The following is a 72089-nucleotide window of genomic DNA, read 5'->3' on the forward strand; positions in this document are numbered from 1 at the left end:
AAGCCGAGCCCCACTCAAGGTTCAAACTGCGCAGCGTGCTTCTTAAACGGCCCTGGAGGCTTTCATAAGCTGAGACGAAAGCTTCTATCTGCAAAGTTCCAGCACTCAACACTAAGGAGATAGCAATCTTTATCAACTCTTTGTTCCGACCTGGGCAAAACAGTTCCGGGTAACCACCCAAGGTGCTACGGACCTCCTTTTAAAGTTTTCACACATGAGAAATTTAGAACAAGGAACTACCCCTGAACGCCACTGTAGGAGGTTGATCTGGTACTGTTTGTATTCAAATGCTGGACTGGGGGATGAAACCAAGATCTTGTTGCTCCAAGAGTAGCGAATCTTCACTTATACCAGCTTTTGTTGTGTAAACGTTGACCCCCCCCCCATCCCTGATTGGTTAATAAAGATGCCTGTAGCTGGGCAAAAGAGAGGTGGGCGGGGCCTCAGGTCCTGGGGTTGGGGTCTGAGGCAGGAACCATAGAAGAGAAAGGAGGAGGAAGAAGTTGCCACGGCTTAGGTAGATCATGAGAACGTGGCCGTGAGGGCCAGCCTGTTGGAGAAGGAGCAGCCCAGGGGGAACGCGGCAAGTGTTATCTGGGGGTTATTGACAGAGAAGTAGACAAAATAGTGCAGAAGGTTGATAACGGCCGAACTCTAATGTTTTAAGGTTTATTATAAATCTGAAATTTTCCATTACCTGTCAAGAGGATATCCTCCTTCCACCTTAGGTTTTATGGGAAGAGCTCTTTCCTCACCTCCTAAGCTGCATCTCTGGGGATATAGAATCGGGACAGGAAATCTGGGCGTACTAGACTCCTCCCACTGTGTTGCTCCTCTTGGGAGTTGCAGCCTGAAGGGAAAGATGGTATCTTTTGCTCTCCCAGGCCTGGGTCAGACCTAGTGCTGTCTTCCACTGAATGAGGAAAGCTCTTGAATCTGAAGGCCATTATTATCCCAGCCTATCTGGCTACCACACTTAAATTGTAAATGGTCCCGTCACAGTAAAGGTCCCCAGAGTCCATTTAGTGAAAGGAGAAAACCAACTCCCCCAAAATTGTTCTATGCCCTCACACAGGCGCGCACACATAATAAAAACAACAGTAGCCGCTGCCTCCCATCTGGCCTCTTATCTGTCTGACTCCTTGGTTCCATGCTGAAGTAAGGAAAGAAGCACAGCTCCCGCAACCCGGAATCGGCCCTCAGGTGAACTAAAAGTCACTTCGTTTGCTTGCCTCTTAAATACTCCATGGAGTAAAGACTGGTTAGAGAAGATACCAGGTAGGCACAAAAAAAAAAAATGGAAGCAGAAACTGGAAATGTCACACTGAGTCAGCTAAAGATCATCCCAAATTAAAACAGAGACACGTGACAGACTGAAGCATAAGAAGAAGACAGAGAGCAATTTCTAAATGCCCGACCTCACCTCGCTCACGCCTACCTCCTAGGAGAGAGAAAGCCTGGTACGGACATGTAGAACCTCGTAAGTCCAGCTGGCCCATCGGCACTTCCAGTGAGACTGAGTAGAACTCAGAGAGCTTCCATTCGATGCATTAAATGCAATCCTGAAGTAATTCACGGAATTTCCCGGACGGCTACCTAAGAAAGCAGGCTGAACACTCAGAAAGAGCACCAGGTAATGCCCCCCCACCATGGGACTGTTTGCCCATCCTCTCTCAGGATGTTTCAAACATGGTGTGAGCCAAGGGGGCTTCCGCTTGCCCATCAAAATCTGTTCTTCCTCCTCCTCCTTCAGCCTTCCATATGAGTGAATGGAACCAGCATCAATGCCTTCAAGTACATATCATGACCCCAAACTCCACATCTAATCTGCCAGTAAGTTAGGCTGTCTCTACCTCTAAAATTGATCCCAAAACTCACTTTCCAAAAAAAGGTGTTATTTCTCGTGGCACTGTTAAAAATCTTATTATATGGCCTCCTTCCTTCTGTTTTTGTTTGTTTGTTTGTTTGATTGTTTTTCTGTAGCTTTTGACATTTGCTTGGTTTTGTTTTCAAAACAGGGTTGTGTGTAGACCAGGCTGGCCTCAAGCTCCTGGCCCTCCTGCTGTTTACTTCCCAAGGGGGACGACGACAGGTGTGTACCACTATACGCAGCTCATTCAAGTCTGTAATCTAAGGGGCAGCCAGCATAAGGTTCTAAAATGAAATAAGTCGTTTTAGTCCCCCGCGCAAAATTCCCTAATGAGGACGAGGGAGTTGGTTGACTGGCAAATGTGCTGGTTACACAACCTGAGCCTGTCTGCCCAGAATCAATGTAAAGACAGGACACGGCATGTGTCTGTACCCTCCGTGCTCCTACAGTGGGAGCGGCAGGCAACGGCAGGAGAATCGGTCGGAAGCTCACAGGCCATCTAGTCTGGAGCCACCATAGCAAGCAACAACAAACATCTGTCTCTATGATAAGATGTAAGGGCCAACAGCTGGAGTTGTCCTGTGACCTGCACACGTACATCGTGGCAAGTGCGCACCCTTGCACACAGGTAGGTCCACATCACACATGCACAAATGACTAAATAAAAACCCTCTAATGACATCTAAACACGCGTAGGATAAAGACCAAAGTCCCTGCCTCTGGAGGAGAGATTATGCAACCCCGGCCTTGTCACAGGAGTTCTTCTTTGCCTCTTCCACGGCATGTGGACCACACCCAGTCAAACTTGCTTCCACTTCAGAACCTTTGAACTTGCTGCTTCTATATTTAGAACATACTTTTATCTTACCTCTAGGAACTCAGAGGAAGGAAATGGACTTGGTAGCCCCTTCAGCTCCATCTGATACAAGTCTCTTTTCTTCTGCCGTGATTAATTGCTCTAATAGGGAGAGTGACCTCAAGTTTATCAAACACTCCATATGTTTGGGGGGAACAAGTCAGAGATCCAAATTCTTACGTAAATTTTCCATTTCTAAAAAGGTTGGCAATGGTTTCAAACTAGAGCCACGTCTGCATAGGTTTAAAACAAGCAACATCAACAAGAAAGGGCATTCTTCAGAAAAGCTGGTTCAGAACCAATCCAGTAGACCGGTGGAGACCAGGGATCAAGGTTACTTCCAGTCTTGTTGTGGAGAGCTCTTGGTACCACCTTTAAGGATATTGGCAAGAATTTGGCATTGGGCTAGGACAAGAAAGTAGCCTGAAGATTCTGATTTTTCTTGATAAGTCCCTGAATACCACAGGACCTATGTTTATACCTAGTTTGTTCCTTGACTACTTGGTTTATTCCTTAGAACTGATTGTATTCCTTGCATGTAACTAGAGTGCTATAAAAGCAGCTTGGGAAAAGATAAACCGGCTTCAGCACTTGCCGGAGTCCTACTGTAGTGGTGTCTAATTGTCTTTTCTTTCTTTAATCCTCATTCCCTCCCTCGAGACACTGTTGACTGAGTCGGCATGGTCACGAGGCGTCACGCATCGTGGCTTGAGTATGAGGGGCTCCCTGAAGCACACCGCAGGAAAAGGAAGCACGCTCCAAGGAAAATAGAGAAAATTTGGGCCAACGATGTGTAACAGGAGGATGCTTTTGTACGTACGCTTAGAGATATGCTAAAATCTAGAGGAGTAAAGATAAGTCAAAAACAGCTTACCCAGTTTCTGCTTTTTTATAGAAGAAATTTGTCCCTGGTTCCCCAAGGAAGGTACGATAAATTTATAGACACGGGAGAAAGTGGGAGAGAGGATAAAAGGGTACTGTACAACACAGGATCCTGAAAAAAGTCCCGTGCCTTTAGCCTTTGGACTTTAATTAGAGGTAATTTAGATGCTAGACTAGAGAGGGAAAAGCGGGTTTCAGAAAAGCCGTCCTCCCCACTGTTCAGGGAAGCTTTGACAAAAGAGAAGGAATGTGAAAATAAGCCCTTTGGAGCTCTCCTGGGGTCAAGAGGAGGTCAGGAGAGGTCCTGCTTCCTCTGTGGCTCCCACTGGGGGATGCCTGGTTCTGGTCCCTTCCCTCTCTGTCTAATGTCTGTCCTTGACGCACCAGTCTGTTCATGCCTGTCAGTTTATGTCTGTCGTTTTCTTTTCGTTGCTTGATTGTTGCTCTGTGTTTCATATTCAAAAGGAAAAAAAATGCTTAAAACATTTTCTGCTGGAACCATTTGATTACAGGAGGCGGCAAGGTGCTCCTCCCTTGAAATCACAGCTAGAAAAAAAATTAAGAAAATTTCGTCTGTCTAGTCTAAATATGGAAATATGTGTAGCCACGTCATGTTTGATTCTGACTGGTCCTAAATGTATAAATATGTTCTGCCTGTCTTGGTTATAGACTATTGCTTATAAGTTATAAGTTATTGGGCATGTTTAAAAAGTTGCAACATCGGTAACAGAAAGTTGGCTTAAAACTGGTAACTCAGGGTTGGAAGTCATTCTGGGCAACAACACAGGGCATGAGCCAACCCAGGGAAACAGGTCTCTAAATACCTCTAAAATAGGATAATATTTTATGTAATGCCTGTCCTATAAACCAGACTTATATAAAACAGGATTTAAAACAACGTTTCTTTAATGAGGTATTAAGAGATGCACCATCACGCATCCAGATACAAGAACGGGCAGCCAAACTTTGTCACATGAAAATAATGCACTTGGTATTGATTTGAGAGAGAATTATTTATCCCTGTCAAAAATTGGTTTTGCCTTCCAAAAATTATGGTTATGCTCTGGAATTGCAAAGGAAACTTTTAAAGATTAGAGTTAAATATATATAAACCTAACGGAACATTGGCAGTTTACAATTCCATCACAAGCTCAAGGTTTTAATTTCCCTTTGGTTGTCCTCTGAATGTCGACTTAAAGGTGCTTCTCGCCATGCTAAAAACATCTCTGTCCAATCTGTCTGTCTAGCCCTCTGGACTGAGGAAAAAAATGGTCTGTGCCTTTTAACCCAAACCGATAGCTTTTACTAAGTCTACTCCTGTTGTCTAAGAGACCCCTGTTAACCATGTTTCTAATTTTCATGACCTCAAGGGTGGGGACTTATGGAATGAGCCCATGGAGCACTAAAAAGAAAAAAATCAGCTACATAAAAGGGGGTGTGCGTGGCAGAGGGAGTTGTATATTCCTTCGACACAAACTTTTTTTTTTCTTTTTTCAGAGCTGGGGACCAAACCCAGGGCCTTGCGCTTGCTAAGCAATCGCTCTACCACTGAGCTAAACCCCCAACCTCAACACAAACTTTTATTTTGAACTTTTTTGACCTTAGATGCCAAGAACTCTCTGCTGTAATGTCTATGGCACCCTATGACTTGGCATATGTACGCCTAGGTGAAATGGAACCATCTGCTTACTGGCACAAGGCATGGTCCTGGTCCAGTATTAACATGGGGAAGGGGGCATGTTTGTGGGGGGTTTGGCAGGATACTGAAGGAGTATGGTGGCCACTAGGGTGATTGGCGAGATATGCTGATGCTGGGACAAAGAGTGATGCTGACTGTGAGCTTGCTGAGTGCTCTGACAGTGGTGGCAGAGAAGCTGTGCTGGGCATATGTTCCTGACTCACCACTGACACGTCTAGCAGTGTGCTCCAGGCTGGAGATTCTTGTGACCAGTAATGATACTCAACTTCTTGGAGATGGGACTCCTGTTTGCTTTGTGAAGAGTAATACGAATGATGGGTGTATTTCTGTGTTTACTCAAAGCATAGAGATAGAAATGCCTGAATATTATGAGGGGTTTGCCCCTGGTCCTCGTGAGATATGACTCTGTGGGTCTGAAATCACAGAGAGTGTGGAACAGGCATTTAACAAAAGTGTTAGGAGGAAAGAACGTTATAATCAACCCCCAATGTGGTTTAATGTTTCCAATAATATGCGAATTATTGATTGGGCTGGGAATCAATCAAATATTGGCCAAAAGAAGATGTCTGTAGGTCTTTGGCAGTCAGATTCAGATCACTTTCAGTGGCATATTTGGAAGTTAGCTGCAGCTATCTATGAAGTTACATTAGCAATAGACAAAATTAGGATAGGATCTGTATTTCAGATAAATGTTAGTGTATGTGTTAAGGCTTCTAACCTTTTACTATTGGTCATGTTGAAATTACCTTTGTTTCTTCTATGGTATTTAATGTAAGTTGTATTGATTGTACACTTTCTAATTATGTTAGCGAATTGAATTCTGGCATGTCTGTTATGGTGGTTTATCAACTAGCTTTTGTTTTATTGCCTGTGAATATAGCCGGACCTTGGTATTCTGGAAAAAAGCAAATATTGGAAGGAGTGAGTCAGACTTCAAGAGGAAGCAAGAGGGTAGTGGGTTTGATGATTGCTGTTATAGCAGCATTGATTACATTAATAGCAAGCACCACTGCTTCTGGAATTTCTTTGATGCAAGAAGTCAAGACAGCCACTGTGTTAATCACTTAGGAAAAAAGAGTTACTCGTGCTTTTAGTATTTAAGAGGATTTAGGTAGGCATTTGGAACGATCAATCAATGCTCTTTATGATACTAATGTTCAATTTATTTATGATATTCAATTTATTGGAGAGGAGATTCAGAGTTTGAGAGTAAGGAGCCATCTTGAGTGTCTTGCTAAATACCAGTGGACTTGTGTCACTTCTAAAATTTACCATGACAGTCACTATAAGTGGGAGAAATTCAAAGACACTTGCAAGGTATTTGGCACAATTCGAACACCTCTCTGGATATTTTAACTTTGCATACCGAGATTATGAATTTAAAGAATGCTGTCCTGTTGAGTTTTGATGCTGCAGATACTGCTGATAAAATTATTCACGGCTTAAGGTCAGTATTTCCATCTTGGTCAAGTTTCAAGAGCGCCTTATATAGTTTGACCACGTTGGCCCTTCTTGTCCTGGGAATACTTTTACTCCTGCTCATTTTGATAAAACTTGCCTTTAACAACATTGACATGTTAGCGGCCAAAATACAGGGCTTGGAACTTTAAATGGATCTCCAGAGAGTTTAACAGGCTGGTGGTTCATGATGGGTAAGATTCTGCACAGAGCCTGACCAACCTAAGAAATGCATTGCCTTGAATAATACATTTTCAATGAAGGGTAAGGAAGGCATTCTTGTCAGAACAACCTAAGAGACATCGTCTTGTTCATGAAATAAAAAGGGGGGAAATGTGAGCTTATGGTGCCACTTCAAAAACATTGGCAAGAATTTGACATTGGGCTAGGACAAGAAAGTAAGCTCAAGTTCTTGGTCATCTTGATAAGTCCCTGAATACCACGGGACCTATGTTTATACCTAGTTTGTTCCTTGACTACTTTGTTTATGCCTTAGAACAGACCATATTCCTTGCATGTACCTGGAGTGATATAAAAGCAGCTTGGGAAAAAAAATAAACTGGCTTCAGCACTCGCTGGAGTCATACTGTAGTGTTGTCTAATTGTCTTTTCTTTCTTTAATCCTCACTCCCTCCCTCGAGACCCTGTTGACTGACTGAGTGAGCTTGGTCAGTTTGTGCTATCATTCTTGGGGTGTGGCACTTACCTTCATGCCTCAGTATGTCCTCTAGTCTCTAGCTCCTAAATTCCAGGCTGCAGGATGCATTTCTGGCTATTAAAGTAGGGACTAAAGGGTACGTTTTATGAAGCTTCCCCACTGAGCATCTGCTCACATCTTGTTGCCAGGGTAGCTGGGAAATGTAGTCTTTTAGTACAGAAACTAAGGGGAGTAGGCCTACTGGGTTCAGAAATTAATAGTCTATGTCAAGGTAACAATGTCAGTCAGGGTTCTTTCTCCACAGACCTAGAACAAATCTGAACTTTAAAAAAAAAAAAAAGCTGGAAACTAAAACAAGACTTTTCTGTTATGATCCTGAAGCAAAATTCCTTCTTTGAAAAAACCTCAGATTTTGCGCTTAAGACAGTCAACCAATCTGATGAAACCATCTATTTGAACTCCTCCCCTGAAGATGGTCTTTAAAAGTCAACTGACTACAGATGTTAATTACATTTATAATATATTTTAAGAGCAAACTAGTTTTGTGCTTAAACAACAACAGCAACATAATCAGGTTGACACATAAAATTCATCATCACAGTAGTTCAAAATTTTAATTTCTTAATCTTTAAAGAGATTTGTTTAAGCATTTTATGCACACATCTGTGCACCTAAGTGTGTGTGCACCATGTGCATGCAGCTGCATATGGAGGCCAGAAGAGGGCGTCAGATCCCCTGGAGCTAGAGGAATAGGTAGTTGTGAGCGGCTGAATATGGGTGCTAGGAGCCAAATTCAGGTCCTCTGCAACAGCAGTAAGTGCTCGTAACCATGGAAACGTTTCTACAGCATCAATTTAATTCTATAAAACACTGCGGCAAGAGAGTGCTGTGTCTGGGCTGCATCTGCCTTGCACCCTGCCTCTTTGTAATCTATCTATATGGTTGAGCAAGCTGATTAACTCCTGATAGGCTTACAGGGTAAATATCCTGTAACTCTACACCCGGCATAGAACCAGCATCTCAAGCACCGTAACAGGAGCTCTGCAGCAAAGGCACAATGCACCGCCCCATTTCTGTGCCAGATTTCAAGTAGACGGCCCTGATTCTCTTTGGGTTTTGTTAGGTTTTATTTTGTCTAACCACTCTGCTGGTAGATTAGAGACCATCTTTAAAAAAAATAAAAAAAAAAACCTAAAAAAACAAAAAAGCAACTTTTCTCTGTGACCCTTCTCTAAATTCTTCTCTTTGTAAAAGCCAAACTTCTGGAGCTATCTAATAATTTAGAGAATTGGTAGAAGGAAGGAGGAGATAATTAACTGGGGCCCACAAAAAGCCACGGCCTTTTCAGCCTGTAATTATCAGTCATGCATGCACACTGTCCCACTCCACCGAGGAATGTGACTTCTATGCAGTTCTCAGTTGTCTTTCAAAGTTGGCCTGGAAACACCCTGATAAATGGAGGCAGGGCCAGAGCTCTCTTGTCACAGATCTGCAAGCAGTCATTGTCACCTTTTCTCTTCCTGGGTCTGTTGTAATTGTCTTCCCTAATTGTAAAGCTTCATGCCTGACAAGCTTTGTCGTAACACTGCTCATGCCTGTATGGTTTTTGAGTCATTTCGAGCAGTTTATGGACTAGATAAAGGACAAAACAGGCTCACGTTCATTAGCTTTGGTAAATAAAAAGTTCTTCAATTTATTGGTTTTGTACAACAGCCATCATACAAAAATAAAAACAAGTACAAATAAACACATCTGCACTAGCTCCAGGAAACAAATGTGATTTGTCTGCTCAAAGTTATCTCATTTTCAAATGCAAGCCATCTTTATTGTGATTTTTTTGTCTCTACTGTAAAGTCCATTAAGAGTCATTGATTATTTAAATTTGTGTGTGTATGTGTGTGTGTGTGTGTGTGTGTGTGTAACCTTTCGTGTATGTCTGCGTATCACGTGGGTGCTGATGCTATGGAGCCAGAAGAGGTTGTCAGATCCCCTGGAGCTGGAGTTATGGGCAGTGGTGAGCACTGGGAATAGAATCCAGGTCCTCTGGTAGAGCGGCAAGCACTTCTAACTGATCGATTATCTTTCTAGTACCTGAGAGTCATCATCTCTAAGGAAACACCCAAACAGAAATTTGTCCCACATAATTGCAGTCACCTGTCTGCTCTTTGGGGGAAAAAATAACAAAATAGCACTGCCTCCTTGAAAATTATAGACTATTGATCCAACGGGCCTGCTGTAACTGAATTTGTGAATGGCATTTTATCCATATAAACTTACGGTTTGTTTGTTTGGTTTTTTGTTTTGTTTTGTTTTGTTTTTATGGCAAAGCCATAGCCTTAACAAGAATGCCACTCTGAAGGCTTAGATTTTTTTTTCCCCAATCTTCTTTATTTAGGGTTCTTAAACTCTTCCATTTCTCTTCTAGCCCACCAACGAAAGGTAGAGGAGAAAGAAGGTAAATAAGAAAAGGGGGTTGCAGCTCTGTTTAGAAGTAGTTCCTTGGGGTGACTACACTCTTTGTTGTCAGGATATCAGCAGTTCAGTTTAATAGCAAACACCAAACATGAGTCAGTCGTGGCCGATCTAACAGGAACAGCAACGTAATCACCGAGCGTCAGCAGAAACGGCCAGAATCAGCTAGAACACCACAAGAAGTTCTTTGGTGCATTTCTATCTATGAAGTGAAGACAAGAGAAGACCAATGAAGACCAAGGAAGAAGCAAAGCGTTGCACGACGTACAATGCAAGAGCATCCACTCGCTGTTGGTGGGGTTCCATTCATACTCCTTCTAGACATCCTCTCAAGTGTCTGTTTCCAGCAAAGTATCACATGATTCCTCACAAGACAGCGTCCAAAAAAGCATGTGACACAACTGACTTGTTAAGAAACCAGAAATTTTCACTTGACTGCTCATTGAAGATAGTACCCTTATTTCTTTTCTCCTAGTGGAAACTCTGGCACGAGGTAACACTTATTTTATGACTAATTCCCTACTACAACCCCTCCCCCCATCGTTTTCCCGTTAAGACAGACGAACTGCCCACTACATGATTTCATATGCAACATGTTTAGAGCATGCATTCTCTTGCATGCCTTACTCTTTTCCTACACCTCCTCAACACTTATAGTAAGCATTAACTTCCTTCATGATTTAAGAAAACACAGTGACAACCTTGCCTGAGGTTAGGGCTAGCTGTAAAATTTGCTAAGCTTAGCTCAAAAATGTGAGCTCCCTGCTCAAAAGGCTGGAAAGAAGTGCAGTAAAAGATGCTACTGTAAGACAGGAGATATTGATTTATGAGAAAACACATACACTTAATAGCTGCCCAAATACTATTTTATCTAAAACATGGTATATCAATAATCTTAATCAGGTGTTACATTTCTTTTTGGCTCATGTTTTACTTAGGATTTTATCTCTATGAAGAATTACCATGACCAAGGCAACTCTGAAGGAAAAGATTTAACTGGGCTGGCTTATAATTCAGAGGTGTAGTCCACTATCATCAAGGCAGGAAGTATGGCAGCATGCAGGCAGACATGGTGCTGGACAGGTAGCTGAGAGTTCTGCATCTGGATCTGCAGGCAACAGAAAGAGAGAGAGAGCCTCTGGGCCCTGGCTTGAGCATTTGAAATCTCAGAGCCCACCCCCAGTGACACACTTCATCCAATAAGGTCACACCAACTCCAGTAAGGCCAGTCCCAATCCTTCCAATAATGCCGCCCCATAGGAACCTATAGGGCCATTTTCATTCAAACCACCACAGCTCACTCTCCTGAAATTTCATTAAACTATGCTTTCTGTTTTCAATAGACATGAAATTGATATCATGCAATTTCTTTCTTCAGTAGACGTGACTGAAAGCCATGCTGGTCACTCTTGGCAAATGTGAGATCAATTTTGTCAGTGTTTCATTTTAAAGAGGCTCTTCCTGTTGGCCCTGGTGATAGAGTATTTATAGACTGCGATAGATACCACTGAGGTCAGTCCCCTGCCCCGGGACACACCCTCTCTTCACTCTCTCCTCCTTGCTTCCTGACTCCCAACCTCCAGTTTCTTTCTTTTCCTTTCAATACTGAGAATAGAACCCAGAACCCCATGCATGCCTGGTAAGCACTCTACCCCTAACTACATTCCTGCGCCCCTACTACTAATTTCTGATAAATTCGTTCAAACTGAAATTTTAGTATTTCTATAGTTGCTGATTCTAGTGGGAAAGAATTTCTTGGTGGATTTAACTCTTTATTCAAACTTGTTTTGTCTCAGTGTGGATTTAATTTTTGTAAGTACATACAATGCCATTTTTATGCTCCTGCTAAAATGAAGAAATGTTTCTTTAAAATTATGGCGATCACAAAGGAAACTGAAGGCACCCTCATGATGTAATCCGAAAGGCCTGTCTATGTATTCTGCCATTGCACCTGCAATTGCAAAGAAAACATTTAAATTGTCTTTTTTGTGAACAGTTGGTTCTTCATATAAAAGTAATGAATGCACTTCAAAGAGAAAGGCCAGCAGGTCTGAACGCTTGCTGCTCTTGCAGAGGACATGAGCTCGGTTCCCAGCCCCCCACATCAGGTGGCTCACAGATGCATGTAACTCCAGCAAATCCTTGACATTAACTCAGAGAGAGACAGTTGATAAATCTGCACCCTCCTTTCTGCCTCAGTTCCCCTCGTCGGAGGCAGGAGCCCTCCCCCTTTTCGTGTTACACGTTAGAGGTGGCAGGCGTTTGGTTTCACACATACATTGCTGCTCTTTTGTTTCAGGACATATGTAGATTTGAGAACTAGAATTCCTTTAGTCAGACACTGAAGTGACCGAGACAGGCACAAAACCTATTGGAACTGCTTATCTGATCGTTAACATTGTTAGTGCCTCCTGCTCACACTCCATAAAAGTGCCCTTGGGTAAGCTTCCTGAATGTGGTAAGAGTGGGCCTGCAGGGGTTTTCCTTCTCTTCAGAGACTATTGATGACTTTCCAGTTCCTCCTTTTGCCCCTTAAGAGAAGTTCTTTCCAAGACCCAAGATAAAAGAATAGCTTTTTTTTCTTCCAAGAGTTCCTAAAGGTGGTTTTGTAATAATATGTTGGACTACCCTATGAAATATTGCTGATTAGAAAATCGAATTAGAACATACACTCTAAGGAGGGAAAGGGTCAAAGGCAGAGAGTAAGGGCTCTACCACAAATATTAGTTTTCCTGTGTCGGAGAGCTCTCACTCTGCCAAGTGGCAGAGAGAATCTTTCTTGTTTTACTTGTTTGAATTTTATGGTTAAGAGAACACATTTTGCAGAGTCACACAATAGAGGCCTGGCTACCCTAAGGCAAGTGAAATGACTGTTTCCTCTGTAGACAGGCATGTTCTTCAAATACTTTAAAAATGTCCCCACCTGCTGTGCATTGGTGAGTGCCTGTGTGTGTGTGTGTGTGTGTGTGTGTGTGTGTGTGTGTGTGTGTGAGAGAGAGAGAGAGAGAGAGAGAGAGAGAGAGACCCTTATTGCTTGTCATGTGGTATGCTAGGCTAGTTGGCCAGTGGGTTTCTGGGGATTCTGGTTCTTCTACCTCCCATCTTGTCATAGGAGTGCTGGGCTTATAGACACCCTACCTCACTTGCTTTCTGTGTGTTCTGGGTTTCCAGGTTCAAATCCTCACACTGACATGCTGTGCCCACTAAGCCTTCAAATGCCTTTCTGAGTATCAGAGTATATTCTACGAGGGCCAAAAATTATGTATGGCAAGTTGAATGTTACTTACTCCTTCTGACACACCCTCAGACCCTTTTGCTTCAAAGCAATCAGATCCTGTGACAGACCTTGCAAGGAGAGTCAAATGAAGTGTGTGTGTGTGTGTGTGTGTGTGTGTGTGTGTGTGTGTGTATTGAAATCTCATGTTCTTCTTGGAAAAAATAAAAAACAGAAATGAGACCTAACCCCTTGCCAATCTGAAGTTGCCCTCAGAGGGAAAGGCACTGAACCACATTAAACCGTATCGTGGCTAGAGGAAACTTGTTTGGTGTGCTTTGTAATGCTAGCACACAAAGAACATGCCTGGAGGATAAAAGCGCGGAGCTGTGCAGTGCTCTGGGAGAGAACAAGGCCATCAGAGACACAGCTAACGAACATTACAAATGAGGCACTCAGGGTGACTTTGGTAAGCTACAGTAGGCTGATAATTAATTTTTTTTTTAAAGTCTTAGGTTCTGAGGTTTCCTCTGTCTGCCTGCTTTTTAGCGTGATCACTGGCGCTCCTGGCAGAAGGTGTCTGGTGGGGAGGAATCATTCCCCTCTCTCTGCCTCTTTAACTCAATTGTTTCATGTTCTGGTTATATGAGTGTCCTAAAACCTCTCTAAACTTTCTTGTATGTCTTTTTTTTTTTTTTTTTTTGGTTCTTTTTTTCGGAGCTGGGGACCGAACCCAGGGCCTTGTGCTTCCTAGGCAAGCGCTCTACCACTGAGCCAAATCCCCAACCCCTCTTGTATGTCTTTTTAAAATGACGTTTATGTGTTGATTCATGTGTGTACTCATGTGCTCATACAGCGTGTGGAGGTCAGAGAGACAACTTACGGGAGTTGATTCTGTCTTTCCACCATGTGGGCCCTCAGGTCATCAGGATCACGAAAGGAAACCGTACAGACAATTTCAGATGAAAAGGGAGAAAGATGAGTTGGAGGTGCAATCTGGTCACAGGTACGTGGGAAGGAGAGCTGAAGCAGCGGTTAATCCTGATGAGTTAAAACCCAACTTTAAAATCCCTCACGGTGGGCCAGAGTCGGTCAGACCTTAAGTGTCAAGGGGATGAAAGACTCCAGGGAGAAGTCTAAAGGCTTTGGCTTCGTAAGTTACCAGAAACACGAGGATGCCAATAAGGCTGTGGAAGAAATGAATGGAAAAGAAATGAGCGGGAAAGCTGTATTTGTAGCCTGCACAGCAAAAAGTTGAATGGTAGGCTGAGTTAAAATGGACATTTGAGCAGCTGAAGCAGGAGAGAGACTGAAGATTCTCAATAAAGGAAATAAAAATCTCTATAAAACAAAACAATCAAACAAACAAAAAAACCCCAACTTTGTCCTTGTAGCCCAGTCACAAGCCGCATTCCTACCCTCTTACTAGGTTACACAATTTCTCCAGTGTGGGCTGTTTTTAAACCCCAAACATCTTATACAATCTACAGAGGTCAGCAGTCCACTGGGAGCAGGTCTCGAGGTCAGGAGACAAGAATTCTCAAAATGCTGACCTTTTTTGGTTTACTTTATGTGGGAACGAATACGAAAGTTACAGGCTTCAAGTTAAAGACCAACCACTGTTCTCTTCAACAGACATGTTTTAATGTTCACATTTTGGAGAGGTTTCGCTCAGTCTTCCATGAATGTTGCAGTCCTCTTATGAGAAGCTGCTTTTAAAAACGTGGGTGCTATTATAGGTCTATTGGTTCCTATTGACAAAGTACTTCAACTGTTCAGTTTTGATTCCTTTCTCAAAAACGATTTCAAGAGTCTTGGTAGTCTGCACACCCACACAACGACTGGTTTTTACATACCAATATAAACCACGTTTAATCTTTTTAAAAAATTAAATTTGCAGGGTTGGGGATTTAGCTCAGTGGTAGAGCACTTGCCGAGCAAGCGCAAGGCCCTGGGTTCGGTCCCCAGCTCCGAAAAAAAGAAAAAAAAATTAAATTTGCATTTACGTATTTGGGGGAGGGGACGCGTCACAGCTCATTTGTAGTGGCAGAGGACAACTTGTGGAAGTGAGCTTTCTCCTTCCGCCATGTTGGTCGTGGGACCAGACTCGGGGCTCTGCTGCTTCTCCCTGCCCCAGCCCTGGGATTACAGATGCACTCGTCCATACCCGGCTCCTTACATGGGCACTGTATCTCCAGTGCAGGTCTTCATAATTCAGTTCTCACTTGAATAGCCAGATGTTGCTTCGCCTGAAACGGATACATGGCTTTCTAGGAGAGACTTGCTATTAGATAAAAAGAAAATTAATAAAGTTTATGTTAGAGGCATTATTTAGATCACTGTCATCTCCACTGTGTCTTGTCCATTTCTTAGAAAAACTTAGGTTAAACTAATTATAGAAAGAAGTCCAGCAGGCTGTATCCTGTTGGGGGCCAGGATGACCTCTGTGGCACTTGTTACCACTGAGGACATGCGGGTGTGCATGGTCTGTGCTGCGGCCTGAAGCCATGTAGATGTCTGTATGCTGTGCTGCTGCTGCCGGGAGCCATATTGATGTGAGTGCGTATCGTGCCTCCTGAGGTGATGTCCGGCTCCAAGCTGCTGCTAAAGAGAGGGTCTGGGTCCATGATCCTGCTGTGGTTGGGGTCTGTGTTGATGACTGTGGGCCTTCTTGCCAAGAGTCTTATTGATGTGAATGACTTGTGTTCCACCTGAAGCCATGTTGATATCTATGGTCCCTGCAACCTCCAAAAGGCCTTGTCTGTTCTGTCACCAGAAACCACGTGGAGGCCCCATGATCCATGCGTCTACAGCTGTACAGAGCAAAGAGGCCATTTTTGCTGTGGTATTGGTGACTGCGGACACACATTGAGAGGGAGAGACATGGAGGGCTTTGTGACAACCCCTATGAACCCAAACCTCCCCACTACAAAGTAGCGGCCTAGACAGGACGTCACCAAAGAGAACTCTTACAAAGTGTGATGGGGATTCTAAAGTGCAGCTCCCCACAATGATGGCTCCTGGTGGAGGTGTAGGAGGGGGAGGATACAGTTCTATTTAAGGGGCAGGCCTCTGGGAGTTTGACCATGCTCCAGTGAGTATATAGATGACACAAATTAGACTTTCATTTCTTATTTTTATTTCTCCTTTTGTGAGGGGAGAGGAGGTTACAAGAAGGGGGTGGATGGGGTGCATGATGTGAAACTCCCAAAGAATCAATAAAAGCATTATGCGTGTTGGGGGAGTCATGCTAATTAATGAATTTACCCAGTCACTGTATTTAAGAGTGACATTTTCCTACACACAAACCAAACTGGATCTCTCTCCCCCCAACACCCCTTCTAAAAAAATTTGTATTCTTCTCCCACATATTACATCCTTTCACTCCCTCGCCCCACAATCTACCCATCCCCACCAAACACCCGAGCAGAACAACTTCAAGAAGAAAGAATATATATCTGTACACATCTCTAAGTTTTCAGTCCATGGCTAGCTGGCTTTAAGGCTTCCAGGCCCACTGTAAGTATTATGTAGCCGTTTCCTCTTGAATCAGAGCAGCTCAGGAGATTGGTCCTATTAACGCTCTCCCTCATGGAGGAAGCAGGAAGCTCACACAACTCTTTAAGACCTGCAAGACTTCTCTCTCCCCCCTGAAGTTACAGAGGTGGTTAAAATAGATCCTGGGTCAGCATACGAGGCCCCTTGGTACTGCAGCTGCCTGTAAGTGTGAACCGCCAGTGACTTTTCATGACTCCTCTCTGCACTACAGTGGCAGAGTCGTGGCTTCAGTAGTGTGGCTTCTCAGGAGCATCTGTGCTGCAGGTGAGACTCTTCCGCGGTGTAGCCACCTGTAAGCCACCCAAGGGACTTCCTGGTGATATGGCTGCCTTTGACTCTGTCACCTGTGCCTTGATAGTAACCACAAGAGACTTACCTGGACTTGGACAAAGTAATATTTTTGGTCTGTTGTGTCCTCTCCCACTGGGTGAATACAACACATTTCTTTACGTCATTCTGTGAAGTCTGGTGCCTGAAGGTGGACTGACAGAATCAAGGTCAGTGGCAGTGGACATCTCTAGGCGTTGGGAGGGATTGTAGGGACGCTGTGGTCTTCCTGGGGGTAGGAAGGCCTGCCATCTTACGGTGGCAGCAGTTGTGTGCGTGCTAAGACATGCTACTGAGGGTGGGAAGGATACTTCAGTTAGTAAAGTGCCTGCCTTGTGAGCATGAGGACCTGAATTCAGAACCCATGTTAAAAACAAAAGCTGGGTATGGTGCTGTATGCCCATAATTCCAGAGTTGTAGAGGGAAAAAATAAAGAAGGAAAAGAAAAGAAAAAAAAAGTAGATAACCAGGGCTCTCTGAGAAGCTAGCACAGACAGGATCCCTGACCAGCCTGGAACTTGCCTATCTCAAAAAACAAGGTGGATGGTGCCTGAAGAATGGTACCCTAGATTGTCCTCTGCTATATGCATGTACATACACGTGCTCATATGTTGTGTGTGTGTATATGTGTATGTGTGCATATATATACACACACACACACACAGTAAAAATTTTTAAAAAGACATATTTTGATTTTGAGCTGTCTGCTCAGTGAGGCAAGAGATCTTGTGGGGTGAGAGCTACTCCTCCAACGGTGTGAACAAGGTTGCCTGTAGTAGTGACGTGCAGGGCAATTGGAGACCCCGAGCTGAACTGCAGATTTGTTGGGTCCTGCGAGTGTTCAGAGCATTTGGGTATGGACGTTGGAGCAGCCCTCCAAAGCACAGGGCCTGTGGGGGTCAAGAGCTGCATGTGCAGATGATGGAGTGGAAGAGGTGAGGATTGCACCAGCCCCGGGTGAGGCAACTTTATATAGCCCCTCCCTGCACAGTACATTGAGTGCATTTCTTTCCTGTGAGGAGGTGATTTGGGGTGCATTATGTTTTCAATGTGAAGTGTTCCCAGAGGCTCATGTATTAGTTAGTTAGCTAGTTAGTTAGTTAGCTAGTTAGTGTCTTAGTCAGGGTTTCTATTCCTGCACAAAACATCACGACCAAGAAGCAAGTTGGGGAGGAAAGGGTTTATTTAGCTTACACTTCCACATTGCTGTTCAAGAACCTGGAGGCAGGAGCTGATGCAGAGGCCATGAAAGGGTGTTACTTACTGACTTGCTTCCTCTGGCTTGCTCAGCTGGCTTTCTTACTGAACTCAAGATTACCAGCCTAGGTATGGCACCACCCACAGTGGGCCCTCCCCCGTGATCACTAGTTGAGAAAATGCCTTACACCTGGATCTCATGGAGGCATTTCCTCAAGGGAGGCTCCTTTCTCTGTGACAACTCCAGCCTGTGTCAAGTTGACACACAAAACCAGCCAGTACAGGTGCCTTATGGTTTTAATGTGAAGTGCTCCTGGAGGCTCATATGTTAATTAGTTAGTTAGTCACTCATTATTTTTTGAGATGGGATTATCTCTGTGTAGCCCTGGCTGTCCTGAAACTTACAATGTAGACGAAGCTATCCTTTGACTCAGAGGTCTACCTGCTTCTGCAGGGATTAAGTACTTAACTATGTGGTCCCCAGCTGTTGATGGTGTCCTGACAGTCTGTAGAACCTTTAAGTGATGGAGCCCCAAAGGTGGAAGTCAGGGAATGGGGTAGCCTTTGAGGCTGACAGTCAGGCTTGCTTCCTGTCTTCCCTGTTTCCTGATCTTCTGTGTGGTAAACGGGTATCTGCTGCTGCGTGTTTCCACCATCACAGAGCCGCCTGCCACTATGTCTTCCTCACCATGAAGACTATCTCTCTTCAAATTGTGAGCCCAAGAAACCTCTCACGGAGATGAGAAAATAGAGGACGGCTCCTGATGCTTCACACTTCTCATAACACCCATCAGGGAGTTTTGCCTTGGGGTGTCAACTATGGGAAAATGAGCCTGTGAGTTTGCAAGATTATTTGTCTAACCTAAGGCGCTAATGGCCAGTGGTAGCCCGTGAGGTCAGACAGCTTGTGGAAGCTGACTCGGTTGTGAAGGGCTAAATGGGGTGATGACTCTGGTCTGTGCTTCTGTGCCCAAACATTGCTCTTTTGAAAGAACAACGACTGCTCACAAGGGGGTCTTTTCATGTTGTGTTGGACCTCGCTAACATTGTGCAAGCATCCTCTTAGCTGCTGAATCCGGAGACCAATCTGCACTTCCTTAGGACAGACAGCCATGGACCTCCAAAGAGCCTGCTCAGCCCATGAGAAAGGATTTCATTATACGATGCTAGCCTCTAAGGGTCTTACAGATCTGGAGGGGCAGTTGGAAGAACAGTGGCTAAAGGGTTTAAAAACAGAAGCACTCTGCCTGCCTCTCAGGGACACCTGGACGCTGCAGGGCTGTGGAATGAATGTCTCAGTTGTCAGGTGCGGGTTACTTAACTACAGTTATCAGCAAGGGCGGCTCCTGGGGCCACCCACTCCTTCACAAAACACAGGCTATTGCCACTGCTACTGTTTGCATGCCAGGGCTAGATGGAACGTTTCTATTGCTGGAAACCTTGCACGCTCTGGTTGAAGGTTCTGGATAAATCCGTCTGACACTGAAGTGGAAACGTTCATTGATGGCTGGCATTCACAGTGCTGTAAGATACTGTGGTAATTGCTGAGGGGAACAATGGTCCTACTCAGCTGTAGACTGGCTCCTGTATTAATGCCACCAGTGTGCCAGGCAAGATGTGCCCCTAGGAGCAATAGAGGCACAACTGTCTGGGCACAAACAACTCCTTTCCAGCTGGATTTAAGATCCACACCATAGAGAGAGAATCCAGGATTGACAGTTCAAGCCGAAATAAAAACGTGTGGCTGAGGAGAGTCATAGGCTCAATGGGGACGTTACTACTATTTTGTTAATGGAATGTGTGGTGCCTGTGTACTTTCTAAACACTTATGTTTCTGGCCATAGATCATCACTGCCGTTGGCGTTGGTCAGGGTAGCAGTTATTACAAAAGGTCAGAACTACTCACATTGCCTAGAATGAATGACTGTTAACGATGGTAGAGTAGTTCAATGCTCAGCCCTCAATGGAAGAAAATAATTTACATGTTATCACCTCTCCAGGGCCCTCGGAACATTGTGCCTTGAAGGGAGTGGAAAGAATACAGGAGCAAGACGTAACGGCATTGTGAAGCTTTACCCAGGGGTTTGGATGTCCTCCCTGCCATCTTGATTCAAAGCAACTGTAGTCACCCGTATGAGATCCTTATACGATTAGGCCTAGAAACATTCCCTCATGAAGGCCATCCAGGAGGTTTCCCAGACTCGCAGGTTCACAAGGCCATCCCTTCTCCAAGTTTATATAAAGGTTAAATAGTGGGTTGCTATAGAGATGGCTCAGTGGTTAAGAGCACTGACTGCTCTTTCAGAGGTCCTGAGTTCAATTCCCAGCAACCACATGGTGGCTCACAACCATCTGTAATGAGATTTGATGCTCTCTTCTGGTGTGTCTGAAGACAGTGACAGTGTACTCATACATAAAATAAATAAATCTTAAAAAACAAACAAGAAACAAAAACAAATAAAGGTCAAATAGTCACTTGTGGTAGGCACTTTTTTATTTTTTTATTTTTTAAGACAGGGTTTCTCTGTGTAGCTCTGGTTGTCTTGGTACTTGCTTTGTAGACCAGGCTGGCTTCAAACTCACAGAGATCCGCTCGCCTCTGCCTCCTGTGTGCTGGGATTAAAGGCGCATGTAACCACTCCTGGCCATAGGCAAACTCTTTTAGTAGTTACTCCTAAATTGTCCAGGGAACTTTTCTATGGTGTAAATGTCATGGGTAGGACTTGGAAGTGATACAGCTTCAAGCTGCCCCAGGACTGGTGGTGGAGACGTCACACAGGTTCCTATAAATATTTTCCCCAAATCAATGGCTTACAGAGTGAAATTTAGACATAAGGTTTTGTAGTCTGTTGGTGTCTTTTCTATCTGGGGTGAATAAATGTATCTTTACATCTTCCTAGGAGAAGTCCCATCAGAGCAAGCCATAAACATCATGGTGGGAGGCCTGCCAGAGGTAATGTACTCACTTTAAAGAAGGCAGGAAGCAGACAGAGTTGAGAAACTGCCAAGGGACAGATAAACACTTCAAAGACTCCTCCCATTAAAAACCCATTCAAACAGCTAGTGACTTAATCAACAGACTAACTTATGAGCCAATCATCTCTTAAATTAAAAAAAACCTGTATGCATGTGTATGTTTGTATATCTTGCACATGCCTGATGTCTACAGAGTTCGGAGGATGGTGTTATATGACCTGGAACTGGAGTTACAGACAATTGCGAGCCATCATACGGATGCTAGGAATTGAATCTGGATCTGCTAGAAGAGCCACAAGTGCTCTTAACTGCTGAGCCATGCCTCCAGCCATCACTTAAAAGACCCAATAGCTACAACCAAACTTCTAACACGCAAACCTCTGGGGGATACTTGTCTATCCTACCCATAGCAGAGTGCAGTAATAATCACACATTGTACTAGAAATAAGTAACAAAACACAACACTGTGCAGACCAGTAACTCATGCTCACTCTAAAGAAGATGTGTGTGGGACGAGTTACAGCCCAAAGCAAAGGCTACTTTTAGCACACTGCTGTAGAGGATGCAGTTCTGACGGTGTTGCCGTTACATCATAGGAGGTGAAGAGTTTGCACATTAAGCTGTTTCTGAGTCACCCATGTGAAGAATTTATAAATCTATATGATACGTGCCCTTTGGGGATATTTTCAAACACACACACACACACACACACACACACACACACACACACACACACACAGGGTGCTGATTTTGGCCCCTTTAGATGTAGCATGGTTCTCAGGTATGCCGTACTGTTCAGGCCCACTGTACTGTTCAGGCCCATCCAATATCCTTGCTACTTTATTCATAGTCTCTCTCTTCTCTCTCCCTCTTTCCTCTCTCTGTCTCTCTCTGTCTCTGTCTCTCTGTCTCTCTGTCTCTCTCTCTCTCTCTCTCTCTCTCTCACACACACACACACACACACACACACACACACACACACACACAAATGCCCACTGTTGTTCTGAGAAGTCTCACATATCCCAAGTTGGCCTTGAATTTTTAATGTAACCAAGAATGACCTTGAACTTCTGATCCTCCTGCCTCTGCATTCCAAGTTCTGGGATTACGGCATTCATGACTATATCTGGTTTTATACCCATGTTGGGAATCGAACTCAGGGACTCATGTAGCCTAGGCAGGTGCTTTAGGACCTGAGCTACATCCCAGCTCTGTTCTGAGCCCTTCTCTATCCCCTCTTCATCTCCACCTACAATGCTGTGCTTGGGCAATGAAAAAGAGGAAGAAAGAGAGAGAGAAAGAGAGAGAGAGAGAGAGAGAGAGAGAGAGAGAGAGAGAGAGAGAGGTTACTGTGCAAGGGACAGCCAGGGGCAGTAGGGTAGGATCTGCAGCTCTCAAAGACTGGCAGGGCCCCACAGATGGACCCCAAAGTCCAAATCCTCGGTTGAAATTAGGTGTAAGGCTTCATCCTAAAGCAGCACACACGTTTCGGTTAGACTATCTATTTAAAATCATGTGTGCCGTTTGTATGGGAGTTAGACCAAATGCCATACAACTTACACCCAGCTCCCATGTTGGAAGTGGTTTGTTCCTGAGGTCTAGTCCCAAATATAGCAAGTTCTAAATGATAAATGATAAACCTCATTTATATGAACAGACAGAACAGTCTTGGTTAAATGATGATTTAATTGGTGGTAGAGAAGAGACAACAGACAGATTCACGGAGGAGCTTAGGGGTGGATTATAAGCAAGTGAGCTGGATGGTAGTTTCCTCCAAGATTTAAACCTTCCACTTTCAGGGAGGCTCATCAAGCACAAGATGCTACAGGGGAGGCAAAGCACCCAGATGTTTCGAGGGGAGTTGGCAGATTCCATCCTGAAGGGAAGCTCAATTTACAGGAAAGACACAATTCCATGGCTTCAGGAACTTCCCAGAACTGAGCAGATTCACTAGGCTCCGCCTCCTCTGAAATACATAACATGTAATACCGCTGAGAGACACTCAGGCGAACTAAGCTGACTGGAAGAAGCAGAGACCATCTGAGCTACTGGAGAGGACACTGTATAACCTGCTGAGCTGCCTGCAGGCTGTGCAGTGAGCTCCAGGTCCCCTGCTTTGTGAGCTGTCACCCATCCTGGGGTGCACCTTGGTCATGCAGCTGTCTGAGTCGCTTCTGCTCCTGTTAGATTGTGGTGGTACCCTTATCCAGTCTATCATACATTCCTTACCCAAGGCTAGTCTGGTGTCACATGGCTTTAACCCCAGCATTTGGGATGTCTTACTCAGTAGGGTATATGACATCTGTATTAACTGCGTATGATGAAGGGTGGAGACACAGCAGAGTGTGTAGGATACAAGAAGCGCTGGGCTCAGGCCACAGCACTGGGCTGCACACACCTGCAATTCCAGCACTTGGGAGATTGAACCAGGAGGGTCAAAAGTGGAAGATCACCCTCTGGTACATAATGACTTCAAGGCAGCCTGGGCTACATGAGACCCTGACTTAAGAAAAAAAGATAAAAGAAACAAATCAAAAACCCCCATGTACCTCAGCTAGTAAGCAGTATGCTCAAGCTTTTTTTCTCTTACGGCTGGCAGCTGAATTCAGAGCCTTATCTACTCCAGGCAAGCCTTGACTATCAAATTGCACCCCAGCCCAGAAACTATTCCACTGCAGGAATGTGGAGGTTTTCCTGTTGCTGGGACAACGGTATGTTCTGTTCTTTCTTGCTTCAGGCGTTCACCCCATGCCTCTGCTTCCCAAGGACCCGACTGGATTTACTATAAGCTTTACTATAAGCTCTCTAAGGTGTAGATTTACTCCTAGATATCCTTTGGATTTTCTCTGTAGTTGAAACGGACCCAGGAGTATGTGAACACAGTAAGGCTGGAGAGAGACCCCTTCCCTTCCATGTTACCCAGTCCAGGGCGTGTATGTATACATTTGTATAAAAAATACTTTATTTCTCCATGTTTTCAGTACAAATGTCCAAAGAGAATTCCATCAAAGAGGTTTTCAAACTTGTTACTAGGTTGGCTGCAGGGCAAATGAGGCAGTGGGGATATAACTGGAGAGACTGGTGAGAGGTCGCAGAATGTTAACAAACTCCAACAAACTCCTTTCTCCTGGAACCAGTGTTCTCACCCTGTACATTCGTGTTATTTTCGGAGGTTCCTGTTTTTATTTGGCATGTAACACATTAAAAACCTATGACACCACAGAACTCAGTGCCGTTCACTGTTTCCAAAGCTATCCCAGACACAGGTAACCTTTTCTTTCTTGTATGGTGGGGGAGAGAGGTAAAGGGGGAGAGGGGAAGGGGGAGGGAGAGGAAGAGAGAGCAAGCCAGGCATGCATGTGTACATGCATAGCTGTTCATACTCCTGGTTAGTGTGGCAGAAGCAGTTTGGAGACACCCGTTTACATCACCCTGACATTGGTTAGTTGGTTCTGTAAAGCTCTGCTCTACGGAAAGCAGACCCTGCAAGCCCAGGTCTGCCGGGAATGTCTTCTCCAGGAACAACACCTTGCTCGGTGAACACTGTTGTTAGGCACTGACATAGACCAGCGACAGTCGGTCAAACACTCCTGCAGAAAGTGTACTTCAGCCTGTCTCAGCGTCTCGAGGAAGGGAACCTGTCACCTGGGCTGCGCTCTTCACCATAAAGCCTGTTCAAAACAAGAACGGGAGGAAAGCTTTTCTATGCTTTGGGTAGGACACAAATGTGCTTTTGTAGAACCTGTGGTTGAAGAACGCAGACAAGGCTTGGCTGAAGAAGACATAGGTCACCACCAGCCACCAGGTTACGTTGTGGAGCCCGAAGGTGACAGCCATGGAGATGTAGATCATCAGCTCTGCTAGGTAGTTAGCAGAAGACACATACTCGAACCAGTCTCCAAAGGGGATTCTGTGCTGGCAGTGGATGACCACACCTGAAACGGAAGGGCAATGGCCTGTTACCACTTCACTTCCGGAACCTCGGACAGAAACTCTACCGAGTATCAAATCCTGTCACGTCCCCACTGTCTGTCAATGTTAGCCAGGCATGAGTGACGCATGACTTTAATTCCAGGGCTTGGGAGGCTGAGGCAGGAGGAGCTCTGTGAGTTTGAGGTCAGCCTGGTCTTTCTAGTGAGTTCTGGGATGGCCAGGGCTACATTAAGGTGACCCCATCTCAAAGCAACAGCAATAAGAAACCAAAACCAACCAACCAACCAAGCAGGAAAAACCAAAACCAAAAAACAAATCAAAAAACACAAAAACCCTCGGCTCGGGTTTTCCTATCAATTCCCACAAGCACACAAGGGCTCAGATGCCAGAGTCAGGAGGCATGAGTTCAAATCCTGACTCTCCCAGTTGATCACTGTGTGACTTCACGTAAACTGCTGGATCTCACTGTGCCTCCATTTCTACAGAACACGACTAATGCAAAATGTGCCCTGATGCGTCAGGCCAGGCTAACTCAGAGGCCAAGTGTCTTTCCTTCAGCCGGGGTCATGTGACTCCATACTCATATGAGTTTTCCACATCCCACCAAATGCATGTGGGCGGTGCTGTCCCCAGAGGTGGGAACAGGACAGAATCACAAACTGTCAGCGCTAGATCTGGCAGGGAGACCAGCCACCTCATTTTACCAAGAGGATCATGATTCAGAAAGGTGTTCAGAAGTGAGTATTTGATTTCGCTGAGGGAGGGAAGGAAGGAAGGAGGGAGGGAAGGAAGGGGAGGGAGGGAGAGAGGGAAGGAAGGAAGGAAGGAAGGAAGGAAGGAAGGAAGGAAGGAAGGGAGGAAGGAAGGATGGGACAGAGATAGCCAGCCTCGAGGGCGAGAGGCCATTTGAGAGGCTCCAGAAGACACCTCACCTTTCTTATTTCTCCTGAGATTGCTGAGAATGACGTGGCACTTATACTGATGGGCAGAGGACCAGAAGAACATCATCATTCCCAAGATGTGGAACCACCGAGCTTGTAGCAGTAGATTCTTCCCCAGAGCGTACACTGTGGGAATCGGAATTGTCACATTAGCCAGTACTACAGGGTTGCCGGGTTCCAAGAATTAAGTCACCGTGTCATCCTTCCATAATGGCCTCTGGACAGAAGAGCTGCTTCTCAGTCTCTGCAGCTATGGTGGTCACAGGCAGAGACTGCAATGACATCCTCTTGAACATTCTTCAAGTGTTTCTGGAGCTAACTTGGTCCCCCCTGAGTGACTTACTGTGTGGTGTGCTTTATGAGTCTATGACTGAGCCTTCTTGTCAGCGTTTCCCATGCAGAAAACATTCTCTATAAAGAAATGTCTCTCTGAGCTGCCGCCCAGAGCCTGGCCAGGGAGATCCTCAATACAGAAAGCTGAGCTAACCCAGGCACGGTGGTTACATGCCTGTCATCCTAGTATTTGGGAAGCTGAGGCAAGACGATCATGAGTTCAAGGCCAGCCAAGTACATGGGAGTTCAAGGCCAATTTGGACTACAGACATGGGAGGGAGCGGGAAGAGGAGGAGGGGTGAGGGAGAGGAAAGCACGTGTGCCCTGCTCAGTTCTGGCTAGCAGAGAGATTTCCTGAGGTAAAGGGTGAGTGGTCTCTCATAAAGAAAAGAGAAATTTAAACCCTGAGAAGAGCAACAAAACAATGCCCTTTCTGGATCAGAGAACCTAGCCTGATGCTGTTCCCAAAGCAGAAGTGTCTGTAGCACAGCCTTCCTTTTGACATGGCACCAAGAAGGGAAGGCAGGCTGCTGAAGAACTCGCAGGGCAAGCACTGGCTCTGGGAAAGTAAATGAAGTCCTTACCGTCATTAGCAGGATTGACTTCCCTGTCTTAACTGAAGAAGCAAATGCTATCCACTGAACACTGGCCAAAGCCTGGGGCCCTGAAGCTAAGGCAAAGCCCTTAAAAACTGTTTAAGGTCACAGCACTGAGGATCACAGTACTCTACACAGAGACCCTCAAGTGGGAGTCAGGGGTCACCTGGAGTCAGCTGGAGCCAGAGTTAATGGCTGACAAGGATCCACCAAATTCACCTGTGGCAATTTCGGTTCTAAACCCGGTTCTTCTGGGTTACAGACACTCCTTACCCTTGCATAAGGACCCTGCTAGATCTGTCTGTGCCCTTGATCACTGACACAGGTTCTGAGCTCAGAAAAACTCAGTCGAGTGGACTCAGGCCCAGCGGACACTCGGAACTACGGGATTTCTACCAGGTCCTACAGACAGCAAATGCAGCTTTTCCTATGGCGGAGGTGACCCCTGACTTGTCTTTTTGAGATAGGGTCTTGCTGTATAGACCTTGCTGGCCCGGAATTCAGTACACGGACAAACCTGGCTTTGAACGTGAAGTGATTCCCTCTCTACCCTACGTACTGGGATTATCAGTGTGAGTCACCTGTGTGCCTGGCTGACACACAATCGGGGCAGGTGCTCTCCCACTTAAACCCCTCTTCAGGAAGCTGCTTCTTGTCAGTGTTTGGTCTCCACAGTAAGGGGAAGTAACAGCATACTGGGGAATACAGTCATACTGCCCCAGTAACTCCAGGTGACCCCATGAGGGGTAAGCAGCTAAAGTGAAGGCTGTTTCGCAAAAGAGTGCTTAGGGAGATATTTTTTGTGGGTGTCTTTTAATGAGGTGGAAGGCAGAAGCTGGGCTCCAGGCACAGAACAAAGTTCAGAAAAGTGATGTAAGGCACTGATAGAAAGAAAGCAAATGAGCAATCAAGGAGTCTGGAAAGTTCTCTGGCCAAACAGCCACAGATGACGGCTGTGCATCCGAACGCCATGGGGGAGATCTGCGCTCGAAGACTGACTTGATTAATGATCAATATGGATTTTTTTTTTTGGTTCTTTTTTTTCGGAGCTGGGGACCGAACCCAGGGCCTTGCGCTTCCTAGGCAAGCGCTCTACCACTGAGCTAAATCCCCAACCCCCAATATGGATTTTTAAGTGAGAAGTGTCCTCTGCAGGTTCAAGGATTTGAACGCTTGCTCTCAAGTTGGTAACCCTGTTTGTGCAGCCTTGGAGGGAGCACAGCACTCGAGGTGAGCCTGGGACTGTACAGCCTCTCGAGACTTCCTGTCCTCTCTTTCCGCTTCATAAATGTGGTTGAGATGTGACCTCTCAGCTCCCTGCTCCTGGCGGATCGCTGCCACGCCCACCTGCCTGTGATTCTCAGCTCTCTGTGACTGTGAACCAGAATAAGATCCTCCTTCCTGGGCTGGGGATTTAGCTCAGTGGTAGAGCGCTTACCTAGGAAGCGCAAGGCCCTGGGTTCGGTCCCCAGCTCCGAAAAAAAGAACCAAAAAAAAAAAAAAAAAAAAAGATCCTCCTTCCTTCTGGAAGTTGTCTTGGTCACAGTGCTTTATCACAGCAACCAGAAAAGTAACCAGTACAATAGAATCTGAAGGAATTAGAAGAGAAGCTGAGTGAATAGCTGGAACCAGTAAATAATTCGAAAATCGAGGAGCTATCTGGGCCATATGCCTACCTTCTTTCAAATAATCCTTCCAGCCTCAGGAAGTGTATTATAGCCACAGAGCAGACTTTAAGGAGCACTGTGAGACTGAAATCAAACAAGAAAAGGCTCAGTCACTGGTAGTTGTTTCCAACTACTAGATCTCTGTCTCAACTTATGACATATGGCATGGGAAGAGGGTCCCAGAAGATCCGGGCTGAAAGCCCGCGCTCCAAGATCAAGTTAACCTCCAAACATTCACCCCAATCACCCAAGAGGATAAGAGGTCTGTATTATCTGCACACATGTTTATGAAGCTGACATTCACACACAGAATGCAGCTCCCTGGCTTCCATGTAAAACACCAACTGACTTCACTTCCTTCTCATACACAGACGTTGGCTTCCCTCCTCCTGGCTGGAGAGCACTGGGAAACCTTAAGGCAAGTTTTCCTCTTCCCTCGGGCTGCCCCATGTGAAGAAGGGCTTTGTTGTGAGGGCAGCCATCCCAAGAATTGATGTCAAGAACAATTTGCATTCCTTCTCCACATCAGAGCTAATTACCTCAAGTCCCTTTGTCTCATTTTCTATGATTTAATACCTAATAGTGACTTCTCCCCCTCCCCTTCTCTATACCCCTAGACAACGGGGCTCTGCGGGGGCCACTTCCTTTGGTGGCCCTTTCTTTGGAGTCTGCCACCTGCTGTTCAGAGCTCAGCCCTACTCCCTCCCTCCTTCCCTCTAGATCAACTCCACACAACTTAACTTCCTTATCCTTAAACAGCCCCAGGAATGATCTGTACTTTCCTATTGCCCCTGAAGGCTGATGTGAGCATCCCTAGGTTTTATTGGTCACAGTTAAAGTATCTACCCATTGACACGATGACTTTGGAAGCTATTGCAAGGGCCACTTACCGTTCTTGTCATTCATGGGCACTTGGCTCAGTACGGTCAGGCCAACAAGGACATAGTAGACCAGCCCGAAACAGTACTGCACGACGTGAATGGCCGTGTTAGAGAAGACGCTGACGTAGAAGCACTCGAAGAGTCTCCGAAGACTATGGACCCAGAGGAACACCAACACTAAGAAGGTAGACAGAGCCAGCTCGCCTGCTGCAAAGCAGGAGAGAATGGGACACGGTCAGCGTCAGTGTCTCCTCAGGATTAAGTCAAGGGTTGAGTTTACCCACTGCGCAACCTAAGACCAGAGTCAAAGGGTTATAAAGACCATTTGGACTAACACCTTCCTCTTTCAAAGTGTAAGGACACAGGCCGACTGGGTTACATAGTAAATTAGTGGCAGGGTGCTGGGAAGGGAGATGGCACTCATCTCTAACTCCCTCATTTAAAAGCCTTCCAGAGCACAAGGGCATCACCATGAAGGGTGGAGGCACTTAGGACTCAGGGTCCGTGAGTCTCTAGTTCCTGTACTGACTCCTGAATGCAGATGGTCAGGGAGAGACCCATGTTGATGTTGGATAAGTCCTATCTGGTAGGACCCCCGGTCCACACCCACCCATCAAGGCACAGACAGAGGCAGGCATTAAACAGGTGAATATTCTTTTCCAGACTTAATTAATAAAGGACAGAAGTTGGAGTTGAATAGGGAGGCACTTGCCTTGTATCCGAGAAGCCTTGGACTCCATCCCCAGGGCTGCCAAAGGAAAAACAAAGGAGAAATGACATGCTTGGAGAGAAGAGTGGCTCCATGACCCACCTTCCTGCAGGTCTGTTATTAAGGGTTCCAAGGACACAGGAACAAAAGCTCACTTTTAAAATAGTATAAACTCTGGTCCCTCTTTTTAAAAAGAGTAACGCAGACATGCACGCGCGCGCGCACACACACACACACGCACGCACACACAGAAAGGACACAGACAGACACACAGACACACACATACACACACACGCGCGCGCACACACACATACACACAGCAAGGACACAGACACACACACATTCACAGACACACACAGACAAACACACACAGACACACTCACAGACACATACACACTCACAGACACATACATACTCACACACACACTCACAGACACACACACACAGACAAACACAGCAAGGACACAGACACATACTTACAGACACACGCACACACACTCACAGACACACACAGAGACACATACACACTCCCAGACACACACACACTCACACAGACACACACACACAAACACACACTCACAGACACCCACACAAACACACACTCACAGACACACACAGCAAGGACACAGACACACACTCACAGACACACACACACAGACACACACACATACACACACACACAGCAAGGACACAGACACACACAGATACACACACACAGCAAGGACACAGACACACACAGACACACACAGACACACACAGACACACACACACACACACACACACACACACACAGCAAGGACACAGCCTGTTGAGATTTTATTACCAGGAATGACTGGCATCCAGCTTAAGAATCTGACCAGCACCCCATAGTTTTTCTCTCTAGTATGACCCTGTCCTGAGGTTAAGGACTCCATTCTAACCTCTATCAATATAGATTCGCTTTGCTCTTTGTATTTTAAGTAAATTAAAACCCAGTTTTCAATTCTTTATGAACATGTTAAAACAAATAATAAAAACTCCTCAAATCTAATCTTCTAAATACATAGACATGGTAAGCAACAAAGGGACACATGCATATAAACACAGTAAGCAACAAAGGGACACATGCATAAACATGGTAAGCAGCAAAGGGATACATGCATAAACATGGTAAGCAGCAAAGGGACACATGCATAAACACGGTAAATACCAAGGGCATGCATGCATTAGGACCCCAGACCCTTCTATAGAGACTATCACTGCTAGTCAGTTTCATTGTTTAGCCAAAGACTCATGATATAACATTTACCCTTAATTTTAATTGATTTATTTACTCTCTTGAGAGCATGTGGTATTTGTGTATGTGTGTGTGCGTGTACGCACGCACCAACTCGTAGGAGTCGTTATTTCCTCCTTCCACAATGTGGGTCCTGCAGATGCACCTTGGATCACCATGCCCAGTGGGAATGCCTTTACCTACTGATCTACCTCACCAGTCCCCAAACCTCTCTAAAAGTTTACCGAAAAGTAATTTTCAAAGTCAAAGTTCTGGGAGCCGTAAGGCATGATTCTGGCTGCAGCTGTATAAATGATAAATGTGTCCTTGCAAACTTGAGGTGTTCCCAAAGCTTCTCCAGTCTGTGTGAGGCCGTCTCCATAAGATTATCACACACTGATAACATCAGAAGGGGAACAGCCAGTCCTGCATTCAGCACAGGCTTCCGAGACAGCAGACCAGAGCCTGACCCTGGGCTTGGCCACAGCTCACTGAGGACTGGGGACCGACTACCATGCAAATTCTGTCTACCCTCCGCTTACCAGACCTGCAGAGGGACCCCATGGGTGAGAGTATGGGCAGGAACCAGGAACAGGAGAGGGAGCCAAATTACCTTGGAACTGCGTGACCCCAAGAGTTCTGAGCAAAGCCCAAAGCCAGCTTGGAAACGGCGCTCCCAGGAACAGAGACTGAGACAGGAACCAGAGCAGGGAGCCATTCCATAACACTGAGACGACGTAGAAGTGAGAAAAGTACCTGCAACAGGACGAAGAGTTAGGCAATGGCCAGTAAGCTCTACAAGCCCCAGGCCCCGCCCCCTCCACCCTCATCCCAGTTTTAAACAGAACCTGAATCCTAAGTGGGGGTAGGGGTGGGGGCGCATTTCAAAATGTGCTTCCGAATCATGAGACCCAATACATTGGAGTAGAAAAGGGATCAGTTAGCAACCTCTCATCTCTGGGTTACAAGAATGGTCCCCGGATTCTCACATAGGAACTAGATCCTCCTAACACCAGTGAGATCTGTGAAAGTTAGATCCCAAACTGGATCGCAGTAGTTGAACCTGGTTCTCTGAAACAGCAGCGAGCACTCTTAACTGCTAAACCCTCTCTGCAGTCTCATACGCCTCATCTAAAAATTTATTATCATTTCTATGCGTGTGCATGTACACGCGCTGTCGCAGAAGACCCAAGTTCGATTTCCAACGCCCATGTCAGAGAGCTCGTAACTTCAGCTAAGCTAGCAGTCAGTAATTCCCGTCCCCCTCACTGGGATTGCAAGTGCATGTGCCACGTCTGGCTTCTATGTGTGCGCTCGGGATCGAACTCAGCTCCTCATGCTTCTGGGGCAGGCGCTTTACTACCTGATCCATTTTCTTTCTCCTCAAACCTTCCAAATTAATTTTTTTATAATATGAAGAAGACTGCAACAATAACGCCAAGTGGTGACTCCTTATGAGTCTATTTCTCCGACTACTAAGACCATGGACCACCTATTTCTCAATGAATTATTTACAAAGCAAATCAACATAAAGGCACAAAACCGATTAAAGGAAACCAGCGATGCCAACTGAATGTAAAAGATGAAGTCAATATGATAAGACAAAATCACTTAAGATGCAATGAGGACCCCCGGGGTACTTGGTGGTGGCACACTCCAGCAATCCTGACTGTGCCAGTGCTGCAATGTGGATGTGGACTGCCTGCAAGTGGACACACCCACTGTGATGGTTTGAATAGATGTGGCCCCCATAGACTCATGTGTTTGAATGCTTGGCCCATAGGAGGTGGCACTACTAGGAGTTGTGGCCTCGTGGGAGTGGGTGTGGCCTTGCTGGAGGAAGTGTGTCAGGTCTCCTGTGCTCAAGCTACACCCACTGTGACACAGTCTCTCCTTGCTGCTTGGGGATCAATATGTAGAACTTTTGCTCCAGCACCATGTCTGTCTGCCTGCTGCTATGTTTCCTGCTATGACGATAATGGACTAAGCCTTTGAAACTGTAAGCCAGCCCCAGTTAAATATTGTACTTTATAAGAGTTTAGTGCACACGACGTCTCCTTACAGCAATAAAACCCTAACTAAGACTTCCCTTACTTAATAAAGCATACATCCTAAGTCTAAACACTCCACATGAAATTAAAATCTTGCAGGAAAATGGATGGACTTTAAGCGAGGAAGCTCGCTTCCAAGCAGAGGGAAAGGCTACCAAGGCCCGGAGAGGGTTTGTGCTGGGTGTACTCCATCTATGGCTCCCTTGTGGCTCTGTAAACATAACCTGGAAGAGAGGGCAGAGGACACCGAACCCTGTAAGGATGCTGCCTTTTGTACTGAACCCTGTAAGGATGCTGCCTTTTGTACTGGGGAATCCATCTAGGCTTACCAAAATAAAGCATTTTTTTAAAAAAGAAAATCATCATTCGATCCTTTCCGAAATTTCAAAATATCCATGTGGATATTTTGAGAGGGGCCGGGGAGATGGCTGAGCAGGAGTTAAGAGCACTGGCTGCTCTTCTAAAAGACCAAGGTTCTCTTTCCTTCTTTCTTTCTTTCTTTCTTTCTTTCTTTCTTTCTTTCTTTCTTTCTTTGTTTCTTTCTTTCTTTCTTTCTTTCGTTTTGGTTTCTATTTGTGGTCCTAGCTGTCCTTGAACTTCTTTATCTCCACTCCCCCACCCCTGCCACAGCCTCCACCACTACGCCAGTTGCCTCCCTCAAACTGTCCTGGCCAGATGCCAAAAATGTGCACAGGGAAAGCCAATAAACCTGTGATCTGGGAAAAAAAAAAAAAAAAGACCAAGGTTCAATTCCTAGCACCACATGGTGGCTCACAACCATCAAACCCATCCCGTTCCAAAGGATAAGTCTCCCTAGTCCAGCCTCCAGGGGCCCCTGGCATGCACATGGTGCCCAGACATATATGCAGGCGAAATATTCCTAAACAAAAAGGCAACGAGACACACTTAAATGTCCGTCAGCGGGTGGCATAGAGACTGTTTACTTGTGACATAAAGGCTGGGGCCTGGGAGCTAGCGGGAGAGGCAGGATCATGAAATTGCATCTTCACAACTATTCTATGGTTTGCTTTCTTTGCACCTGGGAAACCACGGGTTTCTTATCCAAGGGCACAGCGGTGGTGGCAGTTGGCTCCGGATGCAGCTAGAAAGACTGGTGTTTAGGTCACATGGTTGCTTCTCTGCCTGCAGACGAGGCTTGCCTTAAATTCTTTTCCTAGCCCTGCCATCACACACAGCCAATTTATGGGGGACCTACAGGCAGGCGGATCAGTTGTTTCGAATGAATTTCCGAGCTATGCCTCACAAATGGCTCAGCTACTTCTGCAGTGGTTTGTGTCGATACACATCATTGTTTTTTAGCCTCACATTTTGTTCTGCTGACCGAATGTCTTCATACAGGAAACACTTTTGAGTCTTTATGGGAGGTCCTGTCTCTTGCTTGTCTTTAAAGACTCAAAAATGCAGATCCTCAAATCCCCACTCCCTTCTGGGCTAAGACACTCCTTTTTTTCTCCTTCTGTAACCTGCTTCCTGGAAGTGCCGTTTTCCAAGTCCTGGGAGTAGGGACACAGCAATCTTTATGGCTGTACATGGTTTGGTGTGGGTACTCCTTTGACCAGCAACCACTTGGGTAATTATTATGGGCTGCGGCTGAATGCAGGGAGGAAGAAGGACTGTTGACAAAGGCCCTAGCCCTTTCTCGAAATGTTACCACGAGCGCAAGACATGTGGAAGATACTAAGAAGATCAAGTTTATGGACATCTAGGTAATCCACTTATTAAAGTCAAGCTTATGCCATAAGGAACCCATGCATATCTTGAGTAGTGAATGATGAGATCTCATGGTGAATGATCACTGGTTGTTCTGTGGTTATAGAAACAACACCGTTTCAAGGAGTCTTCAACGGTATTGAATATAGTATATTCTACCAAGGCTGTTGTCCTGTGTCCTGTCAATGACACTCATAAATAAGGAAATGCTAACTCCTTAAATGCAAGAGGTTGATGACTCTAAATATGTAACCCATGTATCCAATCCACAGATCCCCTGATGCTTCTGATGTTCCTGGTAAGACCCGGCAGCCTCTGACCCGCAGAGGCCGGTTCAGTGATAATATTTTCCATAGACCATGGAGCTATTTTGAAATGTTAGAAACAAGCGTTTCTATCTGCTGTTGATGCCAAAAACAATGAGATGCTTGGTCCTGGGTATTTACTTATACACTTTTCCTGGGGATTGAATCAAAACAAGAAAGCAGGTGTTGCAGATGTCCAGTGTTGTGTGTGGTGCACACCTTTGATCCCAGCACGAGGGAGGTAGAGGCAGGTGGACCTCTGTGAGTTCCAGGATAGCCATGGCCATACCCTGTTCCAACAAAAACAAAAACAACACACAAACAAACATAAACAACCCCAAAACTCAACAAACATTGGGTCCCAGGTTGGAGAACAGAAAACAACATTCCAGGAACTGACTTAGGTTTTACTCTTGCTTCCTTGGGAGAAAATAATTACAAACACAATGACCTAAATACTACCATGTGTGCAGACATGGGGCTCAGCGCTGCCTGTTTGTAAGTGTGGACATCACCAAGCTTAATATTCATTTTCACTCCTGACGAGTCATTACACTTCGCACAAGGAGAAACTACTCAAAAATATTTAATTCCTAAGCACATTAGCTAAGGTTATCAAATACTATAAAATCTGGATTAACCAAGATATTACAAAGTGCCTCCCTCTGGGGTAAATCCCCTGCCATTTGATTTTTCAGACATGATTCAGGTCTGCGTGGTGCAAGAGCTTGCCAAGGTGTCAACAGTCCCGCATCTTACGAAGGTCTAGCCTCCACCCTCACTGGTACAACCAGTCTGAATATGTGCACACGGGGATGAGAATGAAGATGGTGACAGGTCCCTCACTGGTCTGTCACGGGGACCAAAGGAAGAAAGGCTTTCGGTTCTTTTTTTTTTTTTTTCCGGAGCTGGGGACCGAACCCAGGGCCTTGCGCTTCCTAGGCAAGCGCTCTACCACTGAGCTAAATCCCCAACCCAAGAAAGGCTTTCAAGTCATTAGCCTCCACTGTGGTAGTCGTCTCTAACTCACTAATTATTATTTCCTCATGATGAATGTGCTAAACACAATGTCAAGGGAGATACTCTGGAAACAGGGAAGTGAGAATCTGGCAATAGGACGTTACTTTACCCAACCCCAGTCACCCCCCTTTTATATAGGGGGAGGCGGTCATTACAAAGGACACTGTTTTGATGCAAGTTTTCCCGTTTTTGTTTTTTAAATCTTTGTCGAAATTAAAAATGCCTTCCCTTATTGACCTGGATTTGTTGGACCTTCTCTGGTACTGAAGAAAAGAAAAAACTCAATGTAGGAAAACAACAACAGCCCCATCACCTCAGAGCACCTGAACACCACAGGAGTTCTGCTCTAAGCTCTGGAAGAAGGAAAGAATCACTCTTTCCCAATGCTGTAAGAATTACAGGAAGTCAAGTGTTACAGGGATGAGTACAGGGAAGGCACACCTCTTTCTTGGCTGTTGCATAAAGACAGACGAGTACAACAGCTGAGGAGACAGAATGGGGAGAAGTGATTTTTAAGAGTGCTTTGAAGTCCCTGGATACTACGGCCTTTTTCTTTTTCTTTTTTTCACTTCCTTCTTCTCATACACAACTACTTGTCTTCTGGTTTGTTGAAGCAGTAAGTCAGACAACACTTGCCACAGGACCTTTCTCAAAATCCAAATTGCTATATAGTATAAGGGATACAGGCCAATCAAATCCAAGGACAAGAGGATGGCAGGATCCGCTCCTCTCCTTAAAACTGAGCCTCTAAGGAAGAGTTCTTCCGGGCCTTATCTCTTTACCATTCATTCTTCACAATGACATGGGTCTCAGCTCTCACACTGAACCCCTAGATAGACCTCCTCCAATAGCCAAGAGAGAGCTGGGGCCAGTTGATAGTCCCACCGCCATCTGCAGAGGTGGGCAAAGTCTACAGATTTCGAAAACAACTTAGATGACTCCATCAGAACCCATCACATTCCTTCAATTTCAGTTCTAAACGCAAATGCACGATGCATTTCACGGAAAACGACACAGCTTTACTATCTAAAATAATAACTAATAGAGTAGTTAAGATGGCTTCTCCATCTACACACTGAATTCAACGTGGAGCTAGAGAGAGAGAGAGAGAGAGAGAGAGAGAGAGAGAGAGAGAGAGAGAGAGAGAGAGAGAGCAAGCAATGTAGCAGGTCTCACATATTCTCAGTGGAGTCTATATGAGCATATGAGCCCCGGAAGAATTTAGTATTTCACAACTTGGTGACTGAACCTTCTGGGATGGGGATGGGATGGGGCATCCCGGGCCAGTTTAACAGCGCACTTGTGGAGATGCAGGATGTCAGCACAACTCCGGGGGAGCACCCTCTGGACCTCTTTCTTGAACTGGGACAGGTTGGGCTGTGAATGGGGAAATCGAGGAAGAACTTGCCTCCATGTCCAGGAACTTCCTCGACCTCAAGTTCTGAGGAAAGGAAGCGGAAAACTGGGGATAAAGAAGCTAGGGCGGCTCCCTGGGGCCCCGGCCAACATTGAGATGCTCTGTCACTTCCGGGGACAGCTCGGGGCAGCCCCTGGCTCATGTGCCCGCGCCACTTCTATTGCCCCCTGCCGGGCGCGCCCGCCACCGAGGTTACCTCTTGGGGACGTCGAAGGCCCTGCAGACGGCGGGGCGCCGCGAGCCGGACTGCTTGGTCTTCCCGTAGCGGATGAGGTCCTGGAAGAGCGCGCAGCTCGGTAGCAGCCTGGCGGGCGCCAGCTGCAGCAGCAGTGCGAGCAGGAAGGCGGCGGCCAGCAACAGCCACAGCGCACGCAGCGGGTTCAGGACCGAGAGCTCGGCCCCCGCCCAACCAGCCATGGCCGGGGAGCGGGCTACGCACGCGCGCCGCCGCGCCGCCCTCCCTCCCTCTCTACCTCCCTCCCTCCGGCCTCGGCGGCGCGCTTGGCCGTGACGCGGCTCCTGGGCGGGACGCGCGGCCCCGCCCCGGGCTAGGCGCTTCTTTGCTGTTTGTGCTCCTGCTCACCTTGGGCAAGCAGGCTGCGCTTTAGACTCTTACTGCCTGTAATCTAATTCCTAGATGCAACTTCAACTTGAAGTTCTGCAGGAGTATGCAAGAACACGTGCTACTGTACAAGTCTTAAAGAAATACGTTACACCTATTTATAAAGTGGAGTAGGAATATGCCAAGAGGTATGGGTGAAAGCCTAAGACAGCTTGGGGAAATTGGTTCTCTCCTTCCACCATGTGGCACATGGGGCAATCCAACTCCGGTGGTCAGGTTCTCACCAGCCCAAGTTTCTGTAAACTTTGATTGACTGCGGGATACTGCTGTGAGAAGGTATAAAGAGAAATTTTGGTTGAATTCTTGGCTGAGTTCACAGACGGTCCCCCAGGAGTCAAGATCTGAAGAATCTTAGTACCATGCTGGGCCCCCAGTAGCTCCAGATTCATTAGCTTACTCCAGATGGGGGTCACTGTGTAAATTCAGGGCTGACCTCTGGAAAGGCCTTGGAGGGAATTTTAAGCTTTGTCAATTGTAGGTTGGATCTTGGAGTGGAAAAAAAAAAGTAATGCCCTCCACGGACATAAGTTTTTCATTCATCTGCTTCATGAACAAACTGTTTAACTAACTGTGTCTGCTGCCTATAGTGCTGGGAACGAAAACACAAGATTTGGAAGACTCATTGGCTTGAGTCCAAGGGTCAGTGGGGTATGTGTGTGTGTGTGTGTGTGTGTGTGTGTGTGTGTGTGTGTGTGTGCCTGCGCACTTGCACTCTCGAGGTCTTCAAAACCTCCCTTCAAGAATCTGGGGCTTGCTCTGATGCTATCTTTCAGGGATCAATGGAAAACACCATCACATTGGATGAAAGCCTGACAGGTGCTTAGTACTATTTCAGGCTATGGGGTCCCAGAATAACACAGGCTACTCACAAAGGAGGAAGCAACTTGGGATCCAATTGCACCCGTATAATACAAGTCTTTATCATAGCCTTGTCTCCAACAGAAAAACGACCACACCCCTGAATACACCTTGATGTCTTTAGCCAAGTTATGGTACACTCACATTTTCTCTCTTTAAAAAATATTTATTTCTAGATTGTGTGTGTGTGTGTGCATGTGTGATTACAGGTGCCTTCAGAGTTCCCAAAAGAAGTCAGTCAGATCCCCTGGAGCTGAAGTTACAGGCATTCATGGTGGTTTGAATGAAACATGTTCCTCCTTTATTAGGAGAGGTTGTAGAACTTCGAGAACAGGGAGCCTTACTGGAGGAAGTCCGTCCCTGAAGACATAGACTTGCCCCATTTCCAGTTCACACTTCGTGCTTCGTGTTTGTAGTTGAAGGTGTCTTAGCTTTCTACTGATGAGATGACTAAAAGGAACTTGGGGAGGAAAGGGTGTTTATTTCAATTCTCTTTCCGTGTCACAGTCCAAGTCGCTGAGGAAAGTCAGGGCGGGAGCTGGAGGCAGGAGCTGAAGTGGAAGCCATGGAGGAGTGCTGCTTACTGGCTTGCTCCTCGTGGCTTGCTTAGCAAACTTTCATATTCAACTCGGGCTAACCTGCCCAGGGGTCTCCCTGCGGGACTGGGCCCATCCTCATCAATGATCATTATTAATAATTGAGGGATTTTCTTAGTTAAGCTTACTCTCCCCAGTTATATAACTCTGGCCTGTGTCAACTTGACAAGAGCAACCAGGACACTCGGGGTCCTGCTCCAGCCCCTACTACCCTGCCTCCCCTGACAGCATGGGCCCTTCCTCTGGAACCGTGGCCAATGATTTCTTCGGTAAGTTGTTTTTGATCATTGTATTTTACCACAGCAACAGAAACTATGACTACTAATACAGAATCAATTCTCATCCTCTGCAAGAGCAGTATTTATCTTAGCCATTGAGCCATCTCTCCACTCCCCACTTACTCGGTATCAGTAGAATGCCATGTGGCTGTTGGCGTGATAACTATGGAGACTGAGCACACAGAAAGCTGACAATGATAAGGGTGTGACCACACTTTCCCAGGGGAGACATAAACACAGCTACTCACCCCAGGTAGGAAACCCATGTTGAACCAAAGTCCTCATGACACCACAGTCTGATCTCGTGAACTAGTGAGATTTATTGGGTTATTATTAGGCTGGATCTGTGCTTAACCCCTGCTCAAGCTAGGAAACCAGGTCTGCCCTCCTCCCCGCAACCCCGATCACTTGGAGAAAATTCCAGGCTCACATGTCATCACTGCTCTGAGAGGGCCTAAATCACTCTATTTTAGAACAGGCAGTCATGTTAGGCCTTAAGCTTCCTTTTCCCAAGAAAGCAGTCAAGGCTTCTCAGAAAAACCACAGATAGGGGTCACTAATCAGCAAGGGCCCTGACATTAGCTAAGCCCAAGGGCTGAGACAGTTCTTGGAATTTATCTAAGGCCTGACCCAAAATGGTAAAACTTATATAGCGAATAATTAAAATGGTACTAATGTAGCCACTGCTTACCTAGCCATTCATATTAAAAATGACCTAACCATCCCCAGAATTCTCCTATCTGTGCCCAAAAGAAGCTTGCAAACTCTCCCCAGGGTCTCCATTTTGTATAAACAGCTGACCCATGAATGTTGATTGCTTCTGTAGAGTAAGCACTCTTTGCTTTTGCATACTATTTAAGTCTGGGGTTTTCCTTTAGTGACTCGTGGGCCCTTACACCTTGTCTCCCTGCTTCTAGCAACCCACCCAAGAATGTCTGCCCAGGGCCTCAGTTTTTGACCATGTATGGGCACAGTCCAGCTCCTAGCTGACACGTCATTACTCCTCACCTATGCTCTATAAAACCCTCTTGCTTGAGTCTGAGTGGTGTGTGACTTCGGAGAACCCACAGAGAGTTGCCTCCTAACAAACCTGCCTCCATATACTTTAATCTGGTATAATCTGACTTATATCTGCATCACTGAGAGAGAAAAAACCTCTCAGTCACTTACAGAAATATGGGTTTCAGAGGTTCAGGCTGTTACCATCATGGAGAGAAGCATGGTAGCATCCAGGCAGACACTGTGCTGGAGAAGGAACTGAGAGTTCTACGTCTTGATCTGAAGGCAGCAGCAGGAGAAACTGTACACCACACTGGCTGTAGCTTGAGCATAAGAGATCTCAAAGCTCACCCCCACAGTGACACACTACCTCCAACAAGGCCACACCTCCTAATAGTGCCACTCGATAGGGACCAAGCATGCAAATACATAAGTCTATGGAAGCCATACCTATTCAAACCGTCACAGTGGGTAAGGAGTTACTTATAAGATCAAAAAATCGGGTTCGGTCCCCAGCTCCGAAAAAAAAAAGATAAAAAAATGACTCAAAGACAGTTGCATCACCGCAGCACACTCCAGGGCAGAGGCAGCTCACACAGTTGTGGACTTGGAGTACACTGCACACCCTGCAGGCGGCTCAATAGGTTAGAGGTCCAAGGGCCTCAGCTGTTTCTAAACCTTTTGTAGGGGCCTGTGATGGTTTCTGCATCTTCAACACAGCTGGTCTGCTGCCAGAGTTATCTCTGCAGTTTTTCTTCTCTGAGAGTCTTTGAACTCAGCCTCCTGAGGGGGACTTTTGCTTTTATTGCTTACTCTGACAGGGAGGGGCCTAGTGAATTTTGTCAGTTTCAGGAACTTCCTGAAGAAGCTCTTTTGAGTTGCTTACTTGCCTGCTTAAGAAGCTTCCTGCAGAAGGGAATGTTTAACTGTGGAGAAAACTGTTATGTAACAGATGCTTAAAATTGCCACACACTGTTGGGGTTCAGTCTGTAACTATGTATTGTAATACCAAATTCTATCTCCCAAGGTCTAGTTGTCTCACCGGAGTGAATTCTCACATATATCAGCTTTTGTTGTGCAATCCTTGCTCCTTAATATTAAACTATTGGTTAATAAAGATGTCTACAGCCTATAGCTGGGCAGAAGAGAGATAGAAAGGGCTTTGGTTCCTGGGCTTGGGTCTGAGGAGAGACCTAGAGGAAGAAAGGAAGAGGAGGAAGGAGAAAGGCACCATAGGTAGGTAGATCGTGAGAATATGGACACGAGGGCCAGCCTGATGGAGTGCAGCAGACCAGGCTGAACCTGACAAGTGATATCTTGGGGTTACTGACAGGGAGGTAGACAAACTAGCATAGAGGGTCGATATCTGCCCAGCCCTAATGCTTTAAGGCTTTAAGGGTTTATATTAAAACCATAAAAATATAATGGTTTTGTGTCTTTTATTTGGGAACTAAATGGTCTAAGGTGGGATCGGAACCCCCAAATAAAATTTACCATAATACTATGGTGCCCAACTTACAGCAATTAGAACCCAAGTCTATAGAGATCCAGGTGAATGATGGGGGAAAAGTCAGGCTTGGTCTTTTTTAAAAAGAACAAAAGCAGAGCAAAGCCCGAGGACACAATAGCTGCAAAGTCTCCCAAGCTCAGTACAATTAAACCAGAGAGAGTTAGGCCTGAAGCCTCGGCCTGAAGCAGTGCAGACGCCTGTGGGCTGGAAAGGTCTGACCAGGGCTGGCATAGGCAGCACCCGAAGCTCTGAGCTATCTGAAATGATAGGACCGAGCTAGCAGCAGCACAAGGTACAAAGGAAAAAGCCCCAAGCATCCAAACTGGGAAGGTGTTAAGTGTAAAAGGGGTAAATTGAAATCCTTAGCGAGAGAGTTAGAGATTATAGTTTCTTTCTAGTTGTGGTCATCACGGAGATAGTTACAATATGTCCCCTGATGACCACAGCGTTCTGTGCCCTCTGTAAAAAGAGTAAAGAAGCCTTAGGTAAGGGGAGAACTGAGAGGTGGAATGCTAAATCACCAGCAGTAAAAACAAAAGAATTAAAAAGGCTCTTCCCAATAGAAATAAGGAAATTTATGGCCGCTGGAACTTAGAGCTTGCTGGCTATGAGGTGTTTGTCAGCTCTTTCGGCTAAGGGCCACCAATATAGTGTGCCAACACCTAACTTCCAAGGAATAATGTTGGGGTATGCTGTGTGAAATTGTGTCTTTGTCCTTCCTCACATACCTAAGGCATTCTCTGATTGACTTTAATAAAAATCTGATGGCCAATTAGTTGGGCAGGAAGTGGAAGGCGGGACTTCCTGGGAGGGAGAAAGGAACTCTGGGAAGAGGAAGGAAAGCTTTTCCCCAGGAGACATGGGAGGAGTAGGGCATGCTTACTACTGGCCTAGAAGGTATACTTAGCCATGTGGCTGGATGGGGCTAGGTGGTCAGTTTAACTTAGACGACCTAGAAGAAAGTCTGTCCAGCTAAGGCCTTTGGCTTTGACATATTAAAAGGTCTCTATGTGGTTATTTGGGAAAGGCTGGTTAAGGAACAATTGCCAATGTATTCATTTCCAGCATTAATATATAAAGAATATTAATAATCATTTTTAAGATTTTTTTATTTTTTTAATCTTTTTTTTAATGTATGTGAGCACTGCCACTCTCTTCAGACACACAGAAGAGGGCATCAGATCTCATTGCAGATGGTTGTGAGCCACCATGTGGTTGCTGGGAGTTGAACTCAGGACATCTGGAAAAACAGTCAGTGCTCTTAACCACTCAGCCATCACTATAGCCTATTAATAATCATTTTTTTTATTAACTTGAGTATTTCTTATATACATTTCGAGTGTTATTCCCTTTCCCGGTATCCGGGCAAACATCCCCCTCCCCCCTCCCCTTCCTTATGGGTGTTCCCCTCCCAACCCTCCCCCCATTGCCGCCCTCCCCCCAACAGTCTAGTTCACTGGGGGTTCAGTCTTAGCAGGACCCAGGGCTTCCCCTTCCACTGGTGCTCTTACTAGGATATGCATTGCTACCTATGAGGTCAGAGTCCAGGGTCAGTCCATGTATAGTCTTTAGGTAGTGGCTTAGTCCCTGGAAGCTCTGGTTGCTTGGCATTGTTGTACATATGGGGTCTCGAGCCCCTTCAAGCTCTTCCAGTTCTTTCTCTGATTCCTTCAACGGGGGTCCTATTCTCAGTTCAGTGGTTTGCTGCTGGCATTCGCCTCTGTATTTGCTGTATTCTGGCTGTGTCTCTCAGGAGCGATCTACATCCGGCTCCTGTCGGTCTGCACTTCTTTGCTTCATCCATCTTGTCTAATTGGGTGGCTATATATGTATGGGCCACATGTGGGGCAGACTCTGAATGGGTGTTCCTTCAGTCTCTGTTTTAATCTTTGCCTCTCTCTTCCCTGCCAAGGGTATTCTTGTTCCCCTTTTAAAGAAGGAGTGAAGCATTCACATTTTGATCATCCGTCTTGAGTTTCATTTGTTCTAGGCATCTAGGGTAATTCAAGCATTTGGGCTAATAGCCACTTATCAATGAGTGCATACCATGAATGTCTTTCTGTGATTGGGTTAGCTCACTCAGGATGATGTTTTCCAGTTCCAACCATTTGCCTACGAATTTCATAAAGTCGTTGTTTTTGATAGCTGAGTAATATTCCATTGTGTAGATGTACCACATTTTCTGTATCCATTCCTCTGTTGAAGGGCATCTGGGTTCTTTCCAGCTTCTGGCTATTATAAATAAGGCTGCAATGAACATAGTGGAGCACGTGTCTTTTTTATATGTTGAGGCATCTTTTGGGTATATGCCCAAGAGAGGTATAGCTGGATCCTCAGGCAGTTCAATGTCCAATTTTTTGAGGATTCTCCAGACTGATTTCCAGAATGGTTGTACCAGTTTGCAATCCCACCAACAATGGAGGAGTGTTCCTCTTCCTCCACATCCTCGCCAGCATCTGTTGTCCCCTGAGTTTTTGATCTTAGCCATTCTCACTGGTGTGAGGTGAAATCTCAGGGTTGTTTTGATTTGCATTTCCCTTATGACTAAAGATATTGAACATTTCTTTAGGTGTTTCTCAGCCATTCGACATTCCTCAGCTGTGAATTCTTTGTTTAGCTCTGAACCCCATTTTTTAATAAGGTTATTTGTTTCCCTGCGGTCTAACTTCTTGAGTTCTTTGTATATTTTGGATATAAGGCCTCTATCTGTTGTAGGATTGGTAAAGATCTTTTCCCAATCTGTTGGTTGCCGTTTTGTCCTAACCACAGTGTCCTTTGCCTTACAGAAGCTTTGCAGTTTTATGAGATCCCATTTGTCGATTCTTGATCTTAGAGCGTAAGCCATTGGTGTTTTGTTTAGGAAATTTTTTCCAGTGCCCATGTGTTGCAGATGCTTCCCTAGTTTTTCTTCTATTAGTTTGAGTGTGTCTGGTTTGATGTGGAGGTCCTTGATCCACTTGGACTTAAGCTTTGTACAGGGTGATAAGCATGGATCGATCTGCATTCTTCTACATGTTGACCTCCAGTTGAACCAGCACCATTTGCTGAAAATGCTATCTTTTTTCCATTTGATGGTTTTGGCTCCTTTGTCAAAAATCAAGTGACCATAGGTGTGTGGGTTCATTTCTGAGTCTTCAATTCTATTCCATTGGTCTATCTGTCTGTCTCTGTACCAATACCATGCAGTTTTTATCACTATTGCTCTGTAACACTGCTTGAGTTCAGGGATAGTGATTCCCCCTGAAGTTCTTTTATTGTTGAGGATAGCTTTAGCTATCCTGGGTTTTTTGTTATTCCAGATGAATTTGCAAATTGTTCTGTCTAACTCTTTGAAGAATTGGATTGGTATTTTGATGGGGATTGCATTGAATCTGTAGATCGCTTTTGGTAAAATTGCCATTTTTACTATATTAATCCTGCCAATCCATGAGCATGGGAGATCTTTCCATCTTCTGAGGTCTTCTTCAATTTTCTTCTTCAGTGTCTTGAAGTTCTTATTGTACAGATCTTTTACTTGCTTGGTTAAAGTCACACCGAGGTACTTTATATTATTTGGGTCTATTATGAAGGGTGTCGTTTCCCTAATTTCTTTCTCGGCTTGTTTCTCTTTTGTGTAGAGGAAGGCTACTGATTTATTTGAGTTAATTTTATACCCAGCCACTTTGCTGAAGTTGTTTATCAGCTTTAGTAGTTCTCTGGTGGAACTTTTGGGATCACTTAAATATACTATCATATCATCTGCAAACAGTGATATTTTGACTTCTTCTTTTCCGATCTGTATCACCTTGACCTCCTTTTGTTGTCTGATTGCTCTGGCTAGAACTTCAAGAACTATATTGAATAAGTAGGGAGAGAGTGGGCAGCCTTGTCTAGTCCCTGATTTTAGTGGGATTGCTTCGAGTTTCTCTCCATTTAGTTTAATGTTAGCAACTGGTTTGCTGTATATGGCTTTTACTATGTTCAGGTATGGGCCTTGAATTCCTATTCTTTCCAGGACTTTTATCATGAAGGGGTGTTGAATTTTGTCAAATGCTTTCTCAGCATCTAATGAAATGATCATGTGGTTTTGTTCTTTCAGTTTGTTTATATAATGGATCACGTTGATGGTTTTCCGTATATTAAACCATCCCTGCATGCCTGGGATGAAGCCTACTTGGTCATGGTGGATGATTGTTTTGATGTGCTCTTGGATTCGGTTTGCCAGAATTTTGTTGAGTATTTTTGCGTCGATATTCATAAGGGAAATTGGTCTGAAGTTCTCTTTCTTTGTTGTGTCTTTGTGTGGTTTAGGTATAAGAGTAATTGTGGCTTCGTAGAAGGTATTCGGTAGTGATCCATCTGTTTCAATTTTGTGGAATAGTTTGGATAATATTGGTATGAGGTCTTCTCTGAAGGTTTGGTAGAATTCTGCACTAAACCCGTCTGGACCTGGGCTCTTTTTGGTTGGGAGACCTTTAATGACTGCTTCTATTTCCTTAGGAGTTATGGGGTTGTTTAACTGGTTTATCTGTTCCTGATTTAACTTCGGTACCTGGTATCTGTCTAGGAAATTGTCCATTTCCTGAAGATTTTCAAGTTTTGTTGAATATAGGTTTTTATAGTAAGATCTGATGATTTTTTGAATTTCCTCTGAATCTGTTGTTATGTCTCCCTTTTCATTTCTGATTTTGTTAATTTGGACGCACTCTCTGTGTCCTCTCGTTAGTCTGGCTAAGGGTTTATCTATCTTGTTGATTTTCTCAAAGAACCAACTTTTGGTTCTGTTGATTCTTTCTATGGTCCTTTTTGTTTCTACTTGGTTGATTTCTGCTCTGAGTTTGATTATTTCCTGCCTTCTACTCCTCCTGGGTGTATTTGCTTCTTTTTGTTCTAGAGCTTTTAGGTGTGCTGTCAAGCTGCTGACATATGCTCTTTCCTGTTTCTTTCTGCAGGCACTCAGCGCTATGAGTTTTCCTCTTAGCACAGCTTTCATTGTGTCCCATAAGTTTGGGTATGTTGTACCTTCATTTTCATTAAATTCTAAAAAGTTTTTAATTTCTTTCTTTATTTCTTCCTTGACCAGGTTATCATTGAGTAGAGCATTGTTCAATTTCCAAGTATATGTGGGCATTCTTCCTTGATTGTTATTGAAGACCAGTTTTAGGCCGTGGTGGTCCGATAGCACGCATGGGATTATTTCTATCTTTCTGTACCTGTTGAGGCCCGTTTTTTGACCAATTATATGGTCAGTTTTGGAGAAAGTACCATGAGGAGCTGAGAAGAAGGTATATCCTTTTGCTTTAGGATAAAATGTTCTATAAATATCCGTTAAGTCCATTTGGCTCATGACTTCTCTTAGTCTGTCTACATCTCTGTTCAATTTCTGTTTCCATGATCTGTCCATTGATGAGAGTGGGGTGTTGAAATCTCCCACTATTATTGTGTGAGGTGCAATGTGTGTTTTGAGCTTTAGTAAGGTTTCTTTTACATATGTAGGTGCCCTTGTATTTGGGGCATAGATATTTAGGATTGAGAGTTCATCTTGGTGGATTTTTCCTTTGATGAATATGAAGTGTCCTTCCTTATCTTTTTTGATGACTTTTAATTGAAAATTGATTTTATTTGATATTAGAATGGCTACTCCAGCTTGCTTCTTCTGACCATTTGCTTGGAAAATTGTTTTCCAGCCTTTCACTCTGAGGTAATGTCTGTCTTTGTCTCTGAGGTGTGTTTCCTGTAGGCAGCAGAATGCAGGGTCCTCGTTGCGTATCCAGTTTGTTAATCTATGTCTTTTTATTGGGGAGTTGAGGCCATTGATATTGAGAGATATTAAGGAATAGTGATTATTGCTTCCCGTTATATTCATATTTGGATGTGAGGTTATGTTTGTGTGCTTTCATTCTCTTTGTTTTGTTGCCAAGACGATTAGTTTCTTGCTTCTTCTAAGTTATAGCTTGCCTCCTTATGTTGGGCTTTACCATTTATTTGTACTGCTGGATTTGTAGAAAGATATTGTGTAAATTTGGTTTTGTCATGGAATATCTTGTTTTCTCCATCTATGTTAATTGAGAGTCTTGCAGGATACAGTAACCTGGGCTGGCATTTGTGTTCTCTTAGGGTCTGTATGACATCTGTCCAGGATCTTCTGGCCTTCATAGTTTCTGGCGAGAAGTCTGGTGTGATTCTGATAGGTCTGCCTTTATATGTTACTTGGCCTTTTTCCCTTACTGCTTTTAATATTCTTTCTTTATTTTGTGCGTTTGGTGTTTTGACTATTATGTGACGGGAGGTGTTTCTTTTCTGGTCCAATCTATTTGGAGTTCTGTAGGCTTCTTGTATGCCTATGGGTATCTCTTTTTTTAGATTAGGGAAGTCTTCTTCTATGATTTTGTTGAAGATATTTACTGGTCCTTTGAGCTGGGAGTCTTCACTCTCTTCTATACCTATTATCCTTAGGTTTGATCTTCTCATTGAGTCCTGGATTTCCTGTACGTTTTGGACCAGTAGCTTTTTCCGCTTTACATTATCTTTGACAGTTGAGTCGATGATTTCTATGGAATCTTCCGCTCCTGAGATTCTCTCCTCCATCTCTTGTATTCTGTTGGTGAAGCTTGTATCTACAGCTCCTTGTCTCTTCTTTTGGTTTTCTATATCCAGGGTTGTTTCCATGTGTTCTTTCTTGATTGCTTCTATTTCCATTTTTAATTCCTTCAACTGTTTGATTGTGTTTTCCTGGAATTCTTTCAGGGATTTTTGCGATTCTTTCATGGATTTTTGCGATTCCTCTCTGTAGGCTTCTACTTGTTTATTAATGTTTTCCTGTGTTTCCCTAAGGGAGTTCTTCACGTCTTTCTTGAAGTCCTCCAGCATCATGATCAAATATGATTTTGAAACTAGATCTTGCTTTTCTGGTGTGTTTGGATATTCCATGTTTGTTTTGGTGGGAGAATTGGGCTCCGATGATGCCAAGTAGTCTTGGTTTCTGTTGCTTGGGTTCCTGCGCTTGCCTCTCGTCATCAGATTATCTCTAGTGTTACTTTGTTCTGCTATTTCTGACAGTGGCTAGACTGTCCTATAAGCCTGTGTGTCAGGAGTGCTGTAGACCTGTTTTCCTCTCTTTCAGTCAGTTATGGGGACAGAGTGTTCTGCTGTCGGGCGTGTAGTTTTTCCTCTCTACAGGTCTTCAGCTGTTCCTGTGGGCCTGTGTCTTGAGTTCACCAGGCAGCTTTCTTGCAGCAGAAAAGTTGGTCTTACCTGTGGTCCCGAGGCTCAAGTTCGCTCGTGGGGTGCTGCCCACGGGCTCTCTGCGGCGGCAGCAACCAGGAATACCTGTGCCGCCCCTTCCGGGAGCTTCAGTGCACCAGGGTTCCAGATGGCCTTTGGTGTTTTCCTCTGGCGTCCGAGATGTATGTACAGACATCAGTCTCTTCTGGTTTCCCAGGCTTGTCTGCCTCTCTGAAGGTTTAGCTCTCCCTCCCACGGGATTTGGGTGCAGAGAACTGTTTATCTGGTCTGTTTCCTTCAGGTTCTGGCGGCGTCTCAGGCAGGGGTCCTGCCGCTACTGGGCCCTCCCCCACGGGAGCCCAGAGGCCTTATACAGTTTCCTCTTGGGCCAGGGATGTGGGCAGGGGTGAGCAGTGCTGGTGGTCTCTTCCGCTCTGCAGCCTCAGGAGTGCCCACCTGACCAGGCGGTTGGGTCTCTCTCTCACAGGGTCTGGGAGCAGAGAGCTGCTGCGGGCCGGGATCTTAATAATCATTTTAATTTACAGAATAATATGCTACAGCATGAGATAACATATCAATCTTTGATTATTTTTGTTTGAGTATTTTTGTTTTTTCCTAATTGCTTTAAATAGAAAAGATATTTTTATCATTTGGTGTTACTAAAATACAGATTTTTAAAGATTTTAAGTAAATTCAGAATGTCGCTACAGTTCAAATTTGTTGTTTTCTAAATTAAAGACTTAAAATTAGGGGTTGGGAATTTAGCTCAGTGGTAGAGCGCTTGCCTAGCAAGCGCAAGGCCCTGGGTTCGGTCCCCAGCTCTGAAAAAAAAAAAGAGTTAAAATTATTCAGAATTGAGCAGGGTAGTGGTGGTGCACACCTCTGCCTTTAATCCCAGCATGCAGGAAACCGATAGGCAGATCTCTGTAAATTCTAGACCAGTGTGGTTTACACAATGAAGTCAGGGACTGTTGTGTTTTATAAAAAACAGAAAGAAAGAAAGAAAGAAAGAAAGAAAGAAAGAAAGAAAGAAAGAAAGAAAGGGAGGAAGAAAGGAAGAAAGGAAGAAAGAAAGAGACAGCCAGGACCAGGAGTATGTTTGGTGGAGGCACAGTATGGTGTGGGTGGGGGATGGAGGGGTGATTCTGCAGGCCCATGCTGAGGCGTTCTCCCCCACCCCCCAGCCACATGACAAGTATAGTATAGAACAGAGTTTTTTTAGGACATGGGGAGGTGAGTTGAGGGAGTAGTAGAGACAGTGTAATGCAGAGAGAGAATAGAGGAGTAGAGGCTGGCCATGAACATGTGTGTGTATGTGGGGGAGACAAGGAGGGGAATGGGGAGTGAAGGGACAGAGGAGGAAGAAGGTAAAAGAGTAAAAGGACAAGAGAGCCAGAGAGTGAGAAGGGGGCAAGCAGCCCCTTTTGTAGTGACTCAGGCATACCTGGCTATTGTCAGGTAACTGTGGGTTGGAGCCTAGAAGAAATGCTAACATTCCCTCGTTTTGGTTTAATTAAAAAGGAAAAATTAGAAAGAGGTGATGGTGAATTAGGAATGGGGTCATCTTGATCTGTGTTACTGACTTTGAGGTGATGTCTCTCTGGGAAACCTAAGAAAATGGGGATGGGGATGTTGGTCCAGTCTCAGGAGAGTTGGCTGTTTCCTTTCCTTGCTGTCCAGGGTCTGTGGACCATCTGCAGATAGATAGGAAGGAACAGGTCCAGTAGAAGCATCTGTGTCTGTGAGAGAAGATTGGAGCATCTGTGGGTTGCTTCTCTGGAGCTGTCTTGTGTGTAGATTTTGAGTAAACTCCTGGACTTGACAAGATGCTGAAATTCGGGGCTGGGGATTTAGCTCAGTGGTAGAGCGCTTACCTAGGAAGCGCAAGGCCCTGGGTTCGGTCCCCAGCTCCGAAAAAAAGAACCAAAAAAAAAAAAAAAGATGCTGAAATTCACACACACACACACACACACACACACACACACACACACACACACGTAGAGGATAAAGCTAAGTATGTTTGGGAGAAAACATCTTTTCATAGGTATACATTTGAAACCCTTAGGTCTTTGGTGGTTAGGGTGAGGGCAGTCCGAAGACCAGGAATAGGAGAGGAATTCCACCCTCTGGAATAGGTAACAGGTAGGAATTTAGGCTTTTGATTGGCAGGTGTCCTTATCCAGATGGAGTCTTGTTTGGTCCGTGAGAGGGAGGTCTGAGTGGGTTTCCTGTAGCTTACAAGTTTACAAAAGAGATAAACTTGTTAACAACATGTACAATTTTCAAGATAAGCTTAGGGAAGACAAAAACCTTTTGTGGAGCAGAAGGAGCAAGAAGGGTTTTTTTCCCTTCTGCCTAGGAGACTGAATAGACATGAATTTAGTGAAATGAGAAACAATTTTAAGTTTACATTTGAAAGAAGAGGAAACTCAAAACCTTGACCTTGTGAATGATCACATAGTTTAGCATGAGAAATACCTGAAGTCTATAGTTAAAAGGCAACCAAAGGAAACTTGTATTTGAGTATGACAGTTGGTAGTGTAGATTCAACACAAGAAATATTTTAAGTCTACGGTTAAAAGGCAATCAAAGAAATTAAAGTTTGAACTTGTGATTATGCACTTGGACTGTGTAGTGGAATGTTTTATTAGGGTTAGGCTAATTTCTAAGATCTCTGTTGGTTAATGTTAAGACAATGGCAGAGCAAGGAGGAAATATGAAGCATTTAGTCACTGGGAGCTGAGTTTAGATAAGGACAGGTTACATCGGTGAAAGCTTATATCTGAACTTGTGTATCCTTTATCATGAAACCTGTGAGTAAGGCAAACCTGTCTGACTTGGATAAGTGATCTGGCAGTCTTAGCTAGTGAACAGATTGGCAAATGAGCTAATATAGTGGTGGATTACCTTGGGTACGGAGCTCGGTCTGTTTGCTACTGTCAAGTTACAGTTAGCTTAGCTGTCAATGTAGTCAGAAATCTGGGAGGAATAACTTACAATCTAGAGAGTCATGTATCAATTAAAATGATAGAGGTTGGTCTATAGTCCACTACCTGAACAGTTCTCCCAGGTCCTTGTGGTCTTCATGACAACTTAGGCAGAGTCAGTCTGTCAGGCCCAGAAGATGAAAGCTTTTTCCTGTGGAGTAGATGTGTGTGAGATGAGAAATGACCCCCCTTGACTTAGGCAATATGAGACATTTAACGCTCTGGGAATTCTGTCTGTCCACAGTGTAGGCCGAGCCCTAGCACGAGGCAAGACAATGAAGCAGTGTTCCTCAATGATTAGCATACCACGATCTAGGTAGAACTTTGTCGCTGTGCCATATCTTCTGAGACCTTGGGGATGGGGGGAGTAAACTGTCAGGCTATTGGCATCTCTGTTTGTCATAGGATTAAACATTATTACATTTAGCAGATTTCTGACAAGATTGAGAGCTGGTCTATTAAGCATGTCTGACTTAGACAACCTGTGTTTGTTTAATTAGTTGTTCAAGAATGTATCTAGCAAATAAACAGAGTACATTGTAACTTAATGGCATATATACGTATATGTATGTATATGTATATGTATGTGTATGCATATGCATATGCATTATGTATGTATATGTATGTATATGTATGGGCTGAGCAAATGCACGCAGGCGGTGCTCGGTGGGCCACAGAACGGCTCCAGGCTCAGCGATCTCTATGGTAGATCCAGGGCTGTTGGGTGGTGGCCCTGAGCTGTGTCTGAGCAAAGTCCTTGCAAGGGGGGTGGGACTGACACCTGAAGCAGGGTTCTGTCTCCCAGCAACTCCACTCTGGTGTGGAGTGCATTCAAGGTAGTGTGAGAAAGCCCAAGCCCAGACCAGAGTTGAGCGGGCACGGGGTTGAGAGAGAATGTGGAGAGCTGAGGATAGTAAGGAGGGAGCCCCAGGAATGAAAGCAAGAGGGAAGGCGTAGGGTGAGAAAGTGTGAGTGTGCCTCAGTGAGAGTTCCGGGCAGAGGGCAGAAGAGCCCACAGGGGTGGGGAACTGGGAGAGAGAGAGAGAGCAAAGGATGAGAGAAAAGGCTGAGAAAAGGAGGGAGGGGAAAAGCCTATGTATGGATCCCTAGCGAGAGTTCGTTTTTAAAGGGCCACTTAAGAGGCCATGTAGAGATATTGCTTGTTGGGCACTGTGACTTAGACTGAGAGATGCAGTAGAGACGACCTTCCCTTTGGGTGTGGGACGTTATTAAAATGTTCCTACTAGTGTCCTGAGAGCAAAATTACTATCAACAAACAGGCAGCCAAGTCTACATGGGTCATCACGCGGAAGCTACTGGTTGAGTGGGCTCTGGGCCCACAGGAGAACGGTTTACCTAACTTTAGGACTTTTCTACAGCAGACAGAAAACCCGCTTCCAAGAGGGAGCGGGGTCACCCAAGGATTAGCAGTCCTAGAACGAGGGAGGGTCAGTGAGGAGACCAGTCATAAAGACTGAGTGTCCTTGTCCTCAAGCGCAGCACAGGGTGGCTCAACAACCCTCTCTTGGGACCAGGGGGTGTTTATAGTGCGGGGAGGGAGCTTACCAATGCATCCAAGTTTGGGTGGATAGGTCTAAAGATCGATCCAGTGGCTGTCCGTGTGGCAGTGGGGAATGTGAACCTGCGAGTTTCTAAATCCAAGACTCTCAGTGCCAACGCTGTGTTTTATAAAAAAGGAAAGTCAGGGGTATGTTTGATGGAGGTGCAGTCGAGTGCAGTCGACTGCAGTCGACTGGGGGTGCAGTCGAGTGGGGGGAGCAAGCAGCCCCTTTTATAGTGAGTCAGGCATACCTGGCTATTGCCAGGTAACTGTGGGAGGAGCCTAGGAGAAAGGGTAACAGGGACTGATACAGATAAAGCTGCTTGCAGATGACAGTCTAAAATCCAAAAAGACACATTTTTTCCCCCTTAAAGATACTGTCTTTGCCCAATCCTAAATAGAAATGTTCCTTAGCTATTTTAAATGATAAATGCCCATGAACCTTAAATTTATATAAAAAGAAAAGGGAATACAGGTATATGTAGCCAAGTATGTGAGGTATGTTTATGATTTCAACTTGAAAGATAATGCTTTTTCTGTGCTCCAAAGCATGCTGTCCTAGAAAGGATGTATTTTGCTGGTCAGTGTAACGACCCAGAGTTAGAGTTGGGGCAGGGTTGTTGGTTTTACTCTTTCCAGAAAAACATCCAGAGAAGAAAAGGAATCTAGAGACCACTGGACAAGAGAATAAAAAAACAATACTGTTACGCTTATTAACAGTAAACCTTAAAAACCTTTTATCAGCTTGGCAATACAGAATATGATGCTTTTGTCAGAGGAGATAATTAAATCAAATAAGTACACAGGTCAGAGACAATGCGGTACTGTCTTAAATGTAAAAAGACAAGGGATTAATGCCAACAAAGGCCTAAAGGTTAAATCCATCATTCTATCCAACTGGACACACTGACAGACAATGGTCTAGTTTAAAATGACATGGATTGAGGACTTGCTACCCCCTATCAAGGAGGAAGGGTGTCATGCTACTCTGAGGAAGGGTGTCATGCTACTCCTTGGAGGGTGGGGTCCCACTGGAGAACTGACGGCAAGGCAGCCTAGTGTGATGCATAACGTAGGCTAAGACCTCTGAGCAAGCACCATGTGCTTGAGGGTATGCTAGGACGCGCAGATGGAAGGGAGCTTAAATGAAGCTGAACACCGGGAAGAAGGCTAAGTTAAAAGAGAAAATGTAAGGATAGATGCAATCTTCACAGAAGGGGGAAGAGGATAAAAGTGGATATGAAAGTTTTCAAGGGTACATAGACTCTAAGTAAATAGACTCATGCCTTTGATCCTGTTACTTGGGAAACAGACAGAGACAGATAGGTTCCTTGTGCAATGGAGGTCAGTCTGATCTACAGAGAAAGTCCAAGTCAGCCTGGGCTACACAGAGGAACTCAATAAGTAGTAATAGATGTATGTCATTGTAGAGGAGGATACCTGGACTCTGTTCAATCTTGTTTTGAATTATCAAAAGGAAAATGATTATACATACATATATAATATACACATACATACACACATACATACATACATACGTATGTGTGTTCAATGGCAATGCTGATATTGCACTTCCTCTTTGAGAGAGGTCAAAATAGAGTAGACCTGGATAAAAATGGGGTTGCTAGATTAGATCAGTTAATACTCATAAAGACCTCTAACTGATAGACTAAAAAAATGTTATGTGGGGAGAGAGGCTGTTTGTGTCCATAGGAAAGGAAAGAAAGGCTTTGGATTCCATCCAAAGTAATAAGAATCAATTTTGATAGAGAGAGACCTCTTGAAGATCTTGGCTATAGAAAGGAGAAAATCTAAAGGACCAAATGAACCAGTAATGTATAATGCTAAACCCTCTATTGAAACAACTCTGAAACTGCCTGGGACATGTATGTGTCTCCAGCCATAACTTCAGCCTACGTGGCCAATAAATCTTGTTAGTTACAGAATTCTCATGACTTATTATTACATCCTGTCCTTTCAGATGACATGAATGGAGGCTTATATTACAGTTTGGTTATATAATCAAACTAGCTTGATAGTCTTTCATCTGCTTTTAAGAAGAGCAGAAAGTCATCATTGGCTAAGCTGTGCACCTTGCAGATTCCATACATTGTTGTACAGGTTATGTATTACTTATAAGAAATTATGTTTTCAGAGCGTGACAACCAAGGAAACAACCCTACCAAGATCCACCCTTGGTGGATGCTTGGATGCCTGATCCTGCTTCAGACTGCTTTAATGCCATTCCTCAGAAGACTTGTTTCCAAAAGAGCTTCAGAAAGCTACTGACCCCAGATGATCTCAATTCATTCAGCCTTACAGCCTGATCCAGCCGGGACTTTGCTTAGGCTGAACTTTCACAGCACCCAGAGACTGGACAACGAAGACTACAGCTAGCTTTCTTAAGACTAACCACTTTCCTAATTTTCTTGGGTCCCCAAAAAGGAATTCTATGTCCAAAATCATCAGAAAGCAATTATAAGAAGACCATTTGTCTCCATCCTTTATGTTGGGGTGGACGATTTTGGTCATTTTATGAGTTATAGATATCAATCTTGTTTTGAATTATCAAAAGGAAAATGATTATACATACATATATACATATACACATACATACATACATACATACATACATATGTATGTGTGTTCAATGGCAATGCTGATATTGCACTTCTTCTTTGAGAGAGGTCAAAATAGAGTAGACCTGGATAAAAATGGGGTTGCTAGATTAGATCAGTTAATACTCATAAAGACCTCTAACTGATAGACTAAAAAAATGTTATGTGGGGAGAGAGGCTGTTTGTGTCCATAGAAAAGGAAAGAAAGGCTTTGGATTCCATCCAAAGTAATAAGAATCAATTTTGATAGAGAGAGACCTCTTGAAGATCTTGGCTGTAGAAAGGAGAAAATCTAAAGGACCAAATGAACCAGTAATGTATAATGCTAATATAGTTATAGATATATTGTTATAGATATATTGTCATTTAGGGAAATGGTTACACATAGTTATGGTCTTGGATAAGGAGGAAACAAAATAGGGAGCTTAGACTCAGGGGTTTATATCTTTTCTCTAGCCTTTCTTAGATAAAGGGAAGGGGGTTGAGAAGAAAAGGGGGGGAATATAGAATTGTCATATAGAAATAATAGAACAAAAGGGTAGATTATTGTATCTACTCTTCAACTTAGAGGTATTACTATTCTCGAATAAGGTTACTTTTGCTTATACTGATATGGATTATTATATATTGATACGGGCTTAAGTTTTTTATTGGTATAAATATTTGTATATTGAAATAAAATATAAGATTAATTCTGTTACAATATAATGTATTTGTGTTTCAACTCTTGTTTAGGTATTATACCTAGGCAACTCATTTAAAAATACAATGTTTAATCTCAGTCATTTTGATAGATGCTATTGTAAATTGTTAGAGGTGGTTGAGAAATGCAAGTTAATGATGAGACAGTAAAACTCATGGTCATGTTAGATACCAGTCTAGATTATCACAAAAACATGCATCCTGGGTTAAACAGATAATAAGTAACTAGAGGCAGACAATGTTTGCTTGTACAGATATGCTATGAGTAGGAAGATGGTCTTGAAAAACCACAGAGACTCACAGAATATGGCATTTAAAGATGTTTTTATTAATTTGAGGCCTTTTAGACATTGAGACATGTCAGCTCCTGGCAACACCCTCTTTGACTTGGAAGATGATGATGAACATTGAACGATCTCCAGTTGGAGATGGCAAGCTAGCCATTGAGCAAAGAAAATGACCCCCAACTTCACCTCCTGATAGAAGGCTGTCCAGAAAGAACAAACAGATGCAGGGAAGTTAACTCCCAACCCCTGCCAAGACAGGGTAAGCAAATCCTTCATATTCCTGCCTCACAGGAGGTCTGTCAGCCATTCTGGTACAGAGGGCTGAAGAGGATATGCCAGGGCTTTAGAGAGTACTGGGGACTGTCCAGGCAGCCCCCTGTCTCTGCATTTCTATAATTTGTAGAAGCTGCATTCCTGCACTTCCTGTATACTCAGGTTGTATTTATTCCTCTTAGATCACAGATGAGGCTGAAGACTAGATAGTCAGAGTCTTACTATAAACTTAGGTTGTTTAGGACTTAAGAGGATGTTCTAGGTCTTAAACGATGTCTTTATGATAGAAATACAAATTATGATAGAAAACAATTTAGATACAAAACTAACTCACCAAGATAGGATAGATGATAGAATCATTTATCTAAATTGCCCAATATAAATAGACTGGTCTTTTTAAATATAACTCTTACCTAACAATTTTCATAATTGTTTCAAAATTGTTCCTACTATATGTTGTTTATTATTTATTATAAGAGAAAGAACCTTTTTATTTAGACAAAAAAAAAGAGAGGAATTGTTGAGGTCTGATGTTGCTATGCATTGTAATGCTAAATTCTTTATCTAGTGAATGCCAGTTTTTGTTGTACAAACCTTGCCCCTCAACTTAGAACTATTGGCTAATAAAGATGCCTTCAGCCAATAGCTGGGTAGAAGAGAGGTAGGTGGGGCTTCAGTTACCAGGCTTGGGGTCTGAGGAGAGACCCAGAGGAAGAAAGGAAGAGGAAGGAGGAGGAAGGTACCATGGGGGAGGTTGGCCATGAAAGCATGGCCCCAAGGGGCGGCTTGTTGAAGTAGGAACAGCCCAGGGGGAACATGGCAAGTGATACCTTGGGGTTACTGAGAGGGAAGTAGACAAACTAGCACAGAGGGTTGATATCTGCCCAGCTCTAGTGCTTTAAGGCTTATTATAAGTATAAAGGTTTTGTATCTTTTATTTGGGAACTAAATGGTCAAGATGGGACAGAAATCCCTAAATAATATTTACTGTGACAACTCATAGCCTGCTGAGGGGAAGCCCCTTTTAGTTCAGATGTCTAGTTCAGTTTCCCTCAGGGTCTGGCATTAAGGACTGGTGGCAGTGGACAAGCAGAAATAGTAGCAAGTAGCACCCTGTCTGACCGTCTGGTGCTGACCCTGGCTATGGAGGCCCCAAGGCTCTTGGCAACAGCAGTGTTAAAATTCTCAGCTCGGTGTCTGAGACCCTTGGTCCTAAAGACTTGACAGCTTTCTCAAACTCCTAGCAACCACGGAGTACAGGTTTTTTGCTCTGCCTCCTTGTGGCCTTTTATCAGTCCTCAGCTTTCTTATCTCCACCACATCCCTTCTTGGCTGTTGAACTGTTAGCGCCTCCTCCCGTTGTCAGTGGCTGCTGCTCAGGCTCCAAGAACTGAATCCTCTGGCCTTCTTAGGTACCCAACCTCATATGCACAAAACACATAAACACACGGTCACACACACACACACACACACACACACACACACACACACACACACACACACAGAGTGTAGAAATAATAAGAAATTTAGCCTTTTCATATTTGTCCTTTGTGAGAATGTAAATAACAAATTCTTGTATCTTTGGATTGTATTGTTAGAATGTTTGCTTTTTAAAATCACTGGCTTGAGTCCAGTTTTATTTAGAAAAGCTCATTAAGTGAATTTTGGTTGGGCATTAGGAAAAAATTTCCCAACAATTCTGAAAGGGCCCTAAGCATGTTTCTGCCATTTTAAACTATATATTTATGTAAAGCAATATTCCTAATATTGATAATTATAACTAGAACTGTTTATCAACTCTGAAAAAAAATGTTGCTCTGTGGCCTGCACTATCAAATATTTAGGAAAGATAAATTCTGATTTTAATTTAATTTTATGTGTACGGGTGTTTGGCCTGCATGTGTGTTTGTGAACCACCCGCATGCCTGGTGCCTGTGGAGGCCAGAAGGCATCAGATGCCCTGGAACTGGTGTTACAGATGGCTGTGAGCCACCATGCCTATGTTCAAAGGAGCTAACGATCAAGCACAAGACATCCTTGACCAAGTCCTCAAAGGAGATGTGTTTGCTCCAGAAGGACACAGGGCAGGGACTGAGAGACAAAGATGGCAGCTAGAGGAAGAGGGAAAAAGAACAAAGGAGGGGGGAAGGGATATTTGCCCTGAGGAACAAGGTACTGTCGCTGGGTAGAGGGGAGACAGACGTGTCCCACAGTCAAATCACAGCTTATAAATGAAAAAGGGAATGAAGTGGTTGATTTTAATTGGGCGTGTTAATTAGGTGAGCCAAAGGGGACTTTCCATTGCTGGACTTCAGTACTTTGATAGCTGGATCTTTGGAGTCAACCCCACAGGGAGGAAGTGACCAAATAAGGGATTAGTCCTCGGTGGTTCACTTTAGCAATGTAATGTAATGGGTTTTAGCAAGGCAGAGGGGCTGGGGGAAGGGCAAGGCCTGCCAGAGCCTGTTTGCTATGCTCACTAGAGTCCCTTCAGGTGCTAGAAATCAAACAAGATCTTAACTGCTCCTAACCACTGAGCCATCCTCCATCCTGAGGAGAAATAAATACGCACACCTATCTCATTAATATGTACAGTTGAGGACATCTTTTATAAATGATCAAACTGTATTATACCAAAGGCTTGTCTTTAATTATGACTTACTATTACTAAACTAAAGTTTTGTTTTTATAACTACTTTCAAATCTACAAAGCTTTCTGGGCTTGTATAAAGTTTCTCATTTGAAAGGAGGTCACAGCGTTGTGTAGGAAGCCTTGGCTTTCAGGAAAGTGAACGCTCGGGACTCGTGCTCACCGTAAACAGATTCAGGCCGCCAGCAAGCTCTGCACACTGCAGCATCTGTGACTGTGCTAACAGCGGCTCACCATGAGGTGTGTCTCCCTCATCTGTCTCAGAATGGTATTTGGGAGGCACAAACAACTATGAAAACCTAAGTGTGTATGTGTGTATTGATTTTTAAAAACTGGCCGATCACAGAGATACAAATGACTAGTTTTCTTAGGATATTGATAATGTGTATAATTAAGAATCTATTGTGGACGATGGACAACATTGACTCTACCTCAGAGGCTAGGTAAGTGAAAACATATATACTTAAAAAAAAACTTTTAAAAAATTGCAAGGGCTAGAGTGGGTTCAACACATACTGTGCTTGTAGAGGACCTAAGTACGGTTTCTAGCAGGAACCCCAGGGGGACCCAGTGCCTCTGGCCTCCTCTGGCACTGGCATTTATGTGCAGATACTAAGACAGACATGTATAAATTAATGAAAACGCACAGCTTTTATCATTTGCTTCTTTGTTCTGGGACATTCAAGGGTTTAATGCTAGGTGAGAAGGAATGGCTATATGGTCATTCTAGCTAGTACAAATGAGGCCGTCTGTGTGATTATAGTTCTTTCTACAGCACTTATTCCCCAGTGGTGTTTTTTGCTTAGTTTTGTTTGTTTTCAGGTTAACTCAACAGGGACGCAGACACAGTCCATCTTTTGGAGGCATCTTCCGGAAAAGTCACTTGTATGTTACAGCTATCTGACTTGTGGAAAGAGTGTGTGTGTGTGTGTGTGTGTGTGTGTGTGTGTGTGTGTGTGTGTGTGAGAGAGAGAGAGAGAGAGAGAGAGAGAGAGATGAGGAAGCCATGGAGGAATGCTGCTTACTGACTTGCTTCTCATGGCTTGCTCAGCCTGCTTTCTGACTGAACCCAGGCCACCAGCCCAGGATGGCACCGCTCATAACTTCTGGGTTGGGCTGTCCCCAGACAATTATTAATTTAAAAGATGCTCTATATTCCTGTCTACAGCCTAATTTCATGGAGGCATTTTCTCAGTCAAGAGTCCCTCCTCTCATGTGACCATAGCTGTGTCTTGCTAACATCAAATAGCATACAGGACCTTCAGAATGTGAATCCAAATCCAACCGCTTGCAGTGTTTTACTGAAGGCCCAAAGGCATCTTAACAAACAGGAAAGGGGAAGAAAAGGAATAAGGACTGAAAAGTAGGGAAACACTAGCTATCTGAGGATATCATGAGACTGCAATAAAAGAGGATGTGGCCATCTACGGATAAGCTGTCGGGGCTAGAAGAGGTCTGTGAGATTGCCAAAGACAAAAATCAACTTTTAAAACATCGCCTTTTCTACTTCCCAGCAATAAACAGAAAACAAATGTTTCAATGGTACAAAATTATAGTGTCATAAAGTATCATCTGTCTGGGGATAATTCTAGTTAAACTTGGTGAAAAACACAATAAAACAGTACTGGCATTATAGAAAAATGTGTTTAAAAGAAGCGAGAAGCTTATAAATTGGAACATGTAATATGGTTAATATGATAATTCTCTCCAAACTGGGTTATGAAATAAATCTAACACAAGCAAACCCCAGCTGTTTGTCGAAACTTAACGAGCTGATCCTAAAATTTATTCAGACGTAGGAAGGGCTAAATGGGAGCCAAGAAAGTCTTGAAGGAAGCTTGGGAGGCTTGCTTCCTGAGATGCCAAGACCAACACGGAGTTCATTGTATCAGCTTGGGACAGAGGCATCGAGAAATGGCTCAAGGGACAAAATGGAGAGCTCAGAGTTAGACTGCCCACATGTGAACCCTTGATAGAAGTCTGTGATTGTGTGGTTCATCTGTGGAGAAAGGGTGAACTCAACAGAGAATGGAGCTGGGGGTAGAGAGAGGAACCAAGGTGGAGGGAGACCCGCAGGAACAACAACAGCAACAACAACAGCAACAACAACAACAGCAGCAACAACAACAACAGCAAATGGGTCCTTTCTCTTACGACATTCATAAAAATCATTTCCAGGAGAGCTAAAGATTTAGTATGAACTGGAGTGAAAACTTCCAGCCAACTCTGGCTGACGAGACGAGAGCTGGTCTGGGACTATAAGTCTTCAGAACACTTGTCCAACCTTCTTAAGATCCCGGGTTTACTTCCCAGCCTTTAAAACATATACAACCTTGTAGAAGGTGCTCTAAGGGGATATTCTCATGGCCAGGTGGGTTTTTTTTTTTTTGGTTCTTTTTTTTTTCGGAGCTGGGGACCGAACCCAGGGCCTTGCGCTTCCTAGGGAAGCGCTCTACCGCTGAGCTAAATCCCCAACCCCTCCAGGTGGGTTTTTATTCAAGATTTAGAAATGAGGAATCGATGAAAGTATAAATACATTCTGAACCATTAACATCAGTCTTCACTGAATGAGAAGACAGTATCGAATAAGATACACTATCGAATAAGATACAGGCACAGAGTAATGCAGGGCAGAGGGGTTATTTCACACACACACACACACACACACACACACACATATATATCCAGAAAAATCATATCCTATAATTTCATTTTTATAAAGACAGACAAACCAACAGGAAAATAGGCAGAAGTCTTAGTCATTGCTTCCCCATGAGGCATTCAAATTACTGATAAGCACATCTAAGGGGAACCTATCACATCAATAGCCAGGGAATTTACCAATCAGAACCATGATGAAATAGAGCCACATATAAATATGACTTAATTTTAACTGAAGTACCAAGTCTAAATGTTCTGTTGAACTCTGCAAGGGCAGAAGGAATTGTTGACCCACTGGGGAAAACAGGTCCTCATGGTAAAGTAGAAAGACTCAAACCCTATAACCTAATGAGCCCCCTCCACAGTGAAACAGAGAAACATACACACACACACACACACACACACACACACACACACACTGGACTTGGCAGTGTAAGCCTCCAATCCCAGCTATTCGAGATGCTGAAGCAGAAGGACCACAAGTTTCCAGGCCTGCTCGTGCTGTGGGATGATTGCAGTAGCAACACGGGTAAGTCAGTGTTGACACTGCCTCAAGTTAAAAGAGAGCAGGGGGTCAATGAGACACCTCAGAGGGTAATGATGCTTCCTAGCCTGGCACCCTAAGTTCAACTGACATTCTCCAGGATCCTCATGGTGAGAGAGTGAGTGATTCCAGGAAGTCATCCTCCACACATGAACCGTGACACACACACACTCTCTCACACACAATAAATAAGAGAGAAAGTAGGAGGGAAAGGGGGAGGAAAGGAGAGGTGAGGGAAAGTGAGATGAGATCGGGAGGGGGAGGAGAGATGGAGAGAGAGAGGTGGGGGAGGGGCAGGGGAAAGGGAAGGGAAGGGAGAGAATAGTAGGAGAGGGGTAGGGGGAGGGAAGGAGAGAGAGAGAGAGAGAGAATACTCAATGTCAGAGTACTTACCTAATTATGTGGCTCCAGGACTAGGGCTTAAAATCTCTGGTACTGGAGAACAACAACAAGAATCCTAAAAACAAGAACAACCAACCAAACCAAAAAAAAAACAAGAAATGCACAAGAATATTCAAGGGCCATTCTCCTTAAAGTTGGAAGGAGCCCAAAGTCTCTCCAATACAATGAATAAACATTGTAATCCAATGTACAGCTACATGTAACTCACAAATACAGCAGTGAGAACAGTTAAGATACACAAGCACACACTGTAGAAGTTTATCTCCATAAGGTTCAAAATCTAAAGCAAAGCGAGCAAATGGTTAGTAAGAGTCAGATGCTTCCAAGGAGGTGACATCTGTGTTATCGAAGGAAGTGGAGAGAGGGGTTTATAATTGTTGTTATGCTAACAATCATGTCTCATGCACTGTTATATGTTTTAAACTTCACAATGAAGCATGATGCTAAACATTTGCTTATTTTTTATTATATGTGTGTGAACGTTTGACCTTCATGTGTATATGTGCACTACATACATACCTGGTGCCTGTGGAGGTCAGAAGAAGTCATTGGATTCCTTGGGACTGGAGTTATGGACAGTTGGGAGCTGTCATACGGTGCTGGCAGCTGAATCTAGGTCCTTTACAAGAGCACTAAGTGCTCTTAACTTCTGGCCATTTTTCAGCCAGAAAAAGACATTCTTAATCTGGTAACTTCTTGTTATCTTGCTCTGAATTACTTCTGCTATGTTAGCCAAGAACCTACCAGATGCTTCCAATGGTTTAAGCAACCCAGTTGTGTCACTTTGTAAGGACGGTCTTACTCTTAATTAATTAATATGCACCCTGCTTATTAACATGGTTCATAAGCAGGGTGTGGAATTTGTGATTACTGGTGTTAAACTACTTGGCTCTCAATGCCCAGGCCCTGCCCAATGGGTGTTCTGCCTTGCCAGAAAGTTGCAAAGGGAGAGAACAGTACTTTTCTAAGGAGGCAGCCATGACAGGAGATTGAGAAGAAATTTAAGCTACCATGCCTGACAAGCTCTACAGCTAGATGGATTCTCTGCTCTGGCCTAGGCCTGTCATGGATGCCATTGCTCTGGACACTTGCAGGTGCGCCTCGATATACCCTGAGGTTTCACTGTGGTTTCCTCTAACTTCTATGTTTCTTGGATGTACTTTTCTCTCCTGCATGCACTGTCATGCCCCTTCATGTCATTTGTGTCAGAAATCAGTTACATGTCTTCTGCTAGACTCTATAGGGATATACTAGCAGGGTATAAAATATAGACTCTAGGGAGTTCGACTCTTTGTAAAAGTGAGAAGCATGGAGCTAAGGAGATATAGCTCAGTCAGTAAAGTGTTTTTTTGTACAATCATGAGGACTTGAGTGATCTTTAATGCTTGTGTAAGAAAGTTGGGTCTTGCAGTATGTACCTGTGATCCTAGTACTAGCAAACCAGAAATAGGAGCACCTTTGGAGGTAGCTTGTTGACCACCCAGTCTAGCTGAGTCAGTAAACTATGAATTTAGGGTTCAGTGAGAGACTTTGTACAAAAGGAACTCTGATAAATGAATAATAGGGTGGAGAGGGATTGAGGAAGCCATCTACCATTGGCATCCACCTGCATATACATACACATGAACACTTACACACATACATACATAAATGATGAGACATTATATATCTGGCAGGCAAGAAATTGTCTCATATAGCCTGAAGCAGATTTCCTGTCTGTATATAAGAGCAGAGTAGGCAAAGCAGAATCTGCAAGGGGCAGTGCAGGGGTGGTGGGGGGAAGGGAAGGTCAGGGCTGTGGTATTAGACATGGAAATCACTCAGAGATCATCCAAAGAAATGAAGTTCCTGAAGAAAGCAGCTTGCAAACCAGCTGGAGACAATAGCTAGCACACACAATCCTTTCTAATCGCTGTGCCCTGTTACGGGTGTCTGACACATTAAATTACTTAAACCTGGACCTCCCGAGGTCAGACCTAGTTATGGCCATTTTATACAGAAACCATGGCGAGAGAAGTCAATTTAAATTGTTCAAAATCTCACCACCAATGAATGTTGTGGGCCTATCGAGAAGGGAAGCCTCATCCTGGAGGCCTGGCTCAGCAGCAGAAGCGTTTGTGAGACCCTATACACAGCCAGTAGGCACATCAAAGGCTCCCAACACCGTTATACATCGGGGAAAGCTAATGAAAACCTAAAGGAAGTGATACTTTATGGTCACCGAGGAGACTCAAGTAAGAAAGACAAAATGAAAAACAGCGTTAGCCAAATATGGGCAAGTCTAGAACTCCACATCCTGGTGGGAACATTTCTGCCTGGAGAAGTTTGAAACCCCCTCAAAGTTAAGCACTAGAACTATTAGCTCTAACACTTCCACTCCAAAGCATAAGCTGGGACAGAAAACATCCGTCCACGTAAAAACACATCTGCAGATGCTCTGATCTGTGTGAACTGAACTGCTGATATTCTGACAACACAGATTGTATTTGCCCCAAGGAACTATTTCTTAAAGGGTCCACATTTGTCCTGGTGACCTTTTTTCTACTTCCTCTGGTGGGCGGTGGGCTAGAAGGGAAGGTAAAGCATTTAAGTACACTTATTAAATAGGATTTGAAACAAACATAGCCCTACAGAAACCAGTCATAAAAGACCATGTAATAAAACATTTGAGGTCTGAGGGTGTTAACCACTCCTCTGTCCATTTTCTAGCCTCATGGATCAGTCTTACTTAGAACTCCAGGCTTGTCCTGGAAAACTAAGAGCCCAGAATCTGGTGAGCCTTATACCCATCCCCTTCCCAAACTCTTTAAAGCAGATAGAACAGTGATTGATGACACTGGGGAAAGGTACCGGGGTGGTCCTCCAACCCTTCCCGCCTTATCTTGGTAATCCCTCCACACATTGCCTGTAGTCTCATCCTTCATCCACTCCTTTATCCACTCATTCATTCACTAGCTCATTAAATATTTATCGGATATCCGATACGATCCAGTACGAAGCACCTAGCGAGGAGTGTAGGCACTTGGCACGAAGGCTGAAGAGGTAGCCATTTCACTAAAGTGACAGTTCTAAAGACCTGGGTGCTTAAACAAAACCCAGCCGTTTTCAGTGTTGGCTCTTTTAAGACTCATCACCCCCAAAGTTCTGCTTCTCTCCATTTGCGCTTGTCCTGTGGTGATCTTGTGGAGTACCAGAGACTGATGATGTGTCAAAGGCTCCCACCCTAACCTTCCCTTTGAGCTCTCGTCTCGTCTATCCAACTTAAAACAATCAATTCGTTTAAAACATTTTAAACATCTCTAGAGCTGGGAATATAGCTCAGTGCTAGATTGCTTGCCTAGCATGTCTGAAGCCCTGGGTTCGATCCCCAGGGCTTAAAGGAAAAATCTAAAGCCAAACGGATCCTTTTCCTATCCCACTAACTCAAGCATATTCATGTCTGTTTTCCCAGAAAGTGATATCAATATCGATCAGATGGTTTAAAAAGCTTGAAATCTGCTCATCCCTTCTTAAACACCATATCCAGCCGACCCACCAGCCACGTTAAGTTTCACCTTCGGAAACCTGTTGGTTTTGTTGCTATTTCACCATCTCCAGCATCAGCACCAGCATCCTGGTTCAAGTCATCAGTATCTTCTGGTAGGATTAGCACGACGGGGAATTCCAGCTTGTCCCACCCACCTGCTCCAATGTAGCAGCTAAAGTGTTCTCTGCAAGAGCGATGCTGGACCACAGATGAGTCTCTGAAGCCAGTGGTCCCTTCTCATACTCAGTTTCATCCCCATGGTGCTACCTCTCTGACATCCACCTACTCCTTCTATTTATTTAATAGATAGTCTTGCTTAGTAGCCCAGGCTGTCTTTGAAATTACAATCCTCCTGCCTCAGCCTCCTCAGTGCATATCACTGCCTCACCATGCTCTACCTCTTCCTATATCCTAATGGTGTCTGCTCCACCCCTGCTACCCTGGCTTCATGTTGTTCAACTTTCGAGTAATAGGGCCTTTGTACGTGTGGCTCAGGGCACCAAGCCGTCCTTCCCATGGGGTGACATCCATGTTTCTGGGTCTCTGCTGTCGCCCCCATCTTCCTCCCATTGCTCTCCCATGTGTCTGGTTACATTCTGATTTACCTCGCATTTAACCACCGTGTGCTGACTTCTTGTCTTTTCTCACTAAAACAAATGCTCCCGGGCAAGGCAGGAACTCCTGTGCTCTTGCTCACGCTTCTGGCACCCACGGCAGTGCCTGGTGTTGGCACGTGGGCTCTCAAAGAAGGAATCTGCCCATTTACACCCAAGGCATGGACAGAAGAAATGCTGTCAGTGTATGTCCACTCCAAAGTAACGATACAAATGCATTAAACTTCGCATCTCCTGCTTTTGTCGTTCTTACTGTTTTAATAATTCTGTGTGGCCCCCGTCCCTCATGAGATCATCCTGAGTTCATTATTTTATATAGCAAGTGGGATCAGAGTCCCATTATTTTTATTTAGGTTAATGACAAAACATGACATGAGTAATGGCTAAAGCATGAGGAAACGGGACAATCATGAGGAAGAGAGTGGGAGGCAAACCTTCCTTCCTCTCTGCCTTACATCATTTTACACAGCGTTTCGTGAATGCACCTCCTATTCTCTCTGGTATAATCAGTCCACACGACACAGAGGTTCACTTCCCAAGAGGACTCGTTTTCCAGCTGACATGTAAAACCTGATCTTCGGTGAGAGAAAGCAATGTATGGCACATGCACTGTATGTGGGGAATTGATTAGGCTTGACCAAGATCATAAGAAGATCTCCGCAAAACAAATGAAATGATCTTCAAGCCCTTTCTCCCCTAAGAATTATCCACCGTTATTATTATAAGAGAAACCTCATCTTTCCATGCAACACTGTCCTTGTCAGTCTGAACTTTCTCTTAACAATACTCCGGGTTACAAGGGACATTGGGCATGAAAGCAGGGTTAATTTTAGCTATAGTGTTTTCTTGAATTGGTCTGTGGCAATGTAAGAGCTGGCATAGTTCCTGAGGTATAGAACCCCATCAGCAGGATAAATCTTTTCCTCTGACAAAGGTGGTCTCCAAGTTTTGGGTGTGCTAACAGTGTTATGAGAACCCAGGCCTCCAATGGATAAGACACCCCTACAAGGAGCCCCATGTCAAAATGGCAGCCCCTCCTCCTTTCCACACAGTGCGGAGGAACCACGTTTGCAGGTCCTCACTCACTCAGCAGCTAGGACACACACGTCTGCTTCCACACTCACCCCTGTTTTTCTTGGTTGAAGCACAGTATTTGTAGCAATAGGCTTGGAAAGCACAGGTTCACTATGTGAGCGGTTTGCACAAATGCAGAGTATGCTATGAAAATTCCCAAGGACATGGTATCTTCTGACATATCTAAAAGCATTTTGTTTCATTTTCCCTTTCAAATGCCTCACCCCCCGCCCAGTGAAGAGGTAGCAATCGTGCGCGTGTGTGTGTGTATGCATGTGTTCATGTGTGCCTGTGTGTGTGCATGCGTGTGTGCATGCATGTGTACATGTGTGCGTATGCATGTGTGTGTGTGTGTGTGTGTGTGTGTGTGTGTTGCCTATGTGTGTCTTCCTTGAAGAGATCAAGGTGAGGCAGTATGGGGTGGGGCCTGCAGTCTTAAAAGACCACTGGGGAATGAGACTTTAGGGAGCAGCTAGATAACTACAGACAAGCCGTCACTCTGAGTCCCCAGGAGGCTAAGTTATGTTAGCCAGTCTCAAACACGATATGCATAAGTGTCACCCCAGGATTTTGCTTAACGATAGGTTCTGCGTCAGCAGATCGTAGGCGGGGCCTGAGAGTCTGTTTCTAACCAGCTCCCAGGTGACGAACGTGAGCCTGCAGCCCTGTCTGTGGCCTGCATTTTGAAGAGCAGGGTTGAAGTCTGCGTCAACTAGTAAACGGGTGGTGTGAGGTGTGAGCTATATACTGACCTGACTTTCATATTTCTACATTTATTTAGTCTTTTATAGTGTGTGTGTGTGTGTGTGTGTGTGTGTGTGTGTGTGTGTACAAGTGCCTAGCTAGACGACAACTGACTAACTAGAAGGAGAGAATTAGTTCTTGTACTCATGAGGGTCCAGAGACTGAGCTCAGGGAGTCAGGCTTTGGTGCCAGACGACCTTACTTGCTGACCCCTTGCCAACCCCTTCAATTAAAAAGTATTATTTATTTATTTAATGTGAGTATATGTCGATGTGAACTTTCGCATCTCTTTTTCTTTTTCTTTTTTTCGGAGTTGGGGACCGAACCCAGGGCCTTGCGCTTGCTAGGCAAGCGCTCTACCACTGAGCTAAATCCCCAGCCCGAACTTTCGCGTCTCTAGCAGTCACAATAAATGGGTAAAAATAATAGTCGTAATCATCAATTCTGAGGTAGCCTTCTGTACCGTAATCACAAATATTGTCTCAACACAATATAAGCGCTACTACTCAACACATCTCACGGCCTTTTCTCCACTTTAAACCTTCGATTCTGTATTTTGTGTTCATGGAACAACTCAGTTTGAACTTGCCTCACGTCAAGTGCTTAATGGAGCCAGGCATGGAGGCTTGGGCCTGTAAGCTCCAATGTCACGGAGTGGAGGCAGGGGGATCACGATTTCAAGACAGGAGCATCAGCTTGGGCTTCATATGACCCTGTTTCAAATGAAACAAAAGGAAATAAAGATGTTCAGTGGCCACATGGATGTTACCACAGGACGCAGGGCTGGGTCATGTCTGCCTCCTGCATCGGTTCCCTTTCTCCCGACTCTGCTACCTCCCATTGCAATTAGACTTCTGCCTGCAGGTGGCGCTAACGTTCTGTAGTTTGTTCCCCTAAACTTGGTTTTAGACGGATGAGCAAGCTTACTATCCCCCGTGCACTCCCTTCTTGATGTGTTCACTTCGTAGTTTTCCTCTTCATGGTCTATGGACGGTAAGCCTTATGTTCTCTGTATTCTTGACCAATAGAAGGAAGACTAAGGGTCATTGTTATCTGTTCTTGGGGGCAGGATATAAAGTTGATCTCCGATTATATAATATCCCCGGTCAGGTCTGACAACCAGATGTTTAATGGAATAACAGTGGGGACAGGAGAAGCCCATGAGCTTCTATCTGTCAGGCTCAGGTAACTTGGTAACACGTTTTAGGAAGAACAGGAAAGCGTTTCCTTTTTCATCTTGTCTAATACAAGGTGCATTGCAAGACTCATGCCAAATTTCCTGGAAAGGAACCAATGCATGGATAATTAACCTCAACTTCCACTCGGTCGTTTCATCCCTACGCCAGCCACACTATATCCAAGAGGCTGCATTTT

General features: G+C 44.5%; 1 protein-coding gene across 3 annotated transcripts; it reads right to left on the reverse strand.

Annotated features, from left to right (window-relative positions):
• Positions 1-24107: 24107 nt before the first annotated feature.
• Srd5a3 (steroid 5 alpha-reductase 3) lies at positions 24108-38492 on the reverse strand. Of its 3 annotated transcripts, NM_001013990.1 has the most exons (7): positions 38203-38435; positions 32096-32238; positions 30231-30266; positions 29528-29725; positions 26033-26167; positions 25054-25102; positions 24286-24838 (listed from the first exon to the last, which is right to left on the reverse strand). In NM_001013990.1, the coding sequence occupies exons 1-7, from the start codon at positions 38421-38423 to the stop codon at positions 24784-24786; spliced, it is 837 nt and encodes a 278-aa protein (NP_001014012.1). In that variant the 5' UTR covers positions 38424-38435; the 3' UTR covers positions 24286-24783. The 3 variants fall into 3 exon arrangements, with proteins under 3 accessions (XP_038947815.1, NP_001388362.1, NP_001014012.1); XM_039091887.2 differs by having other exon boundaries at positions 24108-25102; positions 29528-29722; positions 38203-38492; NM_001401433.1 differs by having other exon boundaries at positions 24108-25102; positions 38203-38478.
• Positions 38493-72089: the final 33597 nt, after the last annotated feature.

Source organism: Rattus norvegicus, chromosome 14 (assembly GCF_036323735.1).
Source record: "Rattus norvegicus strain BN/NHsdMcwi chromosome 14, GRCr8, whole genome shotgun sequence".
NCBI lineage: Eukaryota > Metazoa > Chordata > Mammalia > Rodentia > Muridae > Rattus > Rattus norvegicus.

Excerpts from the sequence above, each read along its gene's own strand:
- Srd5a3 (NM_001401433.1), bottom strand. The coding sequence starts at position 38,423 with ATGGCTGGTTGGGCGGGGGCCGAGCTCTCGGTCCTGAACCCGCTGCGT. Across the intron at positions 32,239-38,202 it reads GCCTTCGACGTCCCCAAGAG|GTACTTTTCTCACTTCTACG; the intron begins GTAACCTCGGTG and ends GTCCTGTTGCAG. Across the intron at positions 29,726-30,230 it reads CAAGGCTTCTCGGATACAAG|CAGGCGAGCTGGCTCTGTCT; the intron begins GCAAGTGCCTCC and ends CCTGCTTTGCAG.